Consider the following 72,089-nt stretch of genomic DNA (forward strand, 5'->3'; position numbering starts at 1 on the left):
ATGAGATGATCCTTTAGTGATAAAAGATAAGTTAACAGACACTCTGCAGCTACTGAGTTTAATAAAATATAGTTACAAGCTGTGAAAAATGATAACTTTCATTATTGATTCAGGTACTTTTCAAAAAATAATGAATTTAGTCAAAATGTCAAAGCTAATATTAATCTAATGGTACCGGAGCCCAGAGGGAGGTCCTCTGAGCGCTCTGGTCCACCCACGCAGGTGTTTTGAGTTATTCTGGCTGATTAGAACTTCTCAGCACCGTCTGGGACAATTAACTCAACCCGAGCAGCTCCAATCAGCCAGAATAACTCAAAACACCTGCGTGGGTGTGCAGAGCCTTTATATTCTTATTCTGAGCAACAGTCCAAAGGAAAAAATGCTTCTGGAAGTGGAAAATCAAGTCAACCGAACACCTGAGGAAGACATTTTTTGTGTTTTTTCGCAACCCAGTCACCCGAATTGGCTGAAAATGTTGGCATTGTACGTTTCTTTGCAATTATATTTTTTAATGTTATGTTCTGACAAAGTTTAGGCACAAAGGCCACTTGGAGAGGGTTTGGAAAACATCATGGTTTGGCTTAAAATACCTGTTGGGTCACCACGCTCACGGAGGGAGATGATGGTGGTTTTAATCGTCAAAAAAAAGGCTGGAAATGTCCACAGCTCTCCTTAAAAAACACCTAGAACAGATGGAAATGTCTCCAGGTGTCATTGAAAAGTTCCAGTGTTGTGACTTGTTGGCTGTGATTGCTCCACCTGCACCTCTTGATGTGAATGTCAGCTAATAAGCACATGATGCGAGCGTGATATGTGTCGTTTGCTGCACGTGTCAACCTCAGATGCATCTGCGGTTTGCAGAAACATTAGCTACAAACATTAAACCCTGGCGACTCGGCTGGATGTGTTTGAAAGCTGAGAAAAAGCCAGTAAGTGTACGATGGATTAAACTCCATCTCCATTTATACTGAAGCAGACACAAGAGGAAGTCAGTGTTTTTTAACTCGTTCCATCTGTAAGAGGCAAAGTAATTAAATCTGTTTTTTAATGTAAGAGGGGAACAAGAGGGAAAGCCTCAGAAGCACGTGTAATTAATTCGCAAATAAATTTAATTAGCCGATTAAGTAAAGAAGGAGAGGAGAGAAAACATGAACGCACACACATCCTCGCTGCACCTCACACACCGTGTTGGTATTCAGGAGCTCCAGCAGCCGGTTCAATACGTGTCAAGATTAGAACGCTCCCGTGAGTCGGCCAATCACGGTTCACGGTACATGACTTGCCAAACTGAATCACCCAATCCTGAACGGGAGACGAGCCTGAGTGATGAAGCCGCGGTGGATTGATGGAGGTGGGGGAGGGTGGTTGGTGGGGGAGGTGTGGGGTGATGTGAGATGGGGGAGGGGAGGGGAGGGGAGGGGAGGGTGGTCATTTTAACGTGAGTCAGCTTTCCTCTGACCTTCACCATACGACTGATGTCTGAAGTAGCCGGAGGAGGTCCGCTTCAAAAGGCGTTATGAATATTCAGCGTTTCCTCTCTCCTTCCTCCACCAGGCAATCCATCATTCATAAACATGCCTTCACAGCCGGATGGAGGTGTGTGTGTGTGTGTCTGTGTGTGTGTGTGTGTGTGTGTGTGTGTGTGTGTGTGTTTCCTATTTTTGTCAAATGCACTCATCGTACATGAGTATAAAATATTCCCTGGCAGGGAAAGTGAAGGATTCAGGTCATTTACTTTTAGGATAATTCTGTTATATTAAAGAATTTATTCTTACAATCTGTTTCTTATTTGTGTCATTTATCCAGCAGTTTAGTAAAAATGTACAATAATTCACTCTTAAATTTAATTAACCCAGGATGGATATTTCACTCCACTGGCGGGGGACAATAACAGCAACATTTCTTGAGAGCCGCTCCTGAAGGGGCCAGAAACGGTGCCGCCAAAAGTGCTGTTACTCTAAATCTACGTCGAGGAAATGCTGATTACCTGCTATTGAACTATGCTGGATAAGGAAAGATAAATAACTTAAGGATTGTACGAGCATGCTGACTAAATACACCTACAAATGTTTGGGCTACATAACAGGCAGAACAAAATGCAGCCATAACTGTAAATGTGTTTTGACACATCTTCTGGCTCAAAATCTACATATCACATGTCATGGTTCATATCAGGCTGTGTATTGTATTTACATTTCTGCAAAAAGCAACATATCACATTCAGGCCGGGAGGTGGAGGGGACTGTGGGTATTTCTGACGAGGGACAGCGGGGTTTCAACATTTGTAAAGGTGACACCCCTGGATATTTTGAAGTAGACCTTCAGACACTTTCCTGCTGTGTTTGTGGCCACAGGAGCGGGTGTTTTTAACGAGACCTCAGCACATCTGCGACCAAAACACGATGTTTTCTGACCCTCGCCAAGAGGTATTTGTGCTTAAACTTAACTCTTTGTGAAAACAGAGAAATGGCAGCTTTTTTTTTTTTAAGTAAACTTTTTTGCAAAGTAGCTCATCACTGACTTCGGTCAGCCAGCACCACCAACGCACTCCCAGAGACTCGTGTACTGAGCACTAATGTGTGAGGACGTGGAGGTTGGTTGGCAGTGGACCAAACCACTGTGAAACAACTGAATTATACTGACACTAACTGTTTCTTCTACTTTGTCCTTCTTCTTTAAATCCTACCTGCAGAACAGGAAGCCGAAGATAAAAATCCACCCAGCGAGGATCCTGACTTCAGGGTTCATCCTTTAAATATCTTATTACATAACCCTAAACTGCGTGGTGAAACATCCTAACAGGAGTAAAAGTATAAGCGGTAGGAACTGATTTTAATGTGATGTTGGGTCCATTTGTCAGCAGTAACTCTGCAGAACAGCGCCAGCGCACAGGTGCACTGGCGTGAAGGCGTGTGTGTGTGTGTGCGTCTGTATTTGCATTTTTCTTTCATAGCACCGAGCCGCTGCAGACGTATTAGCTCAGTAAATCTTTGTACACAAACAGACTAAAAGCTAAATCTGTCCTGTCATCACGGTAAACAGAGCAGGAGGAGGTGAAACACGGCCGCTGCAAGACAAAATAATAACAGCAATTCAAACAGAACAACAGCGACCCGTACTTCCAGATAAAAAGGTTCTGTTTCACTTCACACAGCTGTACACGCAGGTAGACGGCACCACTTATCAGACAATATGTGCCTCCAGGAACAGGGAATGGTGTTCATTTCTCATTCCAGGGGACCGAATACATCAACACATTATAGTGTTTTTACCTCATGTGTTAGAGATGATGATGTGTGGATGTAACCGTCAGATATTCAGAGGAGAAGGACACAAAGACAGTTTCACTCGCTGCACCACAGTTAATGTAAGCGAGAGAGTCTTTTAGTCGGGTCAGTAAAATGTGTCTACAGGCAAACAAATAAAACAATTAAAACTAAACAATTAGAGAATAAAGTTTCCAGTAATTGATTCATGAACAATATTTACAAAGGTAATTGAAAAGTCATGTTACCTTCGCCTCCACCTTTAACGATCACCTTACTTTACCTCTGCTTTACACAGCATTTATTTTACAGTTAGCTTTGTATTTCTGTATCATCACCTCTGTGTCTGCCGAAACTTTGACGTACACTGTCTTGGGTTGATGTTGATCTTCTTGTCTAACTTATCAAAGCTTATGTCCCAAAATCTTCCAGCTATACGTTTATTTAATTTATATGAAACAAAGACGAACAGTGAGGCTGAAAAGACATTTGACGAGGAGGAATTAAAGTGCAACCAAGAGAAACGATGACAATCTGAGGTTTGAGGACTGATAAACAATTCTTCAGTAGAATATTTCCGCTTGTCCGAACAAAAACGTGCGCTGACAGCGAAGCATCGTCTCTTTGATTTGACCTGAGACAGAATGAGACAGGAGACAGTGAGGACGAGGCTTCAGTGGACGGACAGGCGAAGAAGAAGCTGAGTCATGATCCAGGTCATGTGAGAGCGGACACGACCGTCAGGGCTCATGTGTGTTACAGTCGGGTGGGTGGTGTGTTTTTGTTTTTAATCAGGCACATGTGTGGTCTGTACTGTGTGTGTGTGTGTGTGTGTGTGTGTGTGTGTGTGTGTGTGTGTAACAGTGTGTGACAGGACATGAGTGTGTTTTGTGATGTTTATGCATGTGTCAGTAAATGTGACACGGAAGTGAGTCTGTGTCTGAGAATGTGTTTCATTACCGTCTGTGCATCTGCTGTTGTAGCGTGTTGAGCTTTTTAATTTGTGTGCATATGTATGTGCATGTATGTGTGTGTGTGTGTGTGTGTGTGTGTGTGTGTGTGCGTGTGTGTGTGACATGGATAGTTCCTGACAGCATGCAGAGAGCTGGCACACGGCTGTCCTCTCCTCCACCCACAGTCCTGTCTGACACGGTAAACGTATCCTCACTTTACGTCTGTTTTTCCCCAACGAGACTGGGGACGACCTGCACACACACACACACACACACACACACACACACACACACACGGTTCAGATGGTGCCGAGGCTGAAGTGACAGAGCGTGGACTGTAGACTGTCCTCTTCAATTCCCACATCGCCATCACGGCGGGAGCATGGCTTTAATGGAGACGGGCATCTCTGGTGGAAAAACAAAAAACAACAGAAGCTGAACTCGGGTCTGGATTCTGGAGAACGGTGGGTCAGATATCACAGCTGACATGCAAAGACTCAAAGTCTTCCCGAGTTTATTCGTCTAATTTATAACCTTTTCCGTGTTTCACAGTACACTGTCATTGTATTACGGTCCTTTTCTTCAAAACAAGATTAAAACAATAACGGAGTTTGCTGATGTCTCGGGAGCTTCCTAGCTAGCTAGCTAATGTAACATCGCTGATTTGTGCACGACAGTCCCACATTTTGAAGTAGAGCAGAGACGTTGCTGCACTTTGCTTCTCTGATATCAGTGCAGACTGGCGGGTAGGCGCACAGGCTGCTAATGTTAGCCTATAAAGCACCACTTGTGTAATGAAGCTTTTTTAATTCAGTGACTTGATAGAAACCTGGTTGAAAATGGCATTTTTTCCAGTGCAATGAAGACAAAAACAGCAGCCTGTTCTCATGCATTGACGGGGCAAAGTTTCATTTTTGTTTTTGTTGCATCAAAAGGCTTTTAGTTTCATTGTGTGTGTGTTCTGTGTGTTTTTGTGGTGTCTTGTCCTGTTTCCTTGAGCTCCTCAGCAGCCCGATGTTCCCTCCACACCTTCTTGTATCTCCATCGTGTTTCTCCACCTGCACCTCGTCCTCTCGTTAGTCCAGTCCTGTTCCTTGTTCGAGCATGAAACTTCATCCATTGCCTCATTGCATTTGCGCCCACTGCCGTTTACAACAGATTACAAAACTTTCATAACTTTGCCCCCGTAGTGCACAAAGCTGCTCCCAAGGTTGTGTGATGATATTTTTCATATTTAATAATGTAATATAGTCGGTTTGTGCTGTGGTGCTGGGAATATTTGGCCCCTCACATCCTCCCTGTTATGTTCTGTGGCTGAATAAGCAAGAAAGTAAACTCCACCACGTCTTCTGGATAACACAACAGACTTGTTACAAAGTATGCAGCTTCCTTATTAGGCTGACAAGAAAACATCATCTGGGCAGGATTATATTTCAGTTTATCTAATTATGAACTACAACTGAAGTACTTCAAAGACAAAGATGTTCATTTTCAGATTGCTTTCTTATAGTTACACGCTGCTAAATCCTGATTATGAGATTAGAGAGCGATAACTTTAATAATAAACACAAGTTATTTATTTAGGAATCTGTGCACAGTTTTGTGTTTAAGCTGAAGCTGATAAGATGAATTCCAGGTTGACTTCTTAGCAATGATTTATTCAAACGCTATTTTATCAAAACGTCCTCACGGTGTTGATTTGAGTATCGGCTGAGGATGGAGGAACGTTTTATCTTTGGGATTATTCACCCTCCACAGATGTCACAGGAAGTTTGAACAGTGGAAGTTTAGGAGAGGATAAAAGGAAGGAGTGTAATACTTTGGCCTCTTCCTCCCCGATCGTTCTCCTCTTTGATCAGCGGCAGAATCGCTTTAATCACCGAGTACAAAGGCTGCATGCAGAAACACACCCGGTTAATTATCGCTGACACATTACGAGACAGTTATACAACGCAGAACTGACAGCGCAGGACAGAACTGAACACTCGCCAGTGCAGATAAAATGTACTGTGGGGTCGTCCAGGAAACATTAACAGCCTCTTTTATTATATATAAATATGATGGAAACATGTGACTCACAAGACAAATCAAACAATAAATGGGATGAGACTTAAATGCCAAGAACAACTGCATGACGTTCAGTCAGACCCCAATAAAAAAATCAAGGTTTTACGACTTGTCATTCTGGTTTTGCAAAAAGGAAATCATAATGTTTCTTTTGAAAATACACTGAGAGGTTTTATGAGATTCCACTTTTCCCGTCAGTGTTCATGAAGAAATGGAAAATGAACAGATGCATCTACAGAACGTAACCACAGTCTGCACGTCACAGCCAACGTCTTCTTCCACATTTAATTATCAACTTGTCTCACAACAGGAGACGCTCACATGTTCACGACAGCAGCGGGAATTGAGAGTGTGTTTTCTCTCGACAGTTTTCTGAAGTCATGGCAACAAATCGGACTCGGCGGGACGAGGAGAGGTGGACTCAGCGTTTACGTCATCGATGCTCGGCTCCAACGCAGTCGAAGTTGATGGACAGTGATGACCTGATGTCAGACTTTTAATGTGAAGATGCCGACCACATTGTCTCTGCAGTATAATATCTGTATCTGGGCCGCCCCAGAAGTTTTGTTTATAGTTTTCTTCACACTCGACTACAAATCTACTGGTGGCATCAGAGGAAAAGTTAGATGATCCCTAAAGTCACTACGAGTCATTCTCTCAACACCGTACAGAGATGAGAGAGTTATCTCACGTCTACGAGATGTTTATTGATTGATTGTTACTGTAATTTCCAGGACAAAGTCTACTGTATCATCTTCTCACCAGGCTGAGAACTACCTGATCTACAAATATCAAACAAATCCAACTTTTCTAAGAGTCACACTACTCGTTTCATCTTTTGCTGACGGAGGTAAGAATGTGTACGTCGGAGTTATTTTTGTCTTCTATAAATCATTATTCACCACGTCCTTGTTTAATTTTCCCTTGAGAGAGGGGTTCCCCGCGGTGAAGATGAGAGACAACACATTACAGCACAGCGGGGAGACAAAAAGATTAAAACTCAAAATGGAGATGAAAGGTTTCTTTAGGACGAGGTGACGTCGTGCGTTCGAACATCACTCGTGTGGTTTCGCATGAGATCCGCCGACTGAACGTTCTGACAGCCGACTCCGTCAGAGGAGAAATCCTTTTCTGCGCTCTGTTATTTCTGACTTCAGATGACTTCAGATGTGGTTTATGGCGCAATGTCATCGTTTCCAACCCAGCTGCTTATTAGCTACCCAGAGATGAAGCTGCCTGCCGGCGCTGACGGATGAAAAAAACCAGTCACTCACCTTATAAAAACTGGCTCAATGATCAGCTCTAATTTGCTGTCGGGGGAGGGACGCGCCCCGACCTGCTCGTCCCTGGAGTTTACAGAGGAATCAGACCTGCCCGGGCCTGATCAGAACTAGGCCATGACTGCCTCATTAAAACAGGATACAGAGCAACGGGTGGGGGTGGGGGAGGTGGTGGTGATGGAGGGAGAACACGTGCAGAAATCAAAAGAGTCATGCATGTGCAGCACGAGAGCTGATGAACAAGATGCTTCAAATTAGCTCGTTGGATCAGCAGCCAAAAGCAAAACCACTAGATTTTAAATGTAACCACCGCTCTGATATCACTCCTGTCGCTTTCTTTTACTTTTAATAAACCTGAATCATCCCCGCAGGATGACTCCTGCAGACTCTGTGGATCCTCTATGCTCGTTCTCCTGTAGCGCCACCACGAGGTCGACATGTGTAGTTTTTAATTAAATATCTCAACAAGTGTTGAACAAATTGCCGTGACGTTTGGTTCACAGGTTTATGTTTCCTCCAGGAGGAACTGAAATAAGACTGGTGAGCCTCTGACTGTTTCTACAGCGCCATCGTCAGATCAAAGTTGCAGATACGACGGCGGGAGCGTTCAGAACAAAAGGCGAGCTTTTTTAAATCGCTTGTGAACGTGGCGCCCTGTAAATTCAGATGGAACAGTCAAACTTTATATTAATTATCAATATGAACACTGGGTACACAAAGTGCTACATGTCAGCAAATAGATGAAACAAGAACGATCAACAGGATTCATCAAAGGACGAAATCATAAATCCATACAGCAAACACAAGACGGACTGAGAGATGAGACGGGAACAGGGTGAAACATGATGACGTTAACTTGTTTAAAGTGTCTAAAGAGGAGATTTAACAGCTGACAGGCTCCTGATAGGTCGACTCAGCATGTTTCATCTTTTCTCACCCGTCACCTTTTTGTTTCGCTTAGAGACACTCTGATCCCAGGACCGACTCTCTCACCTCCAACCAGAGAGAGGAATACAGAATCAAACCCACACAGTTGTTTTTATGACCCAATTAAGGAACATTTGATTAAATTAAATCTGTAATTGGACTGGCACACACCATCGTCTGACTTTACAGCAGTGATCCGGCCAAGAAATCTGATTTCTTTATTAGTTGCAGTTACGATGCGAGTGGTGGAAAAAACAGCAGGTCAACGGTTCAACAGCACGATAAATTACACTGTAAAAACACGGCCGGGGCGCCAAAACTACTGTAAAATAACAGAAAATAACTATCTGATTGTCTGTAATTAAAATACAGATTTTTGCTTCAAGATCTTGTTTATATTTTGGTCTTTTAATGTTTAATTAAGGATATTAAAACAGATAAAAACAATAAAGTCACCTTTAAATATAGTTGAATGAGGTTACAATCTGATTTAAAACTGCAGAAGAGACCATATATATATTTTAATTATTAGTTTACCATCTCTTTTATGTATTCATATTATTTTCTGTATGTTAATTATGTGTTTTCTATAACTTTGTGATATCTTGAGGCATGTGTGTTATTTTCTATCCTTGTTATTTGTGTATATTTGTTTTAAATTGTGCAAAATGAAAATCTAATCTGAAATAAAAATAATTATAATAATAATAATAATAACATCAGCTGTTGTTACCTCCTGGTTCTGTGTTTAGTCTCAAGATGCAGTTTGTCTCTGAAGACCAGCTTCATTTTATTTTAGCCCAGTTAGCGTAGCGCTTTTTTATTCCATCTGCTGTGTGACTTTGTTTTATTCTCCCGTTATTAACATCAGTTTTCTTTTGAAATGCAAAACTGTCTCATTTTGAAAGAGCACAGCTGTAATGACGCCGTGTTAGTGAGAGAAAACATAATATTTGAGTGTAACAGGGCAGAAAACACAGTGAGCAGATCATGAAGAGGGTTTGTGTTTGTTGTTCGCTGCGTTACAGTCGAGTTAATTGAGCGTTAGAGGAAATTGTGTGTGTTTTTATTAGACAGCTGATGGTGATTTAATTAAAGGAGGACGGTTATTTGAGGATGTGGCTTTTTTATCCGGTCACCACATGAACTTGACTTCATCATGTGCAAACACACCAGATACATGTGATGTTGTTTCATTTCTTCTGACCTCACTTCCCCCCAGTGTGTCCTTAAATAACTTGACCCTCGACTTAGATACGACTCAGCTGACCTTGAGTTGGGACTTGACTTGAAGAAGTCTTGATGGACTTTATTTCTCGTTTTCTACCTCCAGTGTTCACCAGCACTCCAGCTACCAGTGGCTCCAGTTCCAGCAGCCCGGCCCTGCGCTCACCGGAGTCTCTACTCGCCACACTAACCACCAGCGCCACCCTGAGCAACGTCTCCTCCTCCTTCACCTCAGCCTGGGACTCACCTCATCTTCACCTGTAATTGCCTTTGTGAAGTCAGTGAATTGCCTTGCACACTACTCCCTGCCTCTCTGCAAACGAAGCGTAACACATTTGACTCAACATGGACTCTCCCCTCATACTTGTACTTGTTTTGAATAACTTGACACGATCTTGTCTTGATCCTCGCAGACTCATGACTTCACCTTAACTTTAACTCATCTTAAATGACTTTAGACTTGACATGAACTTATTTCGACTGAGTTTAACTTGACTTGACTGTTGACGTGTCTCCTCAAATGACTTGAATGTCTTAAATGACTTATGTCTTAAATTGGCCCCGTCTCAAATAACTTGACCTTTGACTTGGACACTTCTTGACTTCAAACTGGTTTCTACCACCTTTGACTTTGCAAGAACTTTTCTCAAATGACTTGAGACCTGACTTGTCCATTTCTCGAATAACTTGACTCGACTTGACACTGACTTGTGACGAATACTTCATGTACACGTCTCTCTTTATACATCGTGACCGAAAAACACTGAACACATTTTAAGATTCTGCCTCTCTGCCCTCAGAGTTACTGAGCGTCCTCAGCTTTAGGAGTGCGAGGCTGTCTGACGAGGCCTGAGTCACAGTGTGAAAGTCTGTCCTTGTTTATTTTTCCTTAAAGGTGTCAGTGTGTGTGTGAATGAGTGTGTGTGTGTGTGTGCCTGCACCTGCGTCCCTGTGTGTGTGTGTGTGTGTGTGTGTGTGTGTGTGTGTGTGTGTGTGTGGGCTGTCTGACTGAGAGGGACTCACAGAGCGAGCGAGTCAGTCTGCGTCTATTTTCCTGTCGAAGTGACGACTCTCTCTAAGACGTCTTCGCCTTATCTCATGTTGACTCACAGTGCGGCCCGACCGCGAGGTGTTTCCACCTGGGTTACACACACACACATACGCACACACACACACACACACGCACCCCTGACACCCTTCAGGCATGACACAATCACCTCAGCAGCTGCCTCATCAAGGCGAGAGGGGAAAATGAGAAAGAGATAAAAGAAGAAAGACGTTTGAGGACGAAGTCATCAGAGAGGGATGAACGGAAAGTATGCAGTGTGTGTTTGTGTGTATGTGTGTGTGTGTGTGGTTACTTGCATGATAATTACCTGAGCAGCTCTGTGATTACGCTCACATCAGAGCATCACAATGGCAGCAAATGACAAGCGACTGGGACTTGTAAAAAGCACTAACTCATCCAAGCACACAGACTCAGATGCACAGAGCGGCTCACAGAGGGACTTTGTGTCTCGCTCTGCTTCCCGTCTGCAGGAATAAACACAAGCTTTTAAGTGCTTAGTCACATCAGAACGCAGCGAAGCAAAGAGGCCGGCGAGGATCGCTCAGAATCAGAGGCAGCGCCACAAGTTAGCGCGCGAGCTGTATAGCACGCGAGCTAGTCAACTAAAAATAAAACAGATTCAAGCTCATCTACTGCAAACTATCCCACAGGGTTTATCTGTGTATGTGAAGACACTGAAATGATATCAGCATTTCTTTGTCACTGTTTTACTATTTTAAGTGACCTACTTTAAGTTTCTAAACCTGACCGAGCTGCTAGCGTACAACAAAGATCCAGTACGCCTGTCTCTGGTAAGCTGCAGCGGGCATGGTGTTTTGGGAGTCGCAATCGACCTATTAAGTCGTTTAGACATGGCGATGTGCTGGGAGTGAACATGCAAAAAAAAAAAAAAAATGACAGATTACTCCTTTAAAGAAGCAAACAGTAGCAAAAATGTCCTCTGCTCCAAAAAAACAAACAACTTTTGGCCCAAAGACATGAAACAAAAACTGGCTGCTACAAGGACAGACGTACAACACAACACACACGTAGACACACACACGTACACACACACACACACACACACGTACATAGAGATGCGCACACACACGTAATTGAAGGGGATGTCCTCAGTGTCCTGTTGTGGCTCCGCTCACTGAAGTTAAACAGAACAATCCACGACAGAGTCTGAGCCCACAACATCTGTCTCCTGTGTCTGAGGTAAACAAAGGTTACAACGAGCACAGCATGAGCCGCACACACGTACACACACAGTCACGAACACACACAGTCACGCATGCAGACTGTCACATACACAGCAGCAGCACATGTAATTAGACTACACACACAGAGGTCGCTCTCCCACCTACAAACAGATTTGTTCAGGATGACTCACGCACACACACACACACACACACACACACACACACTGATTCTCTTCCTACGTTTACCAGAACGGCTGATGTTGTTTATTGAACACACATATTACATTACAACATTACAGTCGGGCTGCTGCTGGCTTCAGTCTGTGTGAATCTGAGCCTCGAGTGCAATCAAACCTCGTCTCTTCTGCACGTTTTATTAACATGCAGAAATGTTTCAGCAGCAAAATTGAATTAGCTTGAAAAAGACACCAGAGTGACCGAATGATCTGCAGCTACGAGCAGTTTACAGCTCGATGTTTTCCTTTCTGTGTGTTTTGACGCCAGGAAACTTCATAACTGCCTCCAGCTCCAGCCTTCACTGGAAGTGTGTGTAGCTGCGTACCAACACGCAGAGTGATTCCTCCGTCATCACAGCTGCTCCTCAACGTAAATCACGTATCACTCATCAGTCATTTGTAATGGAAGGCCCATCATAAACAATGACACATCGACATTTATCAAGCTATCCATCAGAAGATTGCATCAGTAGATCTGTTGTGTCTGTCTGTACATGATTTTTTTTCCATTTTATGCAACTTTACACTTTATTTCCACCACATCTCATGGCAAATATTTTACTTTTTACTCTAGCGAGACGAAACAAAGACATAAGAAGACATAAACAGACAGAGAGTGAGACTGGAACGAGGAGAAAAGGCGTGTTAGTGTCTCGTATCAGCAGAGATTTTCTTATTTTCTCACTATGTTGCTGCTCGGGACGCTTTACCAACCCAACATGTGGCTATTTGACGTCCTGGGAATGAGACTCAACAATCAACAGGCAGTAAAATAAACATGAATGCAGAAACATCAGATATATAAGAGAACAACGCTGACAGGGATCAGTTTACACAGACATTATCAGGAAGATAAACCACTTCACCTTCAGGAAAACATCGACTCTCCAGTAAACATTTATTTTGCGCCCTCCTGTCGCTGTCAGAGTCACCGAGCTGTTACAGAAGTGTTTGTATTTGCTGACAAGAAATGCAAAACAGAAACTATGCTTCTGCTAACAAGCACCATGAGACCACTAGCTTGTTAGCTTGCAGGCCTGAAGCACCCGCCGGGGGTCCCATGCATGTGAGATAAAATAAGATACGATGAGATACGATTAACTTTATTGATCCCTGAAGGAAAATTCAGTCATCGCAGCAGCAAACGATAGAGCGTAGATCGGACAACTGGGACTGGGAAGGTAATAAGAACTGAAACATAAAAGCTAATAAACCCTGAAAATAATATTCATAATGAGAATGTATCTGTGCTGATAATATTATATTTCTCCCCAATGAGTGAAATGGGATTTGTTCTCTCAACAGATTAGAATATAGTCAGAAAATACAACCTCCAATCATCAAAACGCTCCAATAAATAAGACAACGGTGAACGTTTCACCCCCTCAAACGACTCACTTCCTCTCTGCAGCCAACACAAAATAAACACTTAAGAAAAATTATATTACAAGAAACACAACATGCAGCAAAGTTTTCAGAATCTGATCACAGCTTTCATAAAAACTCACAGTCCCATAAATAAGCATTCGTCCATGAAAGATGAAGAAAGTAAGAAAACACCAATATCTTTAAATGTGTTGGAGTTCACTGACAACAGCTGGAAGCCGCAAGTGGCCATGATGTGTTTTTTTAAGCTCGACATCAAACTGCGACAGAAAAAAGCGTCCGCACACTCAAAAATCTGTTTAATGTGTTGAGACCTTCTTCAACAGACAGCTAGAGCTTGCTTTAGTGCAACAGGTTAAAATAACATCACTTGATCACTTGTATCAATCAGTTTAACTCAACATCAAGGGAGTTGTAGTCCTAAGTCTAGTGGACTACAATTTAAAGACACAGTGTAAACCTGACACAAAGGTTTTCTCATGATAAGAAAAGCTGTTGCTGTTTTTTGCAGCTGAGATCAAAATGAAGGCTGACTCAAAGATGGGGGCCAGCGCTCTGGAGGCAGGAAGTAGGAAAGAGACCAGTGGTCCTCATTCTGCCTGTAACTCGTACAAATGGACCTTTCAGTCGTCTGAACTCGTTAGATTCACCCTGATAGAAGTCACATTAAATATGAATCCCATCCAAAGCAGATAATCTGGTTACATTCACATTTCACCTTATGTTTCTTCAATAAATCTTTATTGACATCTCAACCCTCTCAAAGCCGAGCCTGACTCCCTCTGGAGGATCTGCAGCAGCTCCTCTGATTGGCTGAAACCAAAGCGAGGCTCTCAGTGACTCCGCAGGCTGTTTCCATTGAGCCCACTTAAACCCCTGCCTACATGTGAAGCGTGTAGATCTACAGCTGAGGTCGGAGGTCAGCCCGGCCCAGTCACCCAGTCACTCTGCCTTCTCCCGCCTCCTTTTGTCTCCTTTCGGACCTCCGGTGTTAAAAGTGACACATCTGTCGGGCCCCCGGCCGGGCCTCCTCTTTACTGGGGCAGCAGAGCAGAAGGCAGGAGAGGAGGAGGAGGACGAGGAAGAATGGAGCTCGTGCCTCCACACAAGACGCCTGACACACACTCCATCTGGCCCGTGCCTCAACAGATGCTCCTGACAGCGAACTCCTACGCACACACGCACACACACACACACACACACACACAGACCGACACACACATACATACATACATTATACACAAGTGCTGTACACACAGGAAGATACTACACACATGTAGTGTAAATACAAGCAAACGCAAACTGATACACACACACTCTGAAAGCACACACAGGCATTTGCAGGTACACACACACACACACACACACACACACACACACAACCCTTGTGCCTGCAGGTTTTGTCCTTTTCATACCTCATAAGTCAATCAGTCCCTCCCACTCAGCCAGGAAAAGCAATTAAAGCGGTTCACAGTCAGCTCCCCCTCCTCCTCCTCCTCCGCCTCTCGCCAAATCACCATCACCTCCTCCCTCCTCTCCTCTCCTCTCCTCTGCCTTCATTTTGTCTCCTCACATCGCCAGCATTATTAGAAACCAAACCAAAGGTCGCCATGGCCCTCTCAGCCACGTCTGGTTATTGTGGCCGCACACTTTTCCTCCCCAGTCCTGCATACCCTCCACACTCCACGATCTCTGCAGAGATACTGACGTCAGCAGTAACACGTTCGGACGTGGTTTCTCTTTTTAACATCTGGTCTTTGTAATTACAGCAAAACAATGTAAACATGTGACGTGAATATTATTTTTTTCCTCTTTTCCACCTGAAACAACAAACAAACAAACAAACAAACATGGAGAGGTTGCACGTCCGTACTGTGCTATAAAATGCATGGAGGTTGTTATCCAAAATGGGAATCTGGACATGGGACTTTACTTTGATTAATAACAGCAGGTAAAAGTTTAAAGCTGCACTATTGAGGGTTTCTCATCATCTGGGCTCTGATGTAGAATTCCCCAAGCTCCTGTTTTTTTAGGAAATGCAAAACAATTATCTCGTCTGGGTACAGCTACCACGGGTTACATATAGCTTCAAGGGTTGCCATACTACAATTTGAACTGAGCCTTAAAAATACCATTTACAGCACAAAAGTTTAACTTTTTTCTTAGGTAATTACTCTGAGAGACTCTGGCTAAACTAATTAGCAGTTAATTAGCAACGTTTGCCCCCATTTTTCTCCTCATTCTTGCCTGAAACAAAAATGGTTTTCTGTAAATTGTGGTAGTAAACACAACATTTTGGTTCCACCTAAAACCTTCAATTAAACTGACCTGCACCTTTAGTTTGCTTTGTTTTTTAATTTTCAATTTCACTGAAAATCTGAAAGGGCAAACGTTTTCCTTCTGCACCTGCAGCACCTCAAGTCAAGTGAATTTTATCAACTGCTGAACTCTGTGAATGTCTGTGTGGTCGACTGTGCTGCCAGACATCTACGACTACTCTGTATACTGTCATCAAGCGCACAGATCAAGAAAAGCAAAATGGACAACGTTAAGAAGTCACCGTTCTGTTTTGTAGTGCCCATGTGAAAGCTCTTTGTCCATTTGGTTGCACATCAGGACTCACAAATGCATTTTTAAAGGCTGAAAGTGGCCTTTAGATGTCACGCTGCTCCTCAGCAAACCAAAATGATCTGAACCTTGGGAGTGCACAAATAACCAAAACTGCCCTTGAAACGAGTCGAGTCTACATGTTTCCAGCTTGTTGCTAGGAAAAACAAAAAGGATGATTGCTCTACTTGCTCTTGAGGAGGTGAATGAGCTTGGAGCCTTTCTAAAATAAAAAGCATGTGGGTACACGATGTTCTCCCGGGGGAGAACAGAGCGCCGAGACATTTATCATCTCACTCCGCAGACATTTATCATCTCGTCAAAGCCTTTACCCACAAAGCAGTCACTCTGAGGTCTATTTCTGCCTCGTGTAGTGAAGCAGTTCAGCCTGTGAAACTGAGGACGCTGTCAGTGATTTAATGTGCAGCAAGGTTTTAAGTTGTTCGACTTTGAGTGCAAACAGGGGCCCCTGAAAATCCACTTACCACATCCAAACAAGGAACAGCTCACCCAAAAATGAAAATCCAGTCGTCACCAGTCTGTTCTCACTGCCAACACATCACATACAGCAGCCTGGTCAGTAGCTCTACGCTTCTGACGCTGTAGTTACCCCTGTAGCACCCTATAGTGCAGTAGAACACAGAGTTAGAAACATCTAAGTGTTCCGTCACGTTGTGTTCTGTTACGTTCCGTTACATTGTGTTCTGTTACGTTCTGTTCTGTTACGTTCTGTTCCGTTACATTGTGTTCTGTTACGTTCTGTTCTGTTACGTTGTGTTCCGTTACATTGTGTTCCATTAGACTGTGTTCTGTTACATTGCGTTCTGTTATATTGCGTTCTGTTACGTTGTGTTCGTTCAGCTGTTCCATTCCACTACGTTCCATTATGTTCCGTTATGTTCCATTCCGTTGTGTCCCTTTACGTTGTGTTCTGTTACGTTGTGTTCTGTTACGTTGTGTTCCTTTACACTATGTTCTGTTACGTTGTGTCCCGTTATGTTGTGTTCTGTTACGTTGTCTTCCTTTACACTATGTTCTGTTACGTTGTGTTCCTTTACACTATGTTCTGTTACATTGTGTTCCTTTACACTATGTTCTGTTACGTTGTGTTCTGTTACGTTGTGTTCTTTTACACTATGTTCTGTTACGTTGTGTTCTGTTACACTGGGTTCTGTTCCACTGCATCCCGTTACGTTGTGTTCCGTTATGTTGTGTTCCGTTGTGTTCTGTTATGTTGTGTTCGTTCAGCTGTTCCGTTCCACTACATTCCATTATGTTCCATTCTGTTGTGTTCCTTTACACTGTGTTCCTTTACATTGTGTTCTGTTACAGTGCGTTCTGTTCCGTTCCGTTGTGTTCAGTTCCATTATATTACATTGTAACACAATGTAATGTTACACAAACAGAACTTCTCCTGACTCTCCATCAGCATGGGGGTGAGGAGATAACGACTGAATTTCCACTTTCCGGCTGAACTGTTCCTTTAAAATGATCTCAGAGCGTGAAATCCTGTGTGGTTGTTGCCTTTAGAGATCAATTGTGCGGGGAGCGTTCAGTTCTGTATTTATGTTGCAAAGATTCACGTCCCGCTGGGGCTTCACGCGCTGAAATAATAGTGTTGTAGGGAGGCCTGAAGGAGGAACAGCATGCTCGTGAAGAGTTGATGCTATTTAATGTGTGTGGGAGAGAAATGTAGGAACAAAGAGAAGCAGGAGAATATCTCAACTGTGGTGCTTTCCGTCCTCAGAGTGGCTCAATTAGCATGCTTGAGCAGGGTGAGAGCGCGGCTGCTGCACGCTGAGCATCTAAATGTCGGAAATGGAAGCTTTAGAAGTTTTAATGGAGTGACTGTGTTTGTGTGCGAGAGGGAGCTTAGCGAGCGGGGAGGGAAATGGAGAGATAGGCGATAATGCTGAGTCATATTGTACCGAGTCGTTCTGACCCAGTTCTCACTCACATCCTATTTGCCATCACAATTTATTCATTCGACACAGCGCCGGTACATTCTCAGAGATGCAGCTCTTAATAATGCATGTCGACCTAAAGTGGAATTGGGAGAGCGGAGCCCGAAAGGCTGAGGGATATTGAAAACACATCCGTTCCTGTGTTTTTCTACACTCGACTCGCACTTTTAATAAAATCACAGAACGCTGTGCCGATCTGGGGATGTGTTTTATTCTGGAACATGAAATTGGAAAAGGTCAGAGTCTGAATTGTTTCAATTGTCACGGATTTGTGCTGGTTGGACAACAGTCTCCTCACACACAGCCCGACAGCACAGCGAGAGATAAACTACCGACAGTAAACTGGAGGAGAAGAAGAAGAAGAAGAAGGAAAAGTCCATGTTGTTACTTGAATCAGAACAGTTTATCCTCTGCATGGAGGCCATTTCACACTCAGCACTAACAGACTTGACTCTACTTTATTTATTTTGAGCTCTGTGGAAAACTGCCCAATCGGAGGTTCAACCTATTTGCCAGAATAAATGTTGGAGATAAACTGGACGTTTTTTGCGAAGCACGGATATGTTTAAGATTTACATTTCTTTATGTTGCAACTTAACGTGTCCTCAGGATCTGGTCTGGTCTGGTTAGGTTTAGGCACAAAAACACTCTGGTTAGGGTTAGAAAAAGATCACGTTTTGACTTAAAATATCTGATTTTGTGGCCTTGACCATGGCTGGAAAATGTCCTCGCGTCTCGTTAAAAAATCTAGTTGGTTCTCGTGTTGAAACACCATCCTGAACAGTGGTCTCTGGCATGGCAGCTGTCTCGTCCAGCTGTAATGACACCACCATCCACTCCACCTCCAGACATGAAAGTCAGTTCATATACATGTATGTGAATATAAATGACACTTACAAATACATATCCATGGTTTGCAGAAACGTAAAATACCAACATTTTATTTTTCCGACTGGCTGTAAGGTCGCAACTGCAGACCCCTCGTCTCACCTTTACTTTAACCTATTCATTTAATCCAGACCGTGATCTTTTCCACTAAATCTAACCAAGCAGTCTTATTTCCTAAACCTAAAGTGCGTCTGTAAAGTGGAAATATTCTTTTTAATACTTGAACACCATAAATTTCACTAAATCTAATAGTAAAAAGCCATAAAACAAAGCTCACATTACATGGGGGATGCAAACGTATACCATCTAAAGGCCCACTTCCCAAAAGGTTTTCCAGCAGAAGACTTCTCATAAAACCACCCAGCAGTCTTACAGAATATCAGCTTTCGTGCCACATAGATAGTTATACATACAGGTTATTGAGAAACAACAGCTGAGACGGTCACGGTATTAATACCACGATTTAGGGAGCCGTTGTCACACATCTTCAGACCATTTTAAAAGTCTTTGTAGCTACGACGAGAAGCATCAATGAAGGTATATGGAAGGCAAGGGATTACAACTAAAGGCTCACAGAGGAACAAACAAATCAGTAACTTCGCAATAAAAATGACAATTTCATAATTTTGGTAATGATTATGATTACATTTGCAGATGATTACTTTGGACCATGGTGCATGTTTTCAGCACATTAGAATAATTGAGGGATGTTTCCCTCCAAATATATTTTATAATCACAGCTCTGACCTGAAAACCACAAACAAGGACACAATTAAAACCTATTACAGCTTTTTGAATCGTAAAGTTTAACTTGTAATTTTCCTTTGGATCTCGTTGTCTTACCTGATGCTTTTCCATCTACAACACACATTTTCACAGTTGACTCTGACCTTTGAGCTCTTCATCAGACGCTGCTTATCCTGTTGATGTAGGCATCAGATCCTATTCAGATTTTCCAGGGGACTCTGGGTAAATGACTACAGTGTGTAAAATGAATGGGGAAGAACTGGGACATTTTCGGAGCCGACAACCGCCTCCCACGCCTCCCTTATCATAAGATCACAATGAAGAAAATCAAGCTGACGCGTAAAGAGGCTGCTGAGGAAACAAGACAGGCGCATCACATCGCTGCTTTATCCTCACCGGGTTCACACTCAGGTCTGGAAAAGTCTGGAGAAGTAAGAGAAACCAGGTTGATAACTTCAAGTACCTGAAAACTTTTGACACAATGAGAGTCGAGTATCTCTCATCTCTCATCTGCGTTCAGGATTCTGCCAACAAAACAGGCTCTTCAACTGCAGATTGGAAAATATGTGACAAATGAAATAGAAAGGTTTTTTCTAAATAGAAACTCAAAAGGGAGCTCTGATCTTTCTGGACCTCAAAGGCTCCACAGAGACCAGAGTGTCGGTCGGTCCGATGAAGGTGCCGCTCTAAAGTCGACCTTCGCTGTGTTCCTGTGAGGTTAACATTTTTGTTTGATAGAGAAATATGTCGACAACTGTTGAAGATCCTAAACTCCCAAAATCTAGTGCCGTCGGTCACTACATCAATTTCTCCGATAGTTTGGTTACGCTACCTCCTTGAAGAAAGAAGCTGCTTCCTGAAATGTTTTACAGGTTAACTTCTAACAATCAGTGGATGTTTGAAGTGATCAGTACTAATTTTTATAATTCAACCCCAACATTTCATTCAGACGCTGTGCTCAAACACACATGTGAGGGACACTCTCAGGGTGACTGTGATTATAAAGACTATCCTGCAGCTCCGGCGTGTCCATCAGCAGCTCCCTTCACCTTCAGAAAGGCCCTGGAGCAACACTCTCAATCTCTCACCTGCCGTCTTTGAAAAAACCAGCATCAGCCAAATGCTTTGAGTGTAAATGTGTCTCCAAAGTGTTTTCATCTGCTCCCACCAGAGTTTTTTTTTATTCATCAGCTCCCAGCTGTCTCCTCCAGGCTGGTGCAGAAGTACCTCATAGTTTTGGGGCCTTTGGGAACAAGATATTTGCTTATCACGGAGGCCTGCAGGAGCTGAGCTCAGTAACGTACTGTGTAATATTTACTTAGTGTTGTAGAAGTCATGAGAGGAAGCAGTTTAAAGACGCTGTGGACGGATTCAGCAGGGTCAGAAACTGATGTGATGGCGGTGGTTTACAACGGAAGACAAATCATCATCAAACTTCCCTCCCTGCTGCTGTGATTGTCTTTTTACTTTTTAGTCACCTCTTACTCCACAGCTGTGCGTTGTTCTCAACAAACTACCAAAACAGTCACATTTTGCCTCACTTTCTTGACCTTTTTTGAGTGTCGGGTATTAAGAGTTTGTCGTTTTATCCTGTGTAGTTTGTCAAGTCTCGAGGTGGAACGTAGACAGAAAAATGCACATCTGTATCTTCTTAAACTATCTAGATATAATGCATTTACTCGTCATTATCGTGATTCTGTACAAGTCTCGATCAGTATTCAATACGATGCATATGAGGAAGGCAGAGCTGGTGTACAAACACGTTGCAGGATAGTCTTGAGGGACAGATATGATGTGCAGGACGAAGGTGACTACTTTTTGGCAGGCTGACACATCATAACACATATGGATTGTAATCACTAGTGCTTTTTTGGCGTATTTAATAGCAGAAAGAGGACTAAGATTCACTATCATCTTCTGAATGTGGCCAGGAGTTAAATAAACATTAACACCTGTCTGAAATCCATCTCCATATGTGGTCTGACGTTTACACCTGCATTAATTCTTATGCACATAATATATGTAGATAAGGTTTGCATATTATTACCAAGTGTAAATGGGTTTTATTCACGCAGTAAATTCTGAATCGGGATGATTTTTCAAACCCGTCCAGCTGTCGTCGCCTCTTTTTAACTAACTGTATAATATATGGGTTTTATTTTAAATACTGCTTTCAGTTCTGTGTGTTTGTGTTAGGATATCATGTCTGAATTGTATCATAGCAGAGCAGATATCTTTAACTCATCCTCGCCTCTCTTCTAAGGCCGGAGTGGATTTAACCTCTGAAATCAATGGAGGGCTCAGAGCCGTCAGAGGGAATCCCCCGGTCAGGTCAGTGTGTTTCACGAGACGAGCAGGTGTTTCTTTATGTTTCGGGCTCTTTGCGTTACTCTTATCCGCTCTGCAGCTTTAACGCCTGATCACACGGGATCATTTCTCTCTTGTGTTGTGATGTTTTTTTGTGTCTTGAAGCAAATCCCAGTCCAATCCCTTTGTACCAAACCTGTTGCACTAATGTGGTTTGACTGATTGATTATCAGAAGTTGTGGCAGGCAGCCCCCCCCCCCCCCTTCTGCTTCAACCAATCAGTATTCAGCTCTGGATCTGACCTGTCCGCGCTCGCTCAGCGGAGGCAATCCGCCTCCATGGCAACGCGAGATCCAGACATATTGAGGCATGTTGGGAGGATTTGGGATCCTCCTCTGTGAGTGTGTGTGGGGGTGCTGGGTGTAAGTGCTCTGTTGTGCTTCTCACAATAGGTCATAAATTTAGGAGACGCCCCCTCAGGCCTCGCTTATGACAGCACACTTGGTATACACACACACACACACACACATATTGTGCCTGCCCACGCACATTTCCATGCATGCACGTGTCCACATGGACGCACACACACACACACACACCAGATGACCTCTGAAAGACAGAATTCAGCCTGCAGATGTCTGTTTGGAGTGTGTGTTGTTTGTATGTGTGTGTGTTACCCTCTGACCCCTGCACACACCCTGCAGACACACACACACTTTCACCTCCAGTAACCTCACTGACACACACTCACACAAAAGGCCGACCAGCCATCAAAAAGCTGCGGGGCTTTGTGCTCCTCGCTGCTTCACGTTTGGGTCAGTGGATCCCAACAGAACTCCGGCTGAAGGTTCAACTCCTTTGTCTTGAGTTGGAGTCATTTATTTTTAGACCTCATTTGCCAGGTGGTTAATTAAACCATGATGTTTTGATGCTCCATTTTTATTCAGTTCGATTTGGTCAAACTGAGGCAAAGACAAAAGATTTCAGAAGTGTCAAAAGTGCAACCTGCCTGCTGAATATCACTTTTTCTTTGGATGTTTTGCTTCACTAACAGTTCGGCTCAGAGTCGACTAGTTGGTCCACCAGTCTTGTCCAGACAACTCCTGAATAGATCGACATTAAATTTAGATTTATGGCCAAATACCTGCAACTAACTGAAGACACTCCTGTCAGCCTCAGCTTTACTGTGTCAGCACGCTAACACACTGAACTAACATAATGAACCAGGCAAAAATTAAGGACACAGATTTGATAAGAACTCTATCTCATGATAGAAATAAGAAAACATGTTAAATGTAATCTATCTATCTATCTATCTATCTATCTATCTATCTATCTATCTATCTATCACAGAGGCGTGTGAAGAGGTACTCATCTAAGACAGAGGAGTACTCATAAATACTACATCAGCTGTACCCACTGTACACGTGTTGCCTATAAATATGCAGAGCATCTCTGCGGGGGAATACTCACGGTCACAGTGCATCTGATGGTGTGAGATGAGTGTGTGCGTGTGTGTGTTGCGACGTACTAATCTGTGAACTATGAACCTCTTAACGATCTCGACCACTATCCGCACACTGTACACACTGCAGCTCACAATCATTCATGACTGACTATCATGTTGAACGGTCTGTTAGTTCCTGTATATGACACTTTGAATTATCATTAATACTATATATATTTTAGGCCGTTACACTGTTTCAGATTTTACATATGTTAGGTTAAAATAATATTGTTACAGTTTAAACAAAGAAGGACACAAATGCAAGACACAGAAAGGTTGAAACAAAGCCGAGCTACAAAAATAAGATGATAGTCCAAAAAATACAAAGTTCAAAATGCGGGAATGCCTTAGGACACGGCATCTGTGATCGTGGTGACCAGAACAGGTATTTTAATCCAAACCATGATGTCCTCCTAACTCTGACCAAGTGGTGTTTGTGCCTAAACCTAACCAGAGCATAAACACAGCGCTGTGACAAGAGAGAGATAGAAAATTTCAACCTTAATGGGCGGCTATGGCTCAGGGTAGAGCCAGTATCTTGTTATTGGAAGGTCGCTGGTTTGATTCCCCTGGTCTGCATGTCGGAGTGTCTTTGGGCAAGATACCAAACTGTAAACTGCTCCTGATGTGTTGGTCGGCACCTTGCATGGCAGCCACCGCCATCAGTGTATGAACGTATGTATGAATTACTGTCTGCTAAATGTAAACAAACGTTCAGTTTTAACTTATCTGTGGTTTTGCAGAAACACACCGAGCTAACATTAATTCTGATGACGTGGCTGAAAGCTCTGGAAAAAGTGAAAGAGCCTTGAGTTTAATTCTCAACGTCAAGAATCCTCCTCAGTGCTCAAACTGTTGTATGTAACTGGATCTATCATAACAGAAAAAAACAAACTTGATTAAACACCGATGCTCCCGATATCGGCCTTCTGTAATCGTCCTCGTACGAACACTTCACCCTCACAGTGTTCATTAGCCCGGTTCACTCGCCGCCCTGCATATTTCTACATACTCTGAACAAGCAGTCGACTGTTGCGGGTGATTATGCGGCCGCGTTCGAAAGCCGCTGCAGGTTTGCCTTTGTTAGCCGTCGGTCCTCTGGGGGTTAATGACCCAGAATCCGTCATCTTCTAATCCTCGTCGAGATGAAAAGAGACATTGTTTACATACATCTGCCTTCAAAGGGGAAGGCGCCCAAATTAGAAGCAGCAAGTCAAACAGTATGCAGATGAGGCAGCTGAATGGGCTGAATAGACGACTCCCGACTGGAGGCACGCACGCCTTCCACCTCCTCGCCGGTCGTGTCCTGTGGGTGAGGAGAGAGGCTGGAGGGAGGGAGGGAGGCAGCAGAGGCAGGTGCTGTCTCCCCCCCTGCAGAGCTCCTCCATTGTGGTTCCCTCTCAAAAAAAGGGACAGCTGTTGTGTCTCGCACCCCCTCCAGTGTTGGCAGTCATGCGTGTGTTGGTATGTGTGTGTCTGGATGTTTATTAGTGTGTGTTTTAGAAAAGTTCATGTTTGGTTTCAACAGGCTGTTGTTTTATTGCCCTCAGCTGTTCAGACGCTCTCGCCTGAAATAAAATGTTAATTTTCTCCCGTCTCACGTCACTTTTCTGTCCCCTTCACTCCTTTAACTGCTCCCTCATTCCTCACCTTCAATTGATTTTTGGCCTCAACTCCCACCGCCAATCTTCAGCATCGGTTATATAAAACTTTTCTCCGGAGCCATAATCTCCATGCATGAGTTAAACTGCACTGGGAGCGTGAAACCAATGATAAGGTTTGTTCCAGTTTCTGTTGGCCACTCCACTTCTGGTTTGCCCCATGCGTTGCATTTTGAGGCTACTGACACTATTCTCAAAAAAGAAGCCATCCTATGCATGTTGGAAATAGTTGGATTATAGTTAATGTATTAGAAACCCAAAATGTAGACAGAACCAATCATAATCTTTGTTTACAAAAACTTAGAGGGGTAGAAAACCCCTGCATCACGCACTAGCTTAGTGTTTATATCTTATTCATCTAAAATGCTGCTTTGATGCTTTCATATCTCATAAAAACACTTTCAGTGACCTAATTTATCTGTTGGGCTACTCCTTGTTAGCAAACAGTGGATTTACACACGTAGCAGACATGGTGCAACATTAGCCTTCATTTCATGAATGTTCTGGATCTTCTACGTGTTCTTGTTTCGTTACCAGTGAATCATTTTGGGCTTTGTGCTTCTGTTTGGTGCTTTGACATTAGCGTGAGAAAACCACGCTGTAAATGTGTCGAAAAACCAGACGCTTACGAGCTTAGCAGAGCTGTAGAATTGGCGATGATTCTCTCTGGTTTTGTCACATTACATAATCATTTGATCCATAAAATCATTGATTAGTGTAGCTTAGATAATCATTGGCTTTGCCCAATCCGTCTCTTCCTTCTCAACCTGCTCCAGCACCCCCAACACTTCATTATTCCTTCCTCTGTCTTCTTTATCCCATCTCTCCTTCTCCCTCTCTCTCTTCTCAGATCTCCTTTTTAAAGAGCTTGAGGGGTAACAAGCATGTCCGGGGTTAAGAGGAGCCCCCCGGTAGGCCCGGCAGTCTGCCCTTTTGTCTCCTCCCAGAGCCCAGATGCCTCCATTCGCCGCTCCGGTTTGTTGGAATGACCACATCGGCATCAGTGGAATGGCACCAGGAATTCTTTTGTGTCGGCCCTGTTTGGCCTCCCCCATGCTGGCAGCCACCGTCCTCACCCCTCCGCCTCGCTAATTTAATCAGCTCGGGGACGAAAAACACACGGCCTCGCTAAGAACTTCATTGTTTGTCCCAAATCTGAGCAGACAGCTGATGGGGTAATGGCTACATGTCTGTGGGAATGTGTGTGTGGTTTTTTTTAGGTCTCTGTCTGCTTTGTAACTTTTTTTTTGGTTTAATTATGCAGATGAACTTTTAGGAATTTTTGTGTGTGAATTGTTTGGGTTTGCCCACAAAGTTAAAAGCCAACCGGTGACCTTATTTATTGGACGAGCACTGTACATCCAAATTCCAGACTATATTTTAGTTTAATCAGAAACAAAGTACTTTGCATATTTAGAGCACTTAGTGTGCTATTGATGTACTCTACTGTCGGACTGCAATACACAAAGACAGAGGACCAACTCACATCTTAGGAAATTAACTTTTATTGGCAGTGAAAAGTCCCGATTTCGTTAGCGTCCACTTGCACTTTCATTGTTTTGACAAAATGGGCTTGATGGATGTTCTTCTTCTGTGGTGTTCATACCACTTAAAGATAAAAACAACTAGACCTTTGTTTTATGTTTTTTGAGTTTTTGTACTTACGTTATCCTGAATGTTTCCAACAATGTAGACAAGAAAAATCCACGAGGTTCCTCAAGCTAATGCTGCTTTCATTAGGTTGCCGTGGCTTCTTTCTGGGACAAGGAAGTCGTTGAACAAGACTCGTCTGTGAACATCCGTGCCTGATGGTGGTTGTTTAATGGTGTATACATCACTGCTGCAGTCAGGTTGATAAACAGGAGCGAAGATAACGTCTCTGAGCTCTCCTCCCGTCTGTAAATGGCGCCGAGCTCGGAGGATCTGGCTCTAATCCAGAATCTGTAGCCGGTCTCGAGGTCGGCACGTATGGTTGTAATGTTTGCATCTCTAGAACTGTTTCCTGTGGTCAAAGTTGTTGGTATTTGTTACGTAAATCACACACAAATTGAATACGAGACTACTTTATCTCCATACTTACAAATAGTATGTAAATAGACTAATTAAAGCTAAAGCTTTAAATCTTTAACCCGTTGACCTCTGATTGATTTAATTAATATAAAACACACTGTGTCTTCTGCATCTTTCTACAGATAGCAGCTCAACAACAGGGATTTGAAACCCTTCGCCTCGGTATACCATGGGGGGATTTATTACATTAATTTGATTAAGACAGTATTAGATGTCAATTGGCATTACCTTCACAGTTAATTACCTTCATATGACTCCATTACATTAACAGCTGTAACAAAGCTCTACAGAGTGTGAGCTAACGGGCCGTGATGGGAAAGTATTAAACTGTAAAACAGAAATCATTCACGTTTTCGTCATTTAATCACGTCGTAAAACTGCCTGGCAGAGCACCGCCATTGTGCTCAGTGTTTAGATGAAAGCTGTCACTTTCAGGACTTCAGCACTGGCTTCATCTGTCAAAACACCATCCGCCTTCCAGCCACACAACCACGCCAGCCTTCATCCACCGCTGCCGCTCGTGATCGTCTCTGACAGCCCGATGGTTGATGTGTAAGCGAGCTTATAGCCCAACAATTGCTTTAATAACGGCCTCACATGCAGCCAGACAACAACTGCAAACTAAGAAGTGCGTGCGTGTGTGTGTGTATGTGTGTGTGTGTGTGTGTCGGAGCGAATGGTCATTTTTTTTCTTCTGATGAATTGATTTTCGCCAGACGTCAGCCTTCAGCCCTGTGAGGTGATGAATGGGTGATTAATGTGGCAGCGATATGGAGCAAATCAATTTGTGGTGACCCGCCTTGTAGCGGTGACCCAGAAGGCAAGGCGCGTGGGAGTGTGTGTTCAGGGGGTGAGGAGGAGGGCAGGGACCCCCCGGAGAGGTGCACCTGCACTATAAGACCATTTACATGTTTAACATTTATTGTTTTTATTGATTGAACAGGAGGAGGTGCTGGGGCACAAACACACAGACCAGTATAAGCCTTTTGTTTTTCCTCCCTCCTACGCTCTCTGGATCAATCCTGAATCCATCATACATTATTAACCAGCAGTCAGTGCACCTGAATATCTGTGTGTGCACGATCCTTTATGAATACCATCCTTAAAGTCAATGGGAGATGCATGGAGAAACACTCCTGATGAAGAAATGCCTCCAGAGAGCAGGTTAATGACTGATTTATTTATCAACACGTTGTTCAGGAAAGGCTCCTGTTCGCAGTGTTGTTGCAGTCACATCGGCGATATTTGGTCGGACCGGCCCCGTGTGGGTCATTAACCTACTTTGTGAATTGTGTTCAGAAGTCGTACGATGTAGATATGTTGTGTTTTGGTGTGTTTCTTCGTGCAGCTGTCACCACAGTCTGGCACCAAAGCAGGATTAATTAGGACTTCTGTTTCACCATTAAAGCATCGTTACCCCTAAAACTTTTTATAAAGGAGAACAAAAATGTTTCTTTGGTTCTTTTTCTAACACAGTTTGTTTGTAGCAGTCTCATCGTGTGGTACCTGCCATCTTTTTTTATTTAAGCTGAACTTTCCAACTCCCTCTGGATTGACTGCTGTGGATTCAGATCACCTGTGTGCAGGTGTGAGGAGACTGGCTCCTAATTAATGAGTGAAGGCAGCTTGGGACGTTGCCCTCGTAGCCAGTCAGGGTGTGACGACACCCTTTTGTGAAGGCTTAAAGGAGGTGCGGAGCGGCTCCGAGGTCGTTCAAGTTTGTTTTTGTAGCCTGAAACTAACAGCAGCTTTTTCCAAACAAATGCAGGTTTGAGGAACAGGAAATCCCCCTGAGCAGAACTGTGATGCAGGCTCCTTAAAAGTAGACTTGACTGTCTGCTTTTTGTCTGGAAACGCAGACTGAGTTCAGCAGTCCACACTGGGACACTGAAGTTTTTTACCCCCCAAAAATTAATTACCTACCATCAAGGTGCCCTTGAGCAAGGTGCTTAACCCCCCACTGCTGCTGTGCATCTGCTCAGTGGTCAACAGCACACGACTTTGGCTGCACCGGGCTCATCCCAGATGTAGGTGTTTGTGTATTAATGAGTCTAACGAGCAGCAACCTCACAGAAATCATTCACAGCTACAGGCTGTAAACGAGCTCGTAAACCGTACAGAAAAACAGACTTTTTAAAAAATGCTTCCAGCCTGTTTACTCTCTGTCTGACTCACGGGGAGTTTTAATGCACGAATCGATCATCTGATAATCAGCCTCTGCTAATAGACTGAGAACTCACCAGCCAGGAACTCAAGTTGGTCTTTTTTATAAATCCAATTTGATTTCACCAACCTTTTTTTAAGAGCTACCTCGAGGAGAGAGACTATTTTGTTCACCAGCTAGTTGATCACTGTGTCTGTCTACCTTTTGGTGCTGATCGATAGGTTCATCAGACATTTATCACTGAGAACAGCTGCCTGATATGGTTGGAAACAACGATGATGAGAGCGGGGAACCAAAAAAAGTCCATCTTAACCGACCGTATGAGCCGAGAGATGTTAAATCACGACACGGAGCAGTGGAGGTGCAGCGACGGTGATATTACTCTGTGGGTTTGTCACCAAGAGCGACACGCTACACGTATATGATTATGTTTTATGTCACACTTTCCTGTGATATGGAGACAATGAATCATGAACTCTGACATTGTCTTTACATTACAGGCTATTTTTATAAACTCCAGCTGACACAGGGAGTCCGTCTGTGTTCCCGTGTTGGCGCTGGTCACTGTAACACTCTCCCTCGTCCTGTCAGGACTTGGACTCGAACACTTCCTCACCGCGTCCTCTCTTTCCACTCTGCTGCTCCTGCCGACACAAACCGAGAGAAATCGACACCGCGGGAGACGATTAATGGGGTTCAGGCGCCGTTCTCTCGCTCTCTGTGTCTCATGACCAGAACTTCACAATTCTTCACAGGGGTGTGATGGAGACACGAGCTGGTTTATCAAAGTCACTTTACTTTTCACAAGGTCAGAAAATGTGAAACAATTCACCTCTGACTTTTCTGTGCACGCTTTATGTTGAAAGTCGCTTTTTTGTGCAGACTAAATCTGACAGTCAGTCATATTAAAAGCTATGCTAGAGAGGACAGAGTGATTGGAACTGGGTTACAGAGATCTGCAACTTAAAACGAATGTGGGTCAGGGCTGAAAAGTGAGGGCGAACGGCTCCTTTCCTACTTCCTACCTCCTTATTTCCAGCTCCCTTGCTTGGATCGCGTCCATCTTCAAACTCGGCCTTCGTTTTGATCTCGACTAGTTTGGTGACTGCTCTTGAATGGATGTGATGTTGACAAAAGAATCTGTTCAGACATATAAACACGTGGCAAAATACTCTGTTGTGGCTTTAAATACCTCGCTCTGTCAACATAAACAGTGATTAAAATTGTGCCGGCATCTGAAAAATCTCTGGTGGATTCACGCTTACAACAAACTTCCTTATTGAACTGTGGTCTCTGGCTCGGCAGCCGTCTCAACCGGCCGTCATCCCTCAATCATCCCCTCCTGCTTCTGACACGAAACCCAGATCATGTGATTGATATGACTGAAAAACACTACAGGTTGCAGGCTGGACTTCCTCTGGCTGTTTTTTTTTCTAGTTGTTGTTATAATGACAGTGATTAGAGAAATGGCCTCGGCTGCTCACATGTGAGGAGCCAGGGAGGAGAGGATTGCTCTGTAATTGAGTTAACCTGGAACATGAGAGCGGGGTGTTATGTTGAAGATGGAGAGGAGGAGGAGGAGGAGGAGGAGGAGGAGGAAGCGGAGGAGGTGGTGGAGGAGGAGGAGGTGTGAAAGGCTACATTAAGGGGTTTTGTGTCCCAGAGAATGAATCAGAGAATCAATCTGTCCTCTTTGAGACAACAACAATGGAGCAAAGAGTCACTTATTCCATCATTATGAAGCCGCGGGGTTTCTGACTGAGTGCCCTCCGACGGGCCGAGAGTCATCACGCTGATATTATTTAATGATAATGTCGACTCGTAATTAGATTTTTCGGCCGTTTCCAGATATTAATGTTTCGTTGCTATGGTAACGTGAAATCCGGCAGGCACCGTAACTGTTATATCACAGTATTTATGTTTAAAACTTTTTTAATGATGGCACAGTGGTCTCATAATGAGCGAGCTCACTTCACAGAGGGTACATTATGTTTTCAGACTTCAGAGGAAGGAAGAGTAAATAACATGAAAACAATATCATACAAGGTAGTTAGTTATTATTGGACTATAAGGTCACAGAGACTCATTTATTTTTCATTTATTCATGAGTCTATTTAGTGCGGTTGGGCAATATATTGATTATATCATCTTAGATTTTGGATAATGTTTTATTGTGATGACATAAGTGTTTTAAAGGCATCCATACAACATATGTGATTTTGTCCATATCGTCAAGCCCTGTTACAACCTATTTAACACTAAGGGAGCAAATGGTAAATGTTTTATCCAAATAAAAACGGTGTGCGTCCACATGTGTATTATTTATTGATCAAACATATATGAAGCATATATTGATAGAAAACTCCTCAGCCACATGTCGATGGCAAGTCAGGTGAGGTTTCGTAGACTTTAAAACATTTCTGGAGCTGCGTGGTCACAACTGAAGGAGCTGGAGATTGTTTATAGTAAAGCTACCAGAACTAACATCCCCGATCAAAACCTTACCAACGCTCATCAAAGCGGAGCTACAAACAGCACATACGCTGACATATTACACTGCATGATGTCAGCAAAGGTGGTATCTCATTCATTATTCATACAGGCTCGGTCATATGAGCTGTGCTGTTCTTCACAAAGAGGAGCAGGGACACAGCTGAAGACACGACAGTGGTCATTCAGCTCCATCCAGTGATGGAAAGACATCACTGCACCTTCTGTCAACAAACTCCAGTAAGTTGAGGTGTCTTCTTCTCTTTCTTTGCCTCACGCTCACTTTCTAATGAATGAATCCAGTTTTTCACATGAATGGGTGACAGCCTTTCTTTCTTTCTTTCTTTCTTTCTTTCTTTCTTTCTTTCTTTCTTTCTTTCTTTCTTATTGTCTTTCTTTCTTTCTTTCTTGTTTCTATTGTCCCTCCTCACTTTCACTTTCTCCTCCAACTTTACCTCTTTTGTTCTCTCCCTACCTGACCTTCGCAGCCGCCTCCTCCTCCTCCTCCTCCTCCTCCTCCTCGGCTCAGTGTATATATATCAGAAGCACCTCCTCAGGCTGCAGGAAGACCAATTAATTAAAAACACTAATAACCCTTTCTCTACTGGGAGAGAGCGTTTTCCTACTCATGCATTATTAATGTGGCTCTGTATGATCATTTGCAGGTAGTGTGTGTGTGTGCGTGCGCATGTGTGTGAATAATTTATATCTTAACAAGTTGCTGCTTTGAACGTGTGTGTGTGTGTGTGTGTGAGATTTTCACTCAGCGATGCTCATTAAGAGCTGACCAGCTGAGAGCGAGCGAGTGAGTAAGTGAGTGAGATAGTGTGCGTGTGTGTGGTGGTTCGTGTCATTTGCATGGTAAGAGCTGGCCTGTGTGTGTGTGTGTGTGTGTGTGTGTGTGTGTGTGTGTGTGTGTGTGTTGGATCATTTGTGGCTCTTAAGTGGGGTCTGATTGGACCCCGGGGCCACTCAGATACAGCGAGGAGGAAATTAAGTTAACAGGTTAATGAAAATGTTTTCTGCTCTGCTCCTCAACTCATCATCAACACTCCAGCAGAGAAAATAGTTTTACTCGTACAACTTTTGATTTACTTTTTCATTTACATGATTGTTGTTTAGCGAGATGCATAAAGCTGCTTAAACTATCATCTGAAGTCCACAAGCACGTGGAAAAAACAGGTAGAAAACACCAGCCAGTGCCTGTGGTTGGCTGAAGATCCTGCAGTATGTTAGAAATGCAGCTTTAATTAGTAAAAGAGAATTACTGCACGTACATTCAGTCAGAAGTGATCATCCTTTAAGGATTTGGTATGAGGGGGAACAGTCTCATGATGGAAAGCTAAATGTTGTTCATGCTAGAAAACACTGTCACATCACTGTCGGGGCTTACTGGGTACAAAAAGTACAGTTTGTTCTTGGATGTCAGAGACTGCCTTTCTTCTATTCTCTCTTTCCTGCTATAGACTCTCATTTTAAAACAAAGAGGACTTTAAAAAGTATCCAGCATCTACAGTGTGTAACTACTTGTACTTTGCTCCCTGTTCCACTGTAAGGAAAGTCCCTATTGTAAAAAAAACCCACCCTTAATATGTTGAGAACTATACACAAACTTTAATGCAGTGATTTTTTATTTTTTTTTAGACGAAGAGAATTTGACCTTTGCATCCGGATGCGGAGGGGTGAACTTCTCCCGCTCTGACTGCAGCTGGGAGGGACTGTAAGGTTGTGGGCTGCCTGTGAGTGATTCGGGACGGGGGAGAGACCCACGGCAGCAATAATGGGAGGTCTGGCTCTTTTCAAAGATTCGGCTCTTTGGACTCGGCTCTCTAATGGCTCTTCATTTAGTATCACTCAGCCTTCTATTTTAGCCTAATTTAGCAATTATGAGTGTTTTTTGTGTTGGTAAGCAATTTTTCATTCAGTGTTTTCATAAAAGCCTTATTTTTTATTTTAGTTACTGTTGTTTAACATTTCAATCAAACCTTTAAATGAACAACTGAACACAGAACCACAGCAACCAAATCAAATAAATAAGGGCCAAAGTCTTAACATTATGACACTTTAGATAAAAGTCTTTAGTGCAGGTTTGTTGTTGAACCTGCTCTGAAGGATATTTTCATTTCATGCACTCCCCGTCTCTGTCGCTCTGTGTGGACCTGGCCTGTACCACTGCACTCACTGTCTTTGGAGCGTCTGCCCCCCTTCCTTCTTTCACATAACGGTATGACACTAATCTGTCCTGTGAGAATAAAGTCCTGCCCCTGCCTGCATGGATTCTCAGCAGAGCTGAGCAGGAGCGGCTGAAGACTCGACTCTCCCCGATGGGAGTCGGCTCTTCTCGTTCGCTACAAAAAAATCGGCTCGTTCGTGAACGACACATCACTACACGGCATGTTGAGCAGAGTAAGAACGATACGTGCTTTCACGTCAGAGTCTCCAAAAGTCTCCAGTAACACCAGAAAAAGTCGCTAGATTTGGCGCTAGTCACTTTTTTGAAGAAGAGTCGCTACAGGGGTCTGAGAACAAGCTACATATAGAGACAAACACTGTAAACAGATCAGAGGAGCAACAGCCGAGAGGAAGAGCAACTGAAAGTTTGTCAGAGTAAGAGAGAGAGCTGCAGTCCAGACACATCTAAACAGTGAGACATACATTCAGTTCATCTGCTCTGTTTTCATCGATACAGCAGATACAGTCTGTCAGACCCTGGTGAGTACACACACACACACACACACACACACACACACACACACACACACACACACATATATATCTTGTAGTACATATACATATATATCTATCTATCTTGTTCAGTGGTGGGGATATATGGGAGGGGCGACATGAAAAAAAGGACATAAAATCTAATATTCACAACATTATTATGACAATAATAAGCAATTTGTGATGTGATTGACTTTAGCCTACTGATTGCATTAGTTGTGCACTATTAGATGAATCTAATATGAATGTATACATAACTAATGTCTCATTTTGGTTTGGGCAGTTTTCATACTCATATTTATTTATTAATAACAATCAGAATCAGAATAATAGGACCGCCACTGATCTTGTTGAAACAACCAGCATTACAGTAACACATGCTTGAGCTGGCTGTTCTCAGACAGGATGCTCCTCTTTTGTCATTTAGAAAACGTAAACTTGTCAATTGAAGCTGCAGCTACATGATACAAATTTGTCTTCAAACATTCTTGTAATCATACTTAGTCATTTTCAGTACAAGTAATGAAAGATTCTGTCGTCACAGTTCTGCTTCTTCACACTTTCACTTTTGTTTCCAGTGAATATGTCAGCTGCCAGCAGTCTGCTCTCTGAGGATCAGTTTCTGTGCTCCATCTGTCTGGATGTGTTCACCGATCCTGTCAGCACACCATGTGGACACAACTTCTGCAAAAACTGCATCTCTAAACACTGGGATAGGAAAGACTATTGTGAGTGTCCCAACTGTAAAAAACGTTTCAAAAGAGGACCTGAGCTGCAGGTCAATACTTCCATCTCTGAGATGGTTTCTCACTATAAACAGTCAGCTCGACAGAGAGCCAGCAGCAGCTCAGAGCAACAAGCTGCCAAACCAGGAGAAGTTCTCTGTGACATCTGCACTGGGACCAAACTGAAGGCCCTGAAGTCCTGCCTGGTGTGTCTGGTCTCCTACTGTGAGACTCACCTTCAGCCTCATCTGACAGTGTCAGGCCTGAAAAGACATCAGCTGATCAACCCTGTGGAGAACTTGGAGGGCAGGATGTGTACGAAGCACGATAAACTCTCCATATTTAGTGATAATGTACAGAGCGCTTATGTTTGGTTCAGATTCTATTGAATGTGGATTTTTGCATCTTTATTTTATCCAACTCCACACTGCAACTAACTACTGTAACACAATCATGTAATTGATCTTGTATAATTTAGTTTAATTAAGTGTTAAACTGTTTGTAAATATCAAAATAGCCGTCCAATAGTCACAGGCCTTACCTTAAGTTGTTTTGTATATTTTTATGTAAGTTGACGTCTTTTTTATGATTTTATGACAATCATGTAAAATGATATAAAACAACAGGCAACTTTTTTTTGCCTTCCTCTGTTCTACCATCAGTTGTAAAATAACATTGTTTTACGTTTTGACATTTATAGAGTGTGAGATGAGGACATTTTCTTTTGCAGGTGACATTTATGTTTCAGTTCTGATCTCTAACTTCTCATTTGAATATTTTAGAGAGTTTGTAAAATGACTTGCAGTAGACAGAACAACAGAACAACAACCATGAAAATCTGTCACAACATATGTGGTGAATACACGCATGCTTTGCCTCTTGATATCTGTTATATACTGGTTTTCTTATCACTAATATGTTTGTACGGTAGAACATGTTTAAGAGTGGAAAAAGTGGGATTGTTGTTCAAATTAATGAGGAAAACTATCATTGATATTGTTTTTATACTAAAATTAACAGATGTTGTAAGAGTATATCTAGTGTTTTCTTTAAATCCAACAAAGATACAACATCTACACAACACAATAAGGGGCAACAAACAGTGATATGATTGAATAATAATGAATAAAAATAGATAGATTAACCACAAACACTGTCATAAAACAACAGCATAGAAGGCAGTGAAAGAGGGTTTGAAGGAAAAGCCTCACCTCCATGATAATGTGAGTTAATACATCTTGTTCTGTGTTTTTCTCTTCATCCACTGGTGTCTGTCAGGCTTAAATGTGACTCCAAAGCCATATTTCACTCTGCAGAACATTTTGTAAATACATCACAGGCAGAAGGCTAACTTTATCAGAACATTAGACAATACACAACATTGATTAACAATGAATTTTCATCATTGTTACAATTCAAAATATTGTTTTCAAATAAAGCAGCACTGTGTTAATGAAAATTATTGTTAAAAATATACTAAATTGGTTTCCTGTAACACAATTTGATTGCTAATGTGTGATGAATTGATTTTACACAAACTATTCTTGTAATACTTGACAACTAATTTACTGTTCAGCTCTATGATCAACTTGTAAGTTTATTTACAACAATAATTAACAGTGCTGCTGTTCTGTTGTGCTAAATCACAACTTACAGTGATTATTACAATGTGAATACATGTTGACACTTATTTAAAGAAAATAAATGCAGTCATGTTGCAGAGCAAAGTGGATAACATTAAAATAAGGGCTGTGTCCTGTAGACATCGTCCACTAGAGGTCACCCTATCTCAGTTAAACCTGCTTCAGACCTCTTCTAACAGCTCTCAGGCCCCAGAGGTCAGTGCACAGTGAGATTATTATGGCTCACATCATTGTGATAATGTCTTAAAGTTAAAATCTTTCTCCATACGAGTGTAAAACTATCATAACTGTGAACCTGATGTGATCTGTGGGTTGTGGAGATTTGGATTTAACGTTTTAAACAAGTCTCCAGCTACTTCAGTTGTTTAGGAGAACGTTGTTTTACTGTCAAGCTCTAGAAATGTTTTGTGGACTACAAAAACTTCACCTGACTTTCCATCAGCATGGAGGGAGGAGATGATGACTGAATGCTCAGTTTTAGGTGAACTGTTCCTTGAAAAACAAACCAACCTTGACACTTTTACCATTTCAGCATTCATGGTGCTTTCATGGTCCATATTTACAAAAAAACCCAAAACAAGTATAATCAATCAACCATCCACATAATAGTCTGCTGTGGGAAAGATATATTTACCAAAAAATACAAACAAGAAAATAAGACTTTCTTGTCTTTTCTCTTTCCTGCTATAGACTCGCATTTTAAAAACAAAGAGGACATTAAAAAGTATCCAGCAACTACAGGGTTACTGATTTACTACCTGTACTTTTCTCCCTGTTAAACATGTCTTGAGAGGCGGAACAGCCACAAGCAACAGAAACAAGACAGATAAATGAAACTGAAAGTTTGTCAGAATAAGAGACAGCTGCAGTTCAGACACATAAGTGAGACATAAATTTAGTTCATCCGGTCGTTTTTCAACTATACAACAATCTCTGTCAAACCCTGGTGAGTACAGCACATTGAGAGACGAGAGAAAATCAGACTCGGCCACTTGAATAATTCCAGAGGTGTCTGCATATCATGATTTAATTAACACCCTGCAGCCTATCAGAATCAAGAGCTGAAACAAGAGGTGGAGCAAAAGTGGAAAATCAGGTGAGCTTCAACGTCAGACTCCTCAACTGGGATTGGGAAATCATTCAGTAAGAAGAGTGTTGCAGTTGAGACACATCTGGTTGTTACTCTCTGGACATCGAGACTCAAACTCAGTTCATCTCATCTTTCTTCATCTCATCTCTTATAACAGTCTCTGCAAACACTGGTGAGTACAGCAGATTATATCTGATGTGTTTATAATACCAGCATGAACACGCACACACACATCTGTTTTTTAATCAGGGCACGTCTTGTTTTTTTTACATTTAAGTAACTTGTCAAATGAAACTTTCACTAACATACAATACAAAACTGTCTCCTCACATTCTGGTAATGATTTGTTGATGTTTAATAGAAAATATTCTGTCATTCTGCTTCTTCACACTTTCACTTTTGTCTTCAGTGAAAATGTCAGCTGCCAGCCTCACAGTAACATTACATGAGCTGTCTTTAGTCAATGTGTTCTTCTTTTGTCATTTAATGAAACAAACTTGTCCAATAAAACTTTCATTCATGTAAAATGTAGCTATATGATACAAAAGTGTCTCCTAACATTCTGGTAATCACAATCTTATACTAATAATAAAAAAACACACTTTCACTTCTGTTTTCAGTGAATATGTCAGCTGCCAGCAGTCTGCTCTCTGAGGATCAGTTTCTGTGCTCCATCTGTCAGGATGTGTTCACCGATCCTGTCAGCATACCATGTGGACACAACTTCTGCAAAAACTGCATCTCTAAACACTGGGATATTAATGCCCCTAGTGAGTGTCCCAACTGTAAAAAGCTTTTCGTCATAAGACCTGAGCTTCAGGTCAATACTTTCATCTCTGAGATGGTTTCTCACTTTAAACAGTCAGCTCAACAGAGAGCCGGCAGCAGCTCAGAGCAACAAGCTGCCAAACCAGGAGAAGTTCCCTGTGACATCTGCGCTGGAACCAAACTGAAGGCCCTGAAGTCCTGCCTGGTGTGTCTGGTCTCCTACTGTGAGACTCACCTACAGCCTCATCTGACAGTGTCAGGCCTGAAAAGACATCAGCTGATCAACCCTGTGGAGAACCTGGAGGGCAGGATGTGTACGAAGCACGATAAACTGCTGGAGCTGTTCTGCAGAGATGACCAGACATGTGTCTGCATGCTCTGCACTATTTCAGACCACAGATCACATGAAGTTGTTCCTCTGAAAGAAGAATATGATGAAGGAAGAAAGGCAGAGCTGGGGAAGACGGAGGCTGAACTTCAGCAGATGATCCAGCAGAGACAACTGAAGATTAAAGAGATCAAACAGTCTGTCAAGATCAGCAGGGGAAATGCAGACAGACAGATTGCAGATGGTGTTCGGGTCTTGACTCGGCTGAAAGACATTATTGAGAAAACGCAGGCTGAAGTCACTGAGATGATTGAAGCAAAGCACACACTGATAGAGAAACAAGCCAAAGGCTTCATCAGAGAGCTGGAACAAGAACTCTCTGAGCTGAAGAAGAAAAGTGCTGAGCTGGAGCAGCTCTCACTCTCTGAAGACCACCTCCACCTCCTCCAAAACTTCCCATCCCTGAATGCTGCTCCACCCACCAAGGACTGGACAGAGGTCAGAGTCCGTTGTCCATCATATGAGGGGAACCTGGGGGCAGCTCTTGCTCCGTTGGTGGAGCCGCTTATAATTAAATTGAAGAAACTGCTACCAGAGACTGAGCTCAAAACTGCCCAGCAGTTTGCAGTGGATGTGACTCTTGATCCTGATACAGCATATCCAACACTCATTCTGTCTGAAGATGGGAAACAAGTACATCATGTTGATGCACAGAAGAAGCTCCCAGACAACCCAGAGAGATTTTCTGCTAGTCTGTGCCTCGTAGGGAAGCAGGTCATTTCTACAGGAAGATTTTACTTCGAGGTTCAGGTTAAAGGGAAGACTCAGTGGATTTTAGGAGTTGCCAAACAGTCAATCAATAGGAAGCAGTCAATCCTTATTGATCCTAGGAATGGTTTGTGGACTGTTGGTTTAATGAAAGAAGATGAGTACTGCGCTTCTCCAGTACGTCTCTCTCTGAAGTCAAAGCCAAAGAAGGTGGGGGTGTTTGTGGATTACGAGGAGGGTCTGGTCTTGTTTTTTGATGTGGATGCTGCAGATCTTATCTACATCTTCACTGGCTGCTGCTTCACTGAGAAACTCCTCCCATTCTTCTGCCCCTCCTCTAATCAGGGTGGCAAAAACTCTGCCCCTCTGATCATCTGTCCTGTCAACCCTCCTGAGTAGAATAACTATCAAGAAAAAGACTCACTACTTTTTGGATGTAACAGATCTCCATATTTAGTGATAACGTACAGAGCGCTTATGTTTGGTTTAGATTCTATTGAATGTTTATTTTTGCATCTTTATTATATCAACTCCACACTGCAACTTTCTTCTGTAACACAATAATTGAATTGATTTTGTATAATGTGGTTTAATTAAGTGTTAAACTGTTTGTAAATATCAAAATATCAGTCCAATAGTCACAGGCCTCACCTTAAGTTGTTTTGTATATTTTTATGTTGACCTCTGTTTTTACAAGCTTGTCCAAATGACATCTTCTGGGATTTAATTAACATATTTTAAAATGATATGAAACAGCAAGTGAATGTTTTTGCCATTTGCATTTTTTTTAATTTCATTGTTTATTTTGACATTTTATAGAGCGTAAAATGATTATGTTTTTTCAATCTTAAGTAGGTGACTGATTAAATGGTGGATGTCTAACTTCTCATTTTAACATTGAGTGTTTATAAGATTTCAAACATGCATACTTGGAGCAGCCAATCAGAACAACAACCATGAAAATCACAACATATGTGATGAATACACGCATGCATTGCCTCTTGATATCTGTTATATACTGGTTTTCTTATTACTAATATGTTTGTACGGTAGAAAATACTGAAGAGTGGAAAAAGTGGGATTGTTGTGTCTCTGTCGTTACTGAGGAAAACTCATTGATATTGTTTTTATACTGAAATAAACAGATGTTGTAAGACTATATCTAGTGTTTTCTTTAAATCCAACACAGATACAACATTTATACAACACAATAAGGGGCAACAAACTGTGGTATGATTGAATAATAATGAATAAAAGCAGATAGATTAACCACAAACACTGTCATAAAACAACAGCATAGAAGGCAGTGAAAGAGGATTTGAAGGAGAAGCCTTGCTATACAAATTTCTATCACAATCAAGAGACACTCCTTATTTCATTGTTGTCTCCATGCTGTATATAAACAGCTGTTTCCACATTGTTCCTGACTGTCCTCAAATGAATGAAACAGCGCCCCTCATGGCGTTGACCCTTCACAAGCTCCAACACCATCAGATTCAAGTTGTAACTGAGACCATGGTGTAAACCCAGAGATGCAGTACTCTCTGGATGTCTTAAACTGGCCTCTTCTGTTGTCTTTTTGTAAATGGATTTACTATTGACTGCTGTAGACTCTCATTGCAGAACATTTTAAATTTAAATAGTCTCCAGAATAGCTCACAGTGCACATACACAGCTGTAGTACTTTGCTTCCCTGTGTTTTTTTCATGTGCCACAAATATGTCACTTTTATTAACTGGAGGGAGGGAACATGAAGTCAGGAACAGAGCTGAAACAAGAGGCGGAGTAACATAGGAAAAACAGGTGAGCTCCAACGTCAGACTCCTCAACTGGCATTGAGAATTCATCCGAGTAAGAAGAGTGTTGCAGTTGAGACACACCTTGTTGTTTCTCTCTGGACAGCGAGACTTAAACTCAGTTCATCTCATCTTTCTACATCTCATTACTACATAACAGTCTCTGCAAACACCGGTGAGTACAGCAGATTATAGCTGATGTGTTTATAATACCAGCATGAACACGCACACACCTGTTTTCAATCAGGGCGTGTCTTTTTTTTTTTTTTTTTACATTTAAATAACTTGTCAAATGAAACTTTCAATGTAAAATGTAAACATATAATACAAAATTGTCTCCTCACATTCTAGTTATTATTCTTTGATGGTTAATAATGAAAGATTCTGTCGTCACAGTTCTGCTTCTTCACACTTTCACTTTTGTTTTCAGTGAAAATGTCAGCTGCCAGCCTCACAGTAACATTACATGAGCTGTCCTTAGTCAATGTGTGCTTCTTTTGTCATTAAATGAAAAAACTTGTCAAATAAAACTTTCACTTATGTAAAATTTTGCTATTTGATACAAATTTGTCTTCTAACATTTTGGTAATCATAGTTTGATACGTAAAAAAAATAAATTATAATTGACGTTTTGCTTCTTCATGCTTTCACTTTTGTTTTCAGTGAAAATGTCAGCTGCCAGCAGTCTGCTCTCTGAGGATAAGTTTCTGTGCTCCATCTGTCTGGATGTGTTCACCGATCCTGTCAGCACACCATGTGGACACAACTTCTGCAAAAACTGCATCTCTGAACACTGGGAAATGGGATCCCGTTGTGAGTGTCCCAGCTGTAAAAAACGCTTCAAAAGAGGACCTGAGCTGCAGGTCAATACTTTCATCTCTGAGATGGTTTCTCACTATAAACAGTCAGCTCAACAGAGAGCCGGCAGCAGCTCAGAGCAACAAGCTGCCAAACCAGGAGAAGTTCCCTGTGATGTCTGCACTGGAACCAAACTGAAGGCCCTGAAGTTCTGCCAGTTGTGTCTGGTCTCCTACTGTGAGACTCACCTGGAGCCTCATCTGACAGTGTCAGGCCTGAAAAGACATCAGCTGATCAACCCTGTGGAGAACCTGGAGGGCAGGATGTGTGCAAAGCACGATAAACTGCTGGAGCTGTTCTGCAGAGATGACCAGACATGTGTCTGCATGCACTGCAGTATTTCAGACCACAAACCACATGATGTTGTTCCTCTGAAAGAAGAATATGAAGGAAGAAAGGCAGAGCTGGGGAAGACAGAGGCTGAAGTTCAGCAGATGATCCAGCAGCGACAACTGAAGATTGAAGAGTTCAAACAGTCTGTCAAGGTCAGCAGGGGAAATGCAGACAGGGAAAGAGCAGGTAGTGTTCGGGTCTTGACTTGGCTGAAAGACACTATTGAGAAAATGCAGGCTGAAGTCACTGAGATGATTGAAGCAAAGCACACACTGATAGAGAAACAAGCCAAAGGCTTCATCAGAGAGCTGGAACAAGAAATCTCTGAGCTGAAGAAGAAAAGTGCTGAGCTGGAGCAGCTCTCACTCTCTGAAGACCACCTCCACCTCCTCCAAAACCTCCCGTCCCTGAATGCTGCTCCACCCACCAAGGGCTGGACAGAGGTCACAGTCCGTCCTCCATCTTATGAGGGGAATGTGATGGCAGCTCTTGGTCCGTTGGTGGAGATGCTCAAAATTGAGTTGAAGAAACTGCAACCAAAGACTGAGCTCAAAACTGCCCAGCAGTTTGCAGTGGATGTGACTCTTGATCCTGATACAGCATATCCAACACTCATTCTGTCTGGAGATGGCAAACAAGTACATCATGTTGATGCACAGAAGAAGCTCCCAGACAACCCAGAGAGATTTTCTACTAGTCTGTGCCTCGTAGGAAAGCAGGTCATTTCTACAGGAAGATTTTACTTCGAGGTTCAGGTTAAAGGGAAGACTCAGTGGAGTTTAGGAGTCGCCAGACAGTCAGTCAATAGGAAGGGTCCAATCACTATTGATCCTCAGAATGGTTTCTGGACTCTTGGTTTAAGGAATGAAAATGAGTACTACGCTCCTTCAGTCCTTTTCTCTTTGATGTCACAGCCTGAGAAGGTGGGGGTGTTTGTGGATTACGAGGAAGGTCTGGTCTTGTTTTATGATGTGGATGCTGCAGATCTTCTCTACGCCCATACTGGCTGCTGCTTCACTGAGAAACTCCTGCCATTCTTCAGCCCCTCCTCTAATCAGGGTGGCAAAAACTCTGCCCCTCTGATCATCTGTCCTGTCAACCCTCCTGAGTAGAATAACTATCTGGAAAAAGACTCAGGACTTTTTGGATGTAACACATCTCCATATTTAGTGATAACGTACAGAGCGCTTATGTTTGGTTCAGATTCTATTAATTTTGTATTTTTGCATCTTTATTATATCAACTCCACACTACAACTTACTACTGTAACACAATCAGTCCAAAAACATATCAGTCCAGTCGTCACAGACCTTACCTTAAGTTGTTTTGTGTATTTTTATGTAAGTTGACAATAATGTAAACAGATTTTTGCCTTCCTTTGTTCTACCATCAGTTGTAAAATAACATTGTTTTACGTTTTGACATTTTATAGTGTGAGATGAGGACATTTTCTTTTGCAGGTGACATTTATGTCTCAGTTCTGATTTCTAACTTCTCATTTGAATGTTTTAGAGAGTTTGTAAAATGACTTGCAGTAGACAGAACAACAGAACAACAACCATGAACATCTGTCACAACATATGTGGTGAATACACGCATGCTTTGCCTCTTGATATCCGTTATATACTGGTTTTCTTATTACTAATATGTTTGTACGGTAGAACATGTTTAAGAGTGGAAAAAGTGGGATTGTTGTTCAAACTAATGAGGAAAACTAGTGTTTATGCTGTTTTTATACTGAAATAAACAGATGTTGTAAGACTATATCTAGTGTTTTCTTTAAATCCAACACAGATTCAACATATATACAACACAATAAGGGGCAACAAACAGTGATATGATTGAATAATAATGAATAAAAATAGATAGATTAACCACAAACACTGTCATAAAACAACAGCATGGAAGGCAGTGAAAGAGGGTTTGAAGGAAGGTGTGAAACTGTGTTAGTGAAATTATTGCTAAAAATATACTAAACTGGTTTCCTATAACACATTTTGATTGTTAATGTGTGATGAATTGATTTTACAGAAATATTGGAATAGGAATTAATTGTCATGTGACCCAGTGACTTCAGACCAGTGCTGCATTGTATTAATACTCTGGATGATGAGGACGCACCTCTTTGTATTGAGTTAAAGCGCTCGTCATATTTTATCTTAATGTTTTTAGAATATATATGAAAAAATCTGCATTTATTAGTCAATAGCTTCCAGGTCATGTGATCAATTAGCTCAAAATAGAAGCCAAATTATTAGTCAGTTTAACATTTAATTTAATAATAAAGTGCCCCTCACATTTTTTATTTATATTTTTTTGAATGAAAAATCTGTATTTTTTCAGTAAATTCCTTTACATGTGACCCATTGACTCAAAATCAATTTTATGTTTATTATATTTATGAAAAATGTACATTTTTAAAAATAACTTCCAGGCCATGTGACTCATTGACTCAATGCCAAATGTCTTCCTGTGCTGGTTGAATGAAACACACCTCTTAGTATTTTATTTTAGTGATCTTCATATTTTGTTTTTTTTAAAAATGTTTTTCAATGAAAAAGTTTTTACAGTTTACTGTCATCAAGGACGGAAGAAACCAGAAAATATTCACATTTAAAAAGTTTGAATTAAACTATTATTGTATTGTTCAGCTCTATGATTAACTTGTAAGTTTAATTACAACAATAATTAACAGTGCTGCTGTTCTGTTGTGCTAAATCACAACTTACACTAATTATTACAATGCAAATACATGTTGACACTTATTTAAAGGAGATTATCAGATCAGATTATATCTGATGTGTTTATAAAACCAGCATGAACATGCACACACCTGTGTGAGGACCGTCCACGTGGTTCTGACATCAGATCGGCCGCCTGTAGCTCAACAAAGCCTGGTAAACAAAGGAAAGTGCAACGACCCTAATGTCCAGTAGGTGGCGCCTGCTTGTCACAGTCCCCCCAGGTTGGAAACCTCCCATCTCCCATTGTCTGTGAGCGCACCTGAACGCACCGGTTGCGCCGCCGCCGGAGCAGATAAAAACAGCTGCGGACTCATTTCATCGGTCCAGATGTTACATGTTGCGGGAAGCATCAGTACTCAGAGGCAGCACCCAGACGTTTGGATCTTTTCCCGCCCAGGCCGCAGTCTCACGTCGACTCCGCTGTTTTAACAGCCAACGCAGGACGCCGCAACCGCCTTTAATCCAGGCGGAGGAAGCAGCGGGATTAAGGAGGACAGACTACAAGTGAGGCTTCTTTACTGTCTGGGCAGAGACCAGAGGTTAGCGTGTATTGTGTGCTCGTGAGCTACATTGTTTGTTTGTGAGTTTGTGGACCGCAGTGTCCCTCTTTAATTGCTGTTAGTGTTAAGTTGTAAAACATGTTGTTGGTTTCTCCTTTCCGCTCACCACGATCTGATTTAGCCTCCACTCTGTGGAGCGGAGTGTTAGCTTAGCCGTCGCTAAGGGCGTTAGCTCTTTGTCTTTGTGTTTCTCTCTTAACTAAACCACATGTACACACACACACACACACACACGAGGGGTTACTCGCGCACACATGTAATCTTATGAGCGACCTGTTGGAGACTTTTGGTTGATGACCTCGCTGTAACATAAGATGTGTGTCTCCTGCTATCTCCCTTTTATGACTTCAGAGTGGCCGCCATTTTGGCTGTCCGCCATCTTGTTTCTTTGTCTACGACCGCCATCTTGGCTCCTCTTTCTTTGTCTCTCCGACACACACACACACACCCAGGCTTGTTTGTTTATTTGTTTATCTGTGCGTGAGTTTAGTTTCATAGTTTAGCTGCTTTAGTTGAGTGATTGATTCTTGTTTATTGAAAGTGTTATTGATTTGATCAATTTGCTAACAATAATAAAGTCTATAGCAGTTTTCTGTGATTATTTTGTGCATATGTTTTGTGGTATTTACTGGGTGTGACGGTCAGTGCTCGGATTCATTTCCTTCACTGTTCCTTTAATTGTAAATATTTTACAAATATTTACAAATATTTACATTTAAAGTGAACCCTTCTTATGAGACTAATTTTGGACCGGACAAGTATCTGGTGGAATTTAGTCAAGTCAATGTGCTTTTTTGTCATTTAATGGAAAAAATAAATAAATAAATAAAACTTTCAAAATTTAGCTATATGATACAAAAGTGTCTTCTATCATAGTTTGATTTAAAAAAATGAATAATTACAGTTCTGCTTCTTCACACTTTTGTTTCCAGTGAATATGTCAGCTGCCAGCAGTCTGCTCTCTGAGGATCAGTTTCTGTGCTCCATCTGTCTGGATGTGTTCACCGATCCTGTCAGCACACCATGTGGACACAACTTCTGCAAAAACTGCATCTCTGAACACTGGGATATGAAAGACTATTGTGAGTGTCCCAACTGTAAAAAACGTTTCAAAAGAGGACCTGAGCTGCAGGTCAATACTTTCATCTCTGAGATGGTTTCTCACTATAAACAGTCAGCTCGACAGAGAGCCAGCAGCAGGTCAGAGCAACAAGCTGCCAAACCAGGAGAAGTTCCCTGTGACATCTGTGCTGGAACCAAACTGAAGGCCCTGAAGTCCTGCCTGGTGTGTCTGGTCTCCTACTGTGAGACTCACCTTCAGCCTCATCTGACAAAGTCAGGCCTGAAAAGACATCAGCTGATCAACCCTGTGGAGAACCTGGAGAGCAGGATGTGTACGAAGCACGATAAACTGCTGGAGCTGTTCTGCAGAGATGACCAGACATGTGTCTGCATGCTCTGCACTATTTCAGACCACAAAGCACATGATGTTGTTCCTCTGAAAGAAGAATATGAAGGAAGAAAGGCAGAGCTGGGGAAGACAGAGGCTGAACTTCAGCAGATGGTCCAGCAGAGACAACTGAAGATTGAAGAGTTCAAACAGTCTGTCAAGGTCAGCAGGGGAAATGCAGACAGACAGATTGCAGATGGTGTTCAGGTCTTGACTTGGCTGAAAGACACTATTGAGAGAATGCAGTCCGAAGCCATTAAGATGATTGAAACAAAGCACACACTGATAGAGAAACAAGCCAAAGGCTTCATCAGAGAGCTGGAACAAGAAATCTCTGAGCTGAAGAAGAAAAGTGCTGAGCTGGAGCAGCTCTCACTCTCTGAAGACCACCTCCACCTCCTCCAAAACCTCCCATCCCTGGATGCTCCTCCACCCACCAAGGACTGGACAGAGGTCAGAGTCCGTCCTCCATCTTATGAGGGGAACCTGAGGGCAGCTCTTGCTCCGTTGGCGGAGACGCTCACAATTAAATTGAAGAAACTGCAACCAAAGACTGAGCTCAAAACTGCCCGGCAGTTTGCAGTGGATGTGACTCTTGATCGTAATAAAGCAGATCCCACACTCATTCTGTCTGAAGATGGCAAACAAGTACATCATGGTGATACACGGAAGAGTCTCCTACATGGTATTCCTGTTAGTCCATCTGTATTAGGGAAGCAGATAATTTCTTCAGGAAGATTTTACTTGGAGGTTCAGGTTAAAGGGAAGACCCAGTGGATTTTAGGAGTTGCCAAAGAGTCAGTCAATAGGAAGGGGCCAATCACTATTGATCCTCAGAATGGTTTCTGGACTGTTGGTTTGAGGAATGAAAATGAGTACTACGCTCCTTCAGTCCTTCTCTCTCTGAAGTCAAAGCCAAAGAAGGTGGGGGTGTTCGTAGATTACGAGGAGGGTCTGGTCTTGTTTTATGATGTGGATGCTGCAGATCTTCTCTATGCCTATACTGGCTGCTGCTTCACTGAGAGACTCCTGCCATTCTTCAGCCCCTCCTCTAATCAAGGTGGCCACAACTCTGCCCCTCTGATCATCTGTTCTGTCAACCCTCCTGAGTAGAATAACTATCTGGAAAAATACTCAGGACTTTTTGGATGTAACAAATCTCCATATTTAGTGATAACGTACAGAGCGCTTATGTTTGGTTCAGATTCTATTTAATGTTGATTTTTGCATCTTTATTATATCAACTCCACACTGCAACTTACTACTGTAACACAATCATTTAATTGATCTTGTATAATGTGGTTTAATTAAGTGTTAAACTGTTTGTAAATATCAACATATCAGTCCAGTCATCACAGGCCTTACCTTAAGTTGTTTTGTATATTTTTATGTAAGTTGACAATAATGTAAAATGATATTTGCCTTCCTTTGATCTACCATCAGTTATAAAATAAGTGTGAGATGAGGACATTTTCTTTTGCAGGTGACATTTATGTCTCAGTTCTGATCTCTAACTTCTCATTTGAATATTTTAGAGAGTTTGTAAAATGACTTGCAGTAGACAGAACAACAGAACAACAACCATGAAAATCTGTCACAACATATGTGGTGAATACACGCATGCTTTGCCTCTTGATATCTGTTATATACTGGTTTGCTTATTACTAATATGTTTGTACGGTAGAACATGTTTAAGGGTGGAAAAAGTGGGATTGTTGTTCAAACTAATGAGGAAAACTAGTGTTTATGCTGTTTTTATACTGAAATAAACAGATTTTGTAAGACTATATCTAGTGTTTTATTTTAACCCAACACAGATTCAACATCTACACAACACAATAAGGGGCAACAAACAATGATATGATTGAATAATAATGAATAAAAATAGATAGATTAACCACAAACACTGTCATAAAACAACAGCATGGAAGGCAGTGAAAGAGGGTTTGAAGGAAAAGCCTCACCTCCATGATAATGTGAGTTAATACATCTTGTTCTGTGTTTTTCTCTTCATCCACTGGTGCCTGTCAGGCTTAAATGTGACTCCAAAGCCATATTTCATTTTGCAGAACATTTTGCAAATACATAACAGGCAGAAGGCTAACTTTATCAGAACATTAGACAATACACAACATTGATTAACAATGAATTTTCATCATTGTTACAATTTTAAAATATTGTTTTCAAATAAAGCAGCACTGTGTTCGTGAAAATTATTGTTAAAAATATACTAAACTGGTTTCCTATAACACATTTTGATTGCTAATGTGTGATGAATTGATTTTACAGAAATATTGGAATAGGAATTAATTGTCATGTGACCCAGTGACTTCAGACCAGTGCTGCATTGTATTAATACTCTGGATGATGAGGACGCACCTCTTTGTATTGAATTAAAGTGCTCGTCATATTTTATCTTAATGTTTTTAAAATATATATGAAAAAATCTGCATTTTTTTCCAATGATTTCCAGGTCGTGTGATCAATTAGCTCAAAATCTAAGCCAAATTATTACAGTCAGTTTAATATTTAATTTAATAATATAGCGCCCCTCACATTTTTTATTTATATTTTTTTGAATGAAAAATCAGTATTTTTTTCAGTAAATTCCTTTACATGTGACCCATTGACTCAAAATCAATTTTATGTTTATTATATTTATGAAAAATGTACATTTTTAAAAATAACTTCCAGGCCATGTGACTCATTGACTCAATGTCAAAATGTCTTCCTGTGCTGGTTGAATGAGACACACCTCTTGGTATTTTATTTTAGTGATCTTCATATTTTGTTTTTTTTTAAAAAATGTTTTTAAATGAAAAAGTGTTTTCAGTTTACTGTCATCAAGGAGGGAAGAAACCAGAAAATATTCACATTTAAAAAGTTTGAATTAAACTATTATTGTATTGTTCAGCTCTATGATCAACTTGTAAGTTTAATTACAACAATAATTAACAGTGCTGCTGTTCTGTTGTGCTAAATCACAACTTACACTAATTATTACAATGCAAATACATGTTGACACTTATTTAAAGAAGATTATCAGATCAGATTATATCTGATGTGTTTATAAAACCAGCATGAACACACACACACCTGTGTTAGGACCGTCCACGTGGTTCTGACATCAGATCGGCCGCCTGTAGATCAACAAAGCCTGGTAAACAAAGGAAAGTGCAACGACCCTTGTGTCCAGTAGGTGGCGCCTGCTTGTCACAGTCCCCCCAGGTTGGAAACCTCCCATCTCCCATTGTCTGTGAGCGCACCTGAACGCACCGGTTGCGCCGCCACCGGAGCAGATAAAAACAGCTGCGGACTCATTTCATCGGTCCAGATGTTACATGTTGCGGGAAGCATCAGTACTCAAAGGCAGCACCGAGACGTTTGGATCTCTTCCCGCCCAGGCCGCAGTCTCACGTCGACTCCGCTGTTTTAACAGCCAACGCAGGACGCCGCAACCGCCTTTAATCCAGGCCGAGGAAGCAGCGGGATTAAGGAGGACAGACTACAAGTGAGGCTTCTTTAGTGTCTGGGCAGAGACCAGAAGTTAGCGTGTGTTGTGTGCTCGTGAGCTACATTGTTTGTTGTGAGTTTGTTGACCGCAGTGTCCCTCTTTAATTGCTGTTAGTGTTAAGTTGTAAAACATGTTGTTGGTTTCTCCTTTCCGCTCACCACGAGCTGATTTAGCCTCCACTCTGTGGAGCGGAGTGTTAGCTTAGCCGCCGCTAAGGGCGTTAGCTCTTTGTCTTTGTGTTTCTCTCTTAACTAACCCACATGTACACACACACACGAGGGGTTACGCGCACACATGTAATCTTATGAGCGACCTGTTGGAGACTTTTGGTTGATGACCTCGCTATAACATAAGATGTGTGTCTCCTGCTACCTCCCTTTTATGACTTCAGAGTGACCGCCATTTTGGCTGTCCGCCATCTTGTTTCTTTGACTACGACCGCCATCTTGGCTCCTCTTTCTTTGTCTCTCCGACACACACACACACCCAGGCTTGTTTGTTTATCTGTGCGTGAGTTTAGTTTCATAGTTTAGCTGCTTTAGTTGAGTGATTGATTCTTCTTTATTGAAAGTGTTATTGATTTGATCAATTTGCTAACAATAATAAAGTCTATAGCAGTTTTCTGTGATTATTTTGTGCATATGTTTTGTGGTATTTACTGGGTGTGACGGTCGGTGCTCGGATTCATTTTCTAAACTGTTCCTTTAATTGTAAATATTTTACAAATATTTACAAATATTTACATTTAAAGTGAACCCTTCTTATGAGACTAATTTTGGACCGGACAAGTATCTGGTGGAATTTAGTCAAGTCAATGTGCTTTTTTGTCATTTAATGGAAAAAATAAATAAATAAATAAAACTTTCAAAATTTAGCTATATGATACAAAAGTGTCTTCTATCATAGTTTGATTTAAAAAAAATGAATAATTACAGTTCTGCTTCTTCACACTTTTGTTTCCAGTGAATATGTCAGCTGCCAGCAGTCTGCTCTCTGAGGATCAGTTTCTGTGCTCCATCTGTCTGGATGTGTTCACCGATCCTGTCAGCACACCATGTGGACACAACTTCTGCAAAAACTGCATCTCTGAACACTGGGATATGAAAGACTATTGTGAGTGTCCCAACTGTAAAAAACGTTTCAAAAGAGGACCCGAGCTGCAGGTCAATACTTTCATCTCTGAGATGGTTTCTCACTATAAACAGTCAGCTCGACAGAGAGCCGGCAGCAGCTCAGAGCAACAAGCTGCCAAACCAGGAGAAGTTCTCTGTGACATCTGCGCTGGAACCAAACTGAAGGCCCTGAAGTCCTGCCTGGTGTGTCTGGTCTCCTACTGTGAGACTCACCTTCAGCCTCATCTGACAAAGTCAATCCTGAAAAGACATCAGCTGATCAACCCTGTGGAGAACCTGGAGGGCAGGATGTGTGCAAAGCACGATAAACTGCTGGAGCTGTTCTGCAGAGATGACCAGACATGTGTCTGCATGCTCTGCACTATTTCAGACCACAAACCACATGATGTTGTTCCTCTGAAAGAAGAATATGAAGGAAGAAAGGCAGAGCTGGGGAAGACGGAGGCTGAACTTCAGCAGATGGTCCAGCAGAGACAACTGAAGATCGAAGAGTTCAAACAGTCTGTCAAGGTCAGCAGGGAAAATGCAAACAGGGAAATAGCAGGTAGTGTTCGGGTCTTGACTTGGCTGAAAGACATTATTGAGAAAACACAGGCTGAAGTCACTGAGATGATTGAAGCAAAGCACAAACTGATAGAGAAACAAGCCAAAGGCTTCATCAGAGAGCTGGGCCAAGAAATCTCTGAGCTGAAGAAGAAAAGTGCTGAGCTGGAGCAGCTCTCACTCTCTGAAGACCACCTCCACCTCCTCCAAAACCTCCTGTCCCTGAATGCTGCTCCACCCACCAAGGATTGGACAGTCCGTCCTCCATCTTATGAGGGGAACCTGAGGGCAGCTCTTGTTCTGTTGGCGGAGATGCTCAAAATTAAATTGAAGAAACTGCTACCAAAGACTGAGCTCAAAACTGCCCAGCAGTTTGCAGTGGATGTTACTCTTGATCCTGATACAGCATATCCAACACTCATTCTGTCTGGAGATGGCAAACAAGTACATCATGTTGATGCACAGAAGAAGCTCCCAGACAACCCAGAGAGATTTTCTGCTAGTCTGTCTGTCTTAGGGAAGCAGGTCATTTCTACAGGAAGATTTTACTTCGAGGTTCAGGTTAAAGGGAAGACTCATTGGGCTTTAGGAGTCGCCAGGCAGTCATTCAATAGGAAGCAGCCAATCAGTATTGGTCCTCACAATGGTATTTGGGCTCTTGGTTTGAGGAATGAAAATGAGTACTGCGCTCCTCCAGTCCATCTGTCTCTGAAGTCACAGCCTGAGAAGGTGGGGGTGTTTGTGGATTACGAGGAGGGTCTGGTCTTCTTTTATGATGTGGATGCTGCAGATCTTATCTACGCCTATACTGGCTGCTGCTTCACTGAGAGACTCCTGCCATTCTTCAGCCCCTCCTCTAATCTGGGTGGCAAAAACTCTGCCCCTCTGATCATCTGTCCTGTCAACTAGGGATGCAACGGTAGAGTTTTCCCACAGTTCGGTATGCATCACAGTTTTTGGGCCACGTTAACGGTACGGTTTCGATATCTTACTATAAAACTACTCACACTAGCAAAGGCAATATTGCATGTAAACATAATTAAAAGCAGACATAGTCAAACCACAAACCTTTATTATAAAAATTTAACACATCTTAATTGCCTTCATTAAAAAAACATATGCAGTATCCAATCAAGTTAAACAACAAACATTATTGTAGTATTGTATTGTTTGCCTTTGTGTATTGAACCTAACAGGGCGTATTGAACGGTTTGTTAAAATATTGAATATTGTTGCATCCCTACTGTCAACCCTCCTGAGTAGAATAACTATCAAGAAAAAGACTCACTACTTTTTGGATGTAACAAATCTCCATATTTAGTGATAACGTACACAGTGTTTATGTTTGGTTCAGATTCTATTGATTTTGTATTTTTGCATCTTTATTATATCAACTCCACACTGCAACTAACTACTGTAACACAATCATTTAATTGATCTTGTATAATGTAATTTATTTACTGTTTGTAAATATCAAAATAGCCGTCCAATAGTCACAGGCCTTACCTTAAGTTGTTTTGTATATTTTTTTGTAAGTTGACGTCTTTTCATGATTTTATGACAATCATGTAAAATGATATAAAACAGCAGGAAACCTTTTTTTTTGCCTTCCTCTGTTCTACCATCAGTTGTAAAATAACATTGTTTTACGTTTTGGCATTTATAGAGTGTGAGATGAGGACATTTTCTTTTGCAGGTGACATTTATGTCTCAGTTCTGATTTCTAACTTCTCATTTGAATATTTTAGAGAGTTTGTAAAATGACTTGCAGTAGACAGAACAACAGAACAACAACCATGAAAATCTGTCACAACACATGTGGTGAATACACGCATGCTTTGCCTCTTGATATCTGTTATATACTGGTTTTCTTATTACTAATATGTTTGTAAAGAAAGTTTTAAAGAGTGGAAAAAGTGGGATTGTTGTGTCTCTGTTGTTACTGAGGAAAACTATCATTGATATTGTTTTTATACTAAAATAAACATGTTGTAAGACTATATCTAGTGTTTTCTTTAAATCCAATAAAGATACAACATCTATACAACACAATAAGGGGCAACAAACAGTGATATGATTGAATAATAATGAATAAAAATAGATTAACCACAAACACTGTCATAAAACAACAGCATAGAAGGCAGTGAAAGAGGGTTTGAAGGAAAAGCCTCACCTCCATGATAATGTGAGTTAATACATCTTGTTGTGTTTTTCTCTTCATCCACTGGTGCCTGTCAGGCTTAAATGTGACTCCAAAGCCATATTTCACTCTGCAGAACATTTTGTAAATACATCACATGCAGAAGGCTAACTTTATCAGAACATTAGACAATACACAACATTGATTAACAATGAATTTTTATCATTGTTACAATTCAAAATATTGTTTTCAAATAAAGCAGCACTGTTAGTGAAAATTATTGTTAAACATATACTAAATTGGTTTCCTGTAACCCATTTTGATTGCTAATGTGTGATGAATTGATTTTACACAAACTATTCTTGTAATACTTGACAACTAATTTACTGTTCAGCTCTATGATCAACTTGTAAGTTTATTTACAACAATAATTAACAGTGCTGCTGTTCTGTTGTGCTAAATCACAACTTACACTGATTATTACAATGTGAATACATGTTGACACTTATTTAAAGAAAATAAATGCAGTCATGTTGCAGAGCAAAGTGGATAACATTAAAATAAGGGCTGTGTCCTGTAGACATCGTCCACTAGAGGTCACCCTATCTCAGTTAAACCTGCTTCAGACCTCTTCTAACAGCTCTCAGGCCACAGAGGTCAGTGCACAGTGAGATTATTATGACTCACATCATGGTAATAATTTCTTGTGTGTGTGATTCATGAGTGTAAAACTATCATAACTGTGAACCTGATGTAATCTCGGGGTTGTGGAGATTTGGATTATGCCAGACGAGCTGTATGGAGCCATTTAATGTTTTCTTTCGTTGTTTTTTTAACATTTAAAACAAGTCTCCAGCTACTTCAGTTGTTTAGGAGAACGCTGTTTTACTGTGAAGCTCCAGAAATGTTTTGTGGACTACAAAAACTTCACCTGACTTTCCATCAGCATGGAGGGAGGAGATGATGACTGAATGCTCAGTTTTAGGTGAACTGTTCCTTGAAAAACAAACCAACCTTGACACTTTTACTATTTCAGTAATCATAGTGCTTTCATGGTCCATATTTACAAAAAAAACCCCAAAAAAACAAAACAAGTATAATCAATCAACCATCCACATAAAAGTCTGCTGTGGGAAAGATATATTTACCAAAAAATACAGTTTGTTCTTGGATGTCAAAGACGTTCTTGTCTTTTCTCTTTCCTGCTACAGACTCCCATTTTAAAACAAAGAGGACATTAAAAAGCATCCAGCAACTACAATACTAGTTACTGTTTAACTAATTATACTTTGCTCCCTGTTAAACGTATCTTGAGAGGCGGAGCAAAAGCAAGGCAGATACATGAATCTGAAAGTTTGTCAGAATAAGAGAGAGAGCTGCAGTTCAGACGCATCAGTGAGACATAAATTCAGTTCATCTGGTCTTTTTTCAACTATACAGAAGTCTGTATCAAACCCTGGTGAGTACAGCACATTGAGAGACGAGAGAAAATCAGACTTGGCCACTTGAGTAGTTCCAGAGGTGTCTGCATATCATGATTTAATTAACACCCTGCAGCCTATCAGAATCAAGAGCTGAAACAAGAGGTGGAGCAAAAGTGGAGAGACAGGTGAGCTCCAACGTCAGACTCCTCAACTGGGATTGAGAAATCATTTGAGTAAGAAGAGTTTTGCAGTTGAGACACATCTTGTTGTTTCTCTCTGGACAGCGAGACTTAAACTCAGTTCATCTCATCTTTCTTCATGTGATTACTACATAAAAGTCTCTGCAAACACCGGTGAGTACAGCAGATTATATCTGATGTGTTTATAATACCAGCATTAACACACACACACCTGTTTTCGATCAGGGTGTGGCTCTGGTACGGTTTTGCTCCGTCATACGTCGTCTGGCAACCCCCACCGGCTTTATTTTTTCTGAGAACTTTTTGCTGGGTCAACACGGAGTGTTTTATTTTGAAAATTAACTGGATGTTATGTTGTTGTTCTGGTGTCTGACTTCCTGTCTGCTCTGTGCTGAATTCAGCTGAAATGCTGCATCGTGCTCTGGCATATATATATATATATATATATATATATATATGTGTGTGTGTATGTGTGTATATATATATATATATATATATATATGTGTGTGTGTGTGTGTATGTGTGTATATATATATATATATATATATATATATATATATACACGTATACATATATATGTATACGTATATATGTATATATGTGTATATATGTATATATATGTATATATATATATATAAATTTAGCTATATGATACAAAAGTGTCTCTTATCATAGTTTGATTAAAACTACACTTTCACTTTTGTTTCTAGTGAATATGTCAGCTGCCAGCAGTCTGCTCTCTGAGGATCAGTTTCTGTGCTCCATCTGTCTGGATGTGTTCACCGATCCTGTCAGCACACCATGTGGACACAACTTCTGCAAAAACTGCATCTCTAAACACTGGGATACGAAAGACTATTGTGAGTGTCCCAACTGTAAAAAACGTTTCAAAAGAGGACCTGAGCTGCAGGTCAATACTTTCATCTCTGAGATGGTTTCTCACTATAAACAGTCAGCTCAACAGAGAGCCGGCAGCAGCTCAGAGCAACAAGCTGCCAAACCAGGAGAAGTTCCCTGTGACATCTGCACTGGGACCAAACTGAAGGCCCTGAAGTCCTGCCTGGTGTGTCTGGTCTCCTACTGTGAGACTCACCTTCAGCCTCATCTGACAGTGTCAGTCCTGAAAAGACATCAGCTGATCAACCCTGTGGAGAACCTGGAGGGCAGGATGTGTACTAAGCACGATAAACTGCTGGAGCTGTTCTGCAGAGATGACCAGACATGTGTCTGCATGCTCTGCACTATTTCAGACCACAAACCACATGATGTTGTTCCTCTGAAAGAAGAATATGAAGGAAGAAAGGCAGAGCTGGGGAAGACGGAGGCTGAACTTCAGCAGATGGTCCAGCAGAGACAACTGAAGATTAAAGAGATCAAACATTCAGCCAAGGTCAGCAGGGAAAATGCAGACGGACAGATTGCAGGTAGTTTTCAGGTTTTGACGAGGCTGAAAGACATTATTGAGAAAACGCAGGCTGAAGCCATTAAGATGATTGAAATGAAGCACACACTGATAGAGAAACAGGCTGAAGGCTTCATCAAAGAGCTGGAACAAGAAATCTCTGAGCTGAAGAAGAAAAGTGCTGAGCTGGAGCAGCTCTCACTCTCTGAAGACCACCTCCACCTCCTCCAAAACCTCCCGTCCCTGAATGCTGCTCCACCCACCAAGGAATGGACAGAGGTCACAGTCCCTCCTCCATCATATGAGGGTATTTTCAGGGCAGTTTTTGTTCCGTTGTTGGAGATACTCATAATTGAATTGAAGAAACTGCAACCAAAGACTGAGCTCAAAACTGCCCAGCAGTTTGCAGTGGATGTGACTCTTGATCCTGATACAGCATATCCAACACTCATTCTGTCTGGAGATGGTAAACAAGTACATCATGTTGATGCACAGAAGAAGCTCCCAGACAACCCAGAGAGATTTTCTACTGCTCTGTTTGTCGTAGGGAAGCAGGTCATTTCTACAGGAAGATTTTACTTCGAGGTTCAGGTTAAAGGGAAGACTCAGTGGATTTTAGGAGTTGCCAGACAGTCAATCAATAGGAAGCAGCCAATCATTATTGATCCTCAGAATGGATTGTGGACTCTTGGTTTGATGAATGAAAATGAGTACTACGCTCCTCCAGTCCGTCTGTCTCTGAAGTCACAGCCTAAGAAGGTGGGGGTGTTTGTGGATTACGAGGAGGGTCTGGTCTTCTTTTATGATGTGGATGCTGCAGATCTTATCTACGCCTATACTGGCTGCTGCTTCACTGAGAGACTCCTGCCATTCTTCAACCCCGCCTCTAATCTGGGTGGCAAAAACTCTGCTCCTCTGATCATCTGTCCTGTCAACCCTCCTGAGTAGAATAACTATCAAGAAAAAGACTCACTACTTTTTGGATGTAACACATCTCCATATTTAGTAATAACGTACAGAGTGCTTTATTATTTATCTTTATTATATCAACTCCACACTGCAACTTACCACTGTAACACAATCATTTAATTAAGTGTTTGTAAATATCGACATATCGGTCCAGTCGTCACAGACCTTACCTTAAGTTGTTTTGTATATTTTAATGTAAGTTGACAATAATGTAAACTGATATTTGCCTTCTTTTGATCTACCTTGGTTGTAAAATAAGTGTGAGATGAGGACATTTTCTTTTGCAGGTGACATTTATGTCTCAGTTCTGATCTCTAACTTCTCATTTGAATATTTTAGAGAGTTTGTAAAATGACTTGCAGTAGACAGAACAACAACCATGAAAATCTGTCACAGCATATGTGGTGAATACACACATGCTTTGCCTCTTGATATCTGTTATATACTGGTTTTCTCATTACTAATATGTTTGTAAAGAAAATTTTGAAGAGTGGAAAAAGTGGGATTGTTGTGTCTCTCTGTTGTTAATAAGGAAAACTATCATTGATATTGTTTTTATACTGAAATAAACAGATTTTGTAAGACTATATCTAGTGTTTTCTTTAAATCCAACACAGATTCAACATCTATACAACACAATAAGGGGCAAAAAACGGTGATATGATTAAATAATAATGAATAGAAATAGATATATTAACCACAAACACTGTCATAAAACAACAGCATAGAAGGCAGTGAAAGAGGGTTTGAAGGAAAAGCCTCACCTCCATGATAATGTGAGTTAATACATCTTGTTCTGTGTTTTTCTCTTCATCCACTGGTGCCTGTCAGGCTTAAATGTGACTCCAAAGCCATATTTCACTCTGCAGAACATTTTGTAAAGACATCACAGGCAGTAGGCTAACTTTATCAGAACATTAGACAATACACAACATTGATTAACAAGGAATTTTCATCATTGTTACAATTCAAAATATTGTTTTCAAATAAAGCAGCACTGTGTTAGTGAAAATTATTGTTAAAAATATACTAAATTGGTTTCCTATAACACAATTTGAGTGCAAATGTGTGATGAATTGATTTTACACAAACTATTCTTGTAATACTTGACAACTAATTTACTGTTGAGCTCTATGATTAACTTGTAAGTTTATTTACAACAATAATTAACAGTGCTGCTGTTCTGTTGTGCTAAATCACAACTTACACTAATTATTACAATGCAAATACATGTTGACACTTATTTAAAGAAAATAAATGCAGTCATGTTGCAGAGCAAAGTGGATAACATTAAAATAAGGGCTGTGTCCTGCAGACATCGTCCACTAGAGGTCACCCTATCTCAGTTAAACCTGCTTCAGACCTCTTCTAACAGCTCTCAGGCCACAGAGGTCAGTGCACAGTGAGATTATTATGACTCACATCATGGTAATAATTTCTTGTGTGTGTGATTCATGAGTGTAAAACTATCATAACTGTGAACCTGATGTAATCTCGGGGTTGTGGAGATTTGGATTATGCCAGACGAGCTGTATGGAGCCATTTAATGTTTTCTTTCGTTGTTTTTTTAACATTTAAAAAAGTCTCCAGCTACTTCAGTTATTTAGAAGAACGCTGTTTTACTGTGAAGCTCCAGAAATGTTTTGTGGACTACAAAAACTTCACCTGACTTTCCATCAGCATGGAGGGAGGAGATGATGACTGAATGCTCAGTTTTAGGTGAGCTGTTCCTTGAAAAACAAACCAACCTTGACACTTTTACTATTTCAGTATTCATGGTGCTTTCATGGTCCATATTCACACCCCCCCCCCCCCCAAAACAAAACAAAACAAAACAAAACAAAAAAAAAACAAGTATAATCAATCAACCATCCACATAAAAGTCTGCTGTGGGAAAGATATATTTACCAAAAAATACAGTTTGTTCTTGGATGTCAAAGACGTTCTTGTCATTTCTCTTTCCTGCTATAGACTCCCATTTTAAAACAACGAGGACATTAAAAAGTAACCAGCAACTACAATACTAGTTACTGTTTAACTAATTATACTTTGCTCCTTGTTAAACGTATCTTGAGAGGCGGAGCAACAGCAAGGCAGATACATAAATCTGAAAGTTTGTCAGAGTAAGAGACTATACAACAGTCTCTGTCAAACCCTGGTGAATACAGCACATTGAGAGACATGAGGGAAAATCATACTCGGCCACTTCGGTAGTTCAAGAGTTGTCTGCATATCAGGATTTAATTAACACCCTGCAGCCTATCAGAATCAAATATTCACTGAGACCATGGTGTAAACCCAAAGATGCAGTACTCTCTGGATGTCTTAAACTGGCCTCTTCTGGTGTCTTTTTGTAAATGTATTTACTATTGACTGCTGTAGACTCTCATTGCAGAACATTTTAAAATTAAATAGTCTCCAGAATAGCTCTCAGTGCACATACACAGCTTCCGTACTTTGCTTCCCTTATATTTTTTTCATGTGTCACAAATATGTCACTATAATTAACCTGTGGGAGGGAACATAGAGTCAGGAACAGAGCGGAAACAAGAGGCGGAGCAACATAGGAAAAACAGGTGAGCTCCAACGTCAGACTTCTCAACTGGGATTGAGAATTCATCCGAGTAAGAAGAGTGTTGCAGTTGAGACACACCTTGTTGTTTCTCTCTGGACAGCGAGACTTAAACTCAGTTCATCTCATCTTTCTTCATCTCATCTCTTATAACAGTCTCTGCAAACACCGGTGAGTACAGCAGATTATATCTGATGTGTTTATAATACCAACATGAACACACACACATCTGTTTTCAATCAGGGCGTGTCTTTTTTTTTTTTTTTTTTACATTTAAATAACTTGTCAAATGAAACTTTCAATGTAAAATGTAAACATATAATACAAAACTGTCTCCTCACATTCTAGTTATTATTCTTTGATGGTTAATAATGAAAGATTCTGTCATCACAGTTCTGCTTCTTCACACTTTCACTTTTGTTTTCAGTGAAAATGTCAGCTGCCAGCCTCACAGTAACATTACATGAGCTGTCCTTAGTCAATGTGTGCTTCTTTTGTCATTAAATGAAAAAACTTGTCAAATAAAACTTTCACTTATGTAAAATATTGCTATTTGATACAAATTTGTCTTCTAACATTTTGGTAATCATAGTTTGATACGTAAAAAAAATAAATTATAATTGACGTTTTGCTTCTTCATGCTTTCACTTTTGTTTCCAGTGAATATGTCAGCTGCCAGCAGTCTGCTCTCTGAGGATAAGTTTCTGTGCTCCATCTGTCAGGGCATGTTCACCGATCCTGTCAGCACACCATGTGGACACAACTTCTGCAAAAACTGCATCTCTAAACACTGGGATACGAAAGACTATTGTGAGTGTCCCAACTGTAAAAAACGTTTCAAAAGAGGACCTGAGCTGCAGGTCAATACTTTCATCTCTGAGATGGTTTCTCACTATAAACAGTCAGCTCAACAGAGAGCCAGCAGCAGCTCAGAGCAACAAGCTGCCAAACCAGGAGAAGTTCTCTGTGACATCTGCACTGGAACCAAACTGAAGGCCCTGAAGTCCTGCCTGGTGTGTCTGGCCTCCTACTGTGAAACTCACCTACAGCCTCATCTGACAGTGTCAGGCCTGAAAAGACATCAGCTGATCAACCCTGTGGAGAACCTGGAGGGCAGGATGTGTACGAAGCACGATAAACTGCTGGAGCTGTTCTGCAGAGATGACCAGACATGTGTCTGCATGCTCTGCACTATTTCAGATCACAAACCACATGAAGTTGTTCCTCTGAAAGAAGAATATGAAGGAAGAAAGGCAGAGCTGGGGAAGACGGAGACTGAACTTCAGCAGATGGTCCAGCAGAGACAACTGAAGATTAAAGAGATCAAACAGTCTGTCAAGGTCAGCAGGGAAAATGCAAACAGGGAAATAGCAGATGGTGTTCAGGTCTTGACTCGGCTGAAAGGCATTATTGAGAGAATACAGGCCAAAGTCACTGAGATGATTGAAGCAAAGCACACACTGATAGAGAAACAAGCTGAAGGCTTCATCAGAGAGCTGGAACAAGAAATCTCTGAGCTGAAGAAGAAAAGTGCTGAGCTGGAGCAGCTCTCACTCTCTGAAGACCACCTCCACCTCCTCCAAAACCTCCCATCCCCGAATGCTGCTCCACCCACCAAGGACTGGACAGAGGTCAGAGTCCGTCCTCCAGCTTATGAGGGGAATGTGATGGCAGCTCTTGCTCAATTAAAGGAGGTAATCAGAAGTGAGATGAAGAAGTTTTTACCAAAGGCTGAGCTCAAGACGGTCCAGCAGTTTGCAGTGGATGTGACCCTTGATCCTGATACAGCAAATCCCCAACTCATCCTGTCTGAAGATGGTAAACAAATACGTTATGGTCTTTTAGAGAAGAAGCTCCCAGATAACCCGGAAAGATTTTCTACCAGCTTGTGTGTCTTAGGAAAGCAAATTGAATCTTCAGGAAGATTTTATTTTGAAGTTCGGGTTAAGGGGAAGACTGAGTGGGCTTTAGGAGTTGCCAGAGAGTCAGTCAATAGGAAGGGGAAAATTATTTTATCTCCTCAGAATGGTTACTTGACTCTTGGTTTGAGCAATGAAAATGACTACGGCACTTCTGCTGGCTATGTCCGTGTTTTCACAAACGGAAAGCCCGAGAAGGTGGGGGTGTTTGTTGATTATGAGGAGGGTATGGTCTCCTTTTATAATGTGGATGCTGCTAATCTAATCTACGCCTTTACTGGCTGCTGCTTCACTGAGAAACTCCTGCCTTTCTTCTGCCCCTGTTTTAATCAGTGGGTTAAAAACTCTGCCCCCATGATCATCTCTCCTGTCAATTCTATTAAGTAGAATAGCCAACAAATCTCCATATTTAGTGGTAACACACAGAGCGTCTATGTCTTAGAAAGTTACTCGTTTTGTTCAGATTCTATTTAATGTGGATTTTTTGCATCTTTATATCAACTCCACACTGCAACTTTCTTCTGTAACACAATCATTTAATTGATCTTGTATAATGTGGTTTAATTAAGTGTTAAACTGTTTGTAAATATCAAAATAGCCATCTAATAGTCACAGGCATTGCCTTAAGTTGTTTTATATATTTTTATGTAAGTTGACGTCTTTTTATGATTTTATGACAATCATGTAAAATGATATAAAACAGCAGGCAGCACCTATTTTTTTGCCTTCCTTTGATCTACCATCAGTTTTAAAGTAACATTGTTTTACATTTTGACATTTTATAGAGTGTGAGATGAGGACATTTTCTTTTGCAGGTGACGTTTATGTCTCAGTTCTGATTTCTAACTTCTCATATTTTAGAGAGTTTGTAAAATGACTTGCAGTAGACAGAACAACAGAACAACAACCATGAAAATCTGTCACAACATATGTGGTGAATACACACATGCTTTGCCTCTTGATATGTTATATACTGGTTTTCTAATTCTAATATGTTTGTATGGTAGAAAATATTGTAGAGTGGAAAAAGTGGGATTGTTGTTCAAACTAATGAGGAAAACTAGTGTTTATGATGTTTTTATTCTGAAATAAACATTGTGTAAGACTATATCTAGTGTTTTATTTTAGTCCAACACACATACAACATCTACACAACACAATAAGGGGCAACAAACAGTGATATGATTGAATGATAATGAATAAAAATAGATAGATTAACCACAAACACTGTCACAAAACAACAGCATAGAAGGCAGTGAAAGAGGGTTTGAAGGAAAAGCCTTGCTATACAAATTTCTATCACAATCAAGAGACACTCCTTATTTCATTGTTGTCTCTATGCTGTATATAAACAGCTGTTTATATGTATATATATATATATATATATATATATATATATATATATATATATATATATATATATATATATATATATACATATAAAATAAGGGCTGTGTCCTGTAGACATCGTCCACTAGAGGTCACCCTATCTCAGTTAAACCTGCTTCAGACCTCTTCTAACAGCTCTCAGGCCCCAGAGGTCAGTGCACAGTGAGATTATTTTGGCTCACATCATTGTGATAATGAGTGTAAACTATCATAACTGTGAACCTGATGTGATCTCTGGGTTGTGGATATTTGGAGATTTGATTGGTCTCCAGCTACTTCAGTTGTTTAGGAGAACGCTGTTTTGCTGTGAAGCTCCAGAAATGTTTGGTGGACTACGAAACTTCACCTGACTTTCTTTCAGCATGGAGGGAGGAGATGATGACTGGATTTTCATTTTGGCTTGAAACACTTTTACCATTTCAGTATTCGTGGTGCTTTCATGGTCCGTATTTACAAAAAACAACAACAAGTATAATCAATCAACCATCCACGTAATAATTGCAACAACTTTTTTCGCCCCCTCCACAAACTGTATCACACAGATGGAAGTAGTTTCCTTCCGACTCTTCACTCGTCTTACTGCTCTGGAGAGAACGAGAGCGGTCGGTTAGTCTCGATTATCCCCCTTAAGACTCCCAGCTGGGATTCAAGGGGACGTTGAGGGGCCCTGAAGGAGGCTTGTCTCGTCTCCTCTCCCCTCTTGAGTCAGACTAATCCAATATGGCTTCTAATTAGATCATTCAAGTGTCTGCCACCCTGTCTGCAGCCCCGCTAATGCATTACCAATACCTGCCTGAACTGTTAGGATGAAGAGGCGACAGGAAATAGGAGAGATGACGGGTTTCTTTGAAGCACGTCGGGAGCTGAAGAAGAGGAATTAGATGTTGCAAGGATGAAGATCAGAGTCACATGATGGCTGAGGGTTTGGTAGTGAAGCAGCAGCTGTACAGCTGTCAGAAGTGTTTGAGGCCTCGTGACATTCAATGATCCGTCTTTTCATATTTCATGTTTCTTCAAAGTGTCTCTGTGAAACTTGTGTGTTGTGCTGGAAGCTCAACAGTCATAAGTCACAGACACAGTCACATCCTTTGCGTAAAATCCACAGTCCAGCAGCGTTAAGGCAGCAGAGAGGTGTCTTTTTTCATGTCATGTTACAGTCTGCTCACATATGGCCGATAAATAAGTGATTAAAACAGAAAGTGTTTTTACTGTGCAGCTCTTGGCTTGGAGAAATTGTCTTAATCCACTGACACTGATGGTCAGACACATATATCTATCAGCTGTCTTGAACGTTAAACTGAGTGAAACATTAAAATCCAATTCTACACAAATGTCTCAAAAATGAAGTCCAACATCTCCACTTTTAAATGAATTCTGTGTTTTATATTTTTGTGCCTTTATTAAATAAGACAGCTCAAGACTGTGGGGTTTAACAGTTTGTTGCACAGCTGACTGATGCTCCTTTGTTGGTTTGCATGAAATTAAAGAAACAATGGATTCAATTGGGAGTAATATTGAGATTTTACTTCACTTTGTTTTTGTTTGTTCACTTCCCACATTCGATACATATCCAGTTAAACGAATGTGTTGGACTGGAAGAATAAAGTACAGTACTTGAGTGGATGTACTTAGTTACATTTCACTACTGGTGCCAAATAAATAGAAGTTTTATTGTCATTGTTAATGTTATTAACAGAAAGTATTGCTGCTGCCAGCAGGTGGCACTGTTGTCCAGGCAAACGTCCTCAGGTCACATGGAGCTGATTAATGTTTTACTCTATGCAGCCTGTGAATCCATCCACACACACACACACACACACACACACTGCTTGCTTGTTGTCAGGTATCAGGTGTCAAACTACCAACCATACACACTTGAGGGAGTGTCGCCACAACACCCGAGAAGCTGAGAAACCCCCTCAGAGCTCAGAGAGAGAGAGCAGGACGGATAATGAGACAAAAGTAACGTCCAAATCAGGCATTTAATGATTTTGTGAACCTTTGAAAGTTTCTCTCTTACAGCTTTGGACTAAAGAAACAAAACTTTCTTGCTGTTTGAACAAGTTCTGCTCCAGAATGTACTGATACACCGGTGATCCAGTGGGTCGCAGAGGTTGTTTGAAGTGGAACTGCCGCTAACGATTATTCAGTTGACTCCCACCGAAGAAACCAGCAGATGTTCACATTTTAGAAACCAGTGCAGTTTGCTTGAAAATGACTGAAATGATGAAGAGATGATCAAAATAATTTCCTGTTGATCAACTAACTGATTATTTGTTTCGACTGAGTGTTAAGACTCAGTTATTTAATGTGTTTTAGCTGCATTTTATGACATAATTGACAAAATAATAGACAATAAAAAGAGTTGGTAGTTGCACAGACTGTCACACAAGAACTCCTCATAAACTTTAGGCTTCTTTCTTTTGCTATTTGATGCACAGTTGATTAGAAACATTTGCACACAGACACGTTTTACCTGATGTGTGTGGACGCACAGAAGAGTCTTGTTGTGGTGTTGATGTTTGACATGTAGCGTGTCCTGTAATCCCACGTGGGACAGACTAACGAGCTGATTGGGATCATGGCTGCAACCAGCACTTATTTTCATTGTCGATTAATCTGTAGATTATATTCTCGATGAATTGATTCGTTGTTTGATCTATAAAATGTAAGAAACTGGTATTTCAAATGTCTTGTTTTGTCCACAACTCAAATATATTCAGTTTACTGTCACAGAAGAAGAAAGAAAACAGACAATATTTTAAACTTGATCTGTTATTGATCCGTGCATGTGCATATCTGTGTGCACAGTGTAAGTGTGAGTGTTTGCAGTATGATATCATCCACCTCTCCACAGCTGACCACATGAAAAGCTGAAGTTCTGTCACTCTGTGAAAAAAGGAGTTAATCTCACCCACTCAGGCCTACCTGCTGTCGCCGGGCCGAACGCTACAGCGAACGTACTGATTGGCCGTCGGCCTCCGGCTCCATTGTTGCGGCCGCGCTTCTGTTGTCTCATACCTCAACAGCTGTAATGAGAGAGGGGAGGCCGGGAGGAGGGGGGAGGTGGGGGAGGCCTTTTTCCCCTCCTGTAGGGAAGCTGTTGAGCTTAATGTTTAATAAGCCACTGGACACAGAAGGAAACCTGATCCTCTCCGGAGAGGCTGCCCTGTGTGTGTGTGTGTGTGTGTGTTTGTGTATTTGTGTGTGTGCACTCTCGGTGCATTTGTTGTGTGAGTATCCAAGCGTGCTTCATTATTCTCTGGTCAGTGTGTGAATCAGATGCACTGTGTTGATTGGGCTCAGTTGTAATCGACTCTTTATTCAACTCGAGGCTGGCTAGTGTTTCTCCTCAGAGCCAAACACAAGATTCACTTTTTTCTTTATGTCTTTTAAAGCTCGAGCGATCGATATTTTTATTAAATGAGTGTATAATGCGAAATATGCTGCAGCATGATTCGAAAAACCTGCAAGAAATTTTACATTTACACCCATTTACAGCTGGTGTTAGCATGCAAATAAAGTAACCAACAAGTCCTGGAGTGTACGATGAAGCCGGCGTGGAGGGGACACACGACCTTTTCGTGCTCTCTGGTGGACGGCCTTTCAAACCACGAGCAATGTCGGTACATTACTGTAGCTCCTTAAAAAGCAGGAATACACAGCACAGGCTACTCAGCTTCACATGTTTCTTGTTTATTACGAGTCGACTTGCATCCTGTTTGTGGGAAAAAGTGAAAATGAACCTTCTTTTCCAGCAGCTGCAGGTTGACTCATGCTGTTTATTGTTTCCCTGCTCGTCACAGCCCTGCTGCACCTCTTACTTTATATTTCAATGAAACTCTTTCATTGTTTGATCTCCGACTGTGGAACAAACTTCTCACTCCGGCTGAAAGACGTTCGCTTCCCCTCGTCCTGAAGGATTGTAGGATGAAACATAATTGCCATCCTTCTCCGATGAATCATATCCCCGTATTCACCTCCGTCTAATTCTGGCATTAAAAAAATCCTTCTGTAGATTATTCAGCAAGTTAAGTTTAGTCTCTAGAAGTTAAAGCAGCAGGCGGCCACATGAAATGTTTTGAACATCGTTGGAAACATTTGGGATAATGTAGAGACACAAAGGTTCGGTCGGTTTGGGAGATTTTAATGCAGAAATCTTACATATTAGCTCTTTCAGTCATGGAGATGAACTGATGCATAAGGTCAAGTGACAACAGATACCTCACACACAGTCTAAACTGCGAGCAGCCAGCGGATCACACACATCGCTCTGCCTCCACAGCTGTGTGCAGCCGAGCAGCTGGAGGCACACTGAGGCTACAGTTGTAGGCACCGGCCAGTTAAGCGTTCATATCAACCACATGCTGTTTCACTGGCACTCATAATACAGCTTTTACTCATCAACGGTCACACTGAATGGCTATTCTGCTGCGGTCACGTGTCCTCTGTTGGCTGAAGCCGCCGGCCTGCCTCCTGTCCTGCGACTCGGGTAGAGTTACGGGGCAGCTAAAGCCTCTGATGTATTATTCATCTACTCATGTCAGATATTACAGGGGGACAGGGTGACGTGGGGAGGGGGCGGCATGCACTGCTGCACCACGGGGTCAGGAAGTGGACACAAACAGACTGGCAAGTGAGCAGGCTGGCAACCAGAGAGACACACAGCACAGGCAGGGCTCTGTCCCTTATGATGCATCTGTCACAGCGTCCTCGAAAAAACACTGCCGTCCTCTTCTACAAACATCCCATCTGTCTCCCTGTTGTTGCTCTCAGTCCAGACTTCAAGACCGGCGGCAAACTTCACTCTAAGTTCAATAAAAACCTGCAGTAATCCCTGAGTAACTGTAACTTAACTGCTGCAGATCTGGAGTGTTGGACGGATCAAGAGTGTTATTTGTTATTTGCTTCTGCACATTTAGGTGTTTCCTGTCAAAATGCTCAGGCAGGGAGAGACTTTGATCAGCGTTTAGAGCGGCCGATAGCGTGAGTTACACACCTCGCGATCAAGATGTCAAATAACCCCAAGCTAGCCACTGTGAGCGGTTACTTTAGCAACAAGTAGAGCCAGCTGATGATCAGGAAACTCATCAGAGAGGGTTCAGCGTGGATTTAACAATTAAATTCTGCATACAGCATTGGAGATGGTGCTTCATCATTCCTGTGAAAGCTGCTCAGTGCTGCATGAAGCCAAAACAGCTCGAAAAAGACCTGGATCTTCCACGCTGTGGGACTCGAGCCGGCTAACTTGAAAAGAGATAAATAATTTCATCCTGTAGCTCTTGTCGACTCATAGTTTATTGGACCAAATGGATCAGCGATGTACAACATTTCGTCGGGTTTGTGGCGCTCAACAAAACGTATCCACCCTTTAATAGCCGCTTCTTTCACAATGTAAGCTCACGGGCCCCAGTGCGTCATGTGACCTTGTAGTTGCACAGTTTGGCCACAACAAAAGTTGGCTTCAAAGCCGGAGAACACTTCCTGGGGGCAGAGCAGCCGCAGGACATTCAAGGGAAATATACATAAAATATAAACCAGTTTCACACAAATCAGGAAATTAAATTATACGTTTGTATGAATCTTGATGAAAACAAATCAGGCGTATGTAGGCGGCTGGTATCTGAGAGTGAGTGGAGGTATACGCTCTACTTAGTGCCATTGTATCGGCATCACTGCAGTGGAATCCAGACCAATAATGGGCCGTTCATCCACCAGTGAGACCGGGGAATTAGCAGAACGCCCGTGTGCCGGTGTGATCCAGTACTCTGTACGCAACATCATGTGGAGGAGGGGAAGAAAGGACGGTTCTGAACAGGGTGAAGAAAAAAAAAAAGTTAAAACCTGACCCTGTCCCTGCACACAAAGCCTCGGGGTATGTGAGGGGTATGGGAGCAATAATAGCCCTGCCTAAAAATAAAAGGGGCAAAATGACAGTGGAGGATACCGTTACAAAGAGCTCCAGTGGACAAATGGGAGGGCCAGCGCTTTGAAGAGTTTCTCACAAAAGACGGACCACACACTCCCCCCCCGAACCCACCCACAGCCCCACCCACCTCCGCCGCCCGCTCTGCTCTCCCTCCGATCAGGTTCCCATTATCGGCGAGGCCACACGGTGGAGAGGGCAGGACGGGTTTGAAATGCCTGTCAGAAGCCGCTCGGCTGTGTCCGGCCTCCGCGGCTCATGTGAGGCACGCAGGCAGCGGGACGGCACGCACACACACAACACACACTCACACACACACAACACACAACACACACTCACACACACTCACACACACAAACACATCCATGCATGTCTAGTAATACTGTATTTTATAGTGATATAGTTGCTTTTTCATTATCAATTATCTAATCTATTATTATTTTTAATGACCATGGCCGGTTCCTCACTCTGGTGCAGATAAAAATAACTCAAGAACTTCGATAATAGATTAATTAATTGTTTTAGTCATTTTTCACGCAAAAATGTCAAACATTTGCTCGTTCCAGCTCCTTAAATGTGAAGATTTGCTGCTTTTCTTTGTCATCTTTGTCAGTAAATGAAGAATCTTTGGGTTTTGGACTGTTTGTTGAACAAATCTGAAGATGCAACTTTGAGCTCTGGGAAACTGTGACGAGCATTTATCAGCGTTAGTTGCAGCCCTAATGGATTGCCATAAAAACTTCAGATATTCATGGTCCCCAGAGGATGAAACCTGCCGACTTTTCCTCTGTTTATGGTTTTGACTCAGATACCTGGACTGAACTACTGGATGGATTGCGATAATTTGGTGCATGAGGGGTGAACGATCCGACCATGTGAGATCGTGATTGACCTTCAAACCCGAGTCTCTCCTCCTCCTGCTGCATTAAAAGAAAAAGCAATGACAGTTTCTGGGATCCCTGCATACTTTATCCAACCAGGACAGAGAAGTCCATAAAGAGGCGAAATGAAGAGCCAGATCCACCTGTTCTGGTACCTACACCGGCTCATACTATTAAACAGGCCAAGTGGTGAAAAGAGAGCGATCTCAAGAAATTGAAAGGAGGTTTTTCTCCCTGGTTTTAACCGGCGCTCTCCAAATGACAGGAGAATATTTCCCACTGAATGTCAA

At 41.6% G+C, this 72,089-nt stretch overlaps 6 protein-coding genes across 6 annotated transcripts in view; all 6 read left to right on the forward strand.

Moving 5' to 3' along the window:
- Positions 1–34,534: 34,534 nt before the first annotated feature.
- LOC141010207 (E3 ubiquitin-protein ligase TRIM21-like) lies at positions 34,535–40,445 on the forward strand. The gene is made up of 3 exons (XM_073483081.1): positions 34,535–34,712; positions 38,803–39,522; positions 39,613–40,445. The coding sequence occupies exons 2-3, from the start codon at positions 38,808–38,810 to the stop codon at positions 40,443–40,445; spliced, it is 1,548 nt and encodes a 515-aa protein (XP_073339182.1). The 5' UTR covers positions 34,535–34,712; positions 38,803–38,807.
- A 2,065-nt stretch (positions 40,446–42,510) lies between these two features.
- On the forward strand, positions 42,511–44,145 carry LOC141010208 (E3 ubiquitin-protein ligase TRIM21-like). Its single transcript, XM_073483082.1, has one exon. The coding sequence runs from the start codon at positions 42,511–42,513 to the stop codon at positions 44,143–44,145; it is 1,635 nt and encodes a 544-aa protein (XP_073339183.1).
- Positions 44,146–47,274: 3,129 nt separating this feature from the next.
- LOC141010211 (E3 ubiquitin-protein ligase TRIM21-like) lies at positions 47,275–48,900 on the forward strand. Its single transcript, XM_073483084.1, has one exon. The coding sequence runs from the start codon at positions 47,275–47,277 to the stop codon at positions 48,898–48,900; it is 1,626 nt and encodes a 541-aa protein (XP_073339185.1).
- A 3,369-nt stretch (positions 48,901–52,269) lies between these two features.
- Positions 52,270–53,886, forward strand: LOC141010212 (E3 ubiquitin-protein ligase TRIM21-like). Its single transcript, XM_073483085.1, has one exon. It carries the CDS (start codon positions 52,270–52,272, stop codon positions 53,884–53,886), a length of 1,617 nt encoding a protein of 538 aa, XP_073339186.1.
- Positions 53,887–57,456: 3,570 nt separating this feature from the next.
- Positions 57,457–59,091, forward strand: LOC141010213 (E3 ubiquitin-protein ligase TRIM21-like). The gene has a single exon (XM_073483087.1). It carries the CDS (start codon positions 57,457–57,459, stop codon positions 59,089–59,091), a length of 1,635 nt encoding a protein of 544 aa, XP_073339188.1.
- A 3,258-nt stretch (positions 59,092–62,349) lies between these two features.
- The window catches only part of LOC141010214 (E3 ubiquitin/ISG15 ligase TRIM25-like), an 11,025-nt gene continuing 1,285 nt past the window's right edge, over positions 62,350–72,089 (forward strand). Inside the window, exon 1 of the mRNA XM_073483088.1 lies at positions 62,350–63,502. Within this exon, the coding sequence (XP_073339189.1) occupies positions 62,350–63,502 (1,153 nt within the window). The remainder of the gene's footprint in view (positions 63,503–72,089) is intronic.

This window comes from Pagrus major, chromosome 16, assembly GCF_040436345.1.
Source record: "Pagrus major chromosome 16, Pma_NU_1.0".
NCBI classification, from domain to species: Eukaryota; Metazoa; Chordata; class Actinopteri; order Spariformes; family Sparidae; genus Pagrus; species Pagrus major.

Excerpts from the sequence above, each read along its gene's own strand:
- LOC141010213 (XM_073483087.1), top strand. The coding sequence starts at position 57,457 with ATGTCAGCTGCCAGCAGTCTGCTCTCTGAGGATCAGTTTCTGTGCTCC.
- LOC141010208 (XM_073483082.1), top strand. The coding sequence starts at position 42,511 with ATGTCAGCTGCCAGCAGTCTGCTCTCTGAGGATAAGTTTCTGTGCTCC.
- LOC141010207 (XM_073483081.1), top strand. The coding sequence starts at position 38,808 with ATGTCAGCTGCCAGCAGTCTGCTCTCTGAGGATCAGTTTCTGTGCTCC. Across the intron at positions 39,523-39,612 it reads AGACAGACAGATTGCAGATG|AGAAACAAGCCAAAGGCTTC; the intron begins GTGTTCGGGTCT and ends ACACACTGATAG.
- LOC141010211 (XM_073483084.1), top strand. The coding sequence starts at position 47,275 with ATGTCAGCTGCCAGCAGTCTGCTCTCTGAGGATCAGTTTCTGTGCTCC.
- LOC141010212 (XM_073483085.1), top strand. The coding sequence starts at position 52,270 with ATGTCAGCTGCCAGCAGTCTGCTCTCTGAGGATCAGTTTCTGTGCTCC.